Genomic DNA, 72,089 nt, shown 5'->3' on the forward strand with positions numbered 1-72,089 from the left:
CCTGTCAAAGACACAATCATCTACAGAAACATAGGAAATGCACACATGCTGTGTCTTTTTTTGAAAGAGACTCCCACAGTGCCTTAGGATACTGAAGAAATTGTCTCCTTCTTGGGAACCAGTCAGGTGCCTGCCATAGTAACAACTCTGTGGTAACAAAACCACAACAATTCTTCATGAACCAGATCTACTCACAGCATTTGTGGGTCTTGGTTACACACACACTGAAAAATATATTTAAGATGACCAGCTATCCATGTTGTTATGACAAGTCATTACTGTGAAATGGGAACAAAGATGTCGAACATGAAATCTGAATGGAAAAAATTACAAGACAAGGCATCATTTTCACCTAAATCATGGAGGATTGTTTCAATCTCTCACTTTATACCCTTAAATTACAGTATGACTGTAAATTTCTTTTCACTTCATACATTGTGTGTCTCTTCAAGAGAAAGATATACTTAACTCATTTTGCCTGCCACACAAAATTTTAATCAGGTGAGTGGGGTACACTTCTCTTTACTGGATTTTAGTTAGTAGAAAAATTTGTATATGATACTTTTGAAAGTTTATCAACAACTTGTACATGCAGGCCCACTGAATTTATTTCTTGCTATTTTTACTCTCATTTTCTCAATTTACATTCAAACCATTTCAAACGTTAAATTTGAGAAGACATTCAATTTTGTAACAGGCATGCAAAGATGTCCAAATTCTAGATACCATTCTGCAAATTTCGTAACTATTAAGTTCGTAGATAGAATACTCTTCATTTCTTTTTTTGCACTGAGTAATTATTTGGAAGTTATAAATAAACCAAACTGCAATTTTCATACTCGAATGTACAATAAATATGCAGTATGTGTCATCACTGTTAAACCTATTATCACTTATTTCCAAAACCCATTAGGTTTCCAAGACCTCCTGTTGCTCCTTGTTGCAACTGCCTCATCATATTCTGAAGTCCTGGCATTCCACCTAAAGCAGAAAGGAAAAAATTAATGTAAATTACTACAGGGAAATGCTAAAAATTTAAACACATGCAAAATAATATGCTCATAAGAATGAAAATACCTGTAACTTATCTGAACCAGTTACAGTCTCAAGCTTTACATTCTTTTTCTTGCTGATCTTAGCTACTGAACTACTTGCATGAATGCTTTAAATAAGCACACCCATTGTCACCCAATGCCCTGGAATGAGGAACATCCTAGCCAAGATACTTCCACCAAACCTACCCAAAGTGGTGTTCCACTGCCCACCCAACCACCACAACATCCTAGTCCATCCCTATGCCATCCCACCCCCGATCTTCTGCCACACGGATCATACCCTTGTGGAAGACCCAGATGCAAGACGTGCCCAATCCACCCACCCATCATAGGCTTATTCTACCCTATCAGGGGCAAGGCCACCTGTGAAAGTAGCCATGTTATGTACCAGCTCTGCTGCAACCACTGTACAGCAGTTTACATTGATATGACAAATCACCAGTTGTCAACTAGAATGAATGGCCACTGCCAAACTGTTGCCAAAAACAAGGCGGTAGCTGGCCCACAGATGGTTCCCCACTCTCTCACGAGGCGCTTCCCACAAACCCCACCCTGCCTCTCTCCATCCCTCACCCCAGTACACTCACCATGGGACGGGAAAGAGCTGGCAGTCAACTGAGCACAATTTAGGAAGAGACGTTTGTGCGTGTGAGTGTTTTCCCTACAAGCTTTGAAAAGGAAGTGCATTCCAAAAGCCAGCCAAGCTCTGTACCTTTTATTTGTGTACCTATCGATGATGCAGGGCTTCTGCCTTTCAGCAAGTTGTCTTCTTTATTCTTAAATAATTCATAGTTATCACACTTGGGTTTAAAATCATTGCATGTTCTATAAAGAATACACTCGTGACGATATTTGCCTGAAGAGAAAATATATAGTAATGAGCAGATTTTTAAAAGCTAACAGTACAATCAATCTCTTTGACACTTTCTGAAACATATTATAAATAAATTTTACTCTCAGTACAGCGAAGACTGTGGCCTCTATATTTGTTCTTTAATATCTCAGTGGCATAAATAAATTCAGCCATTACATCATTATGAAGTAAATTTTCATATAACATTTTACACTGTTGGTGTATCTACAGTTTTCATCCAGTTCTACAAATATTCACAAGCTCAATACAATAGTATGTAACTTTCTCAACTTCAAATTTTGTTCTTCTGTGTAAGAAACTAATATTATTACATGGTTGTACTCATCATATACAGCAAGCTCCTGATCTTCAAGGTGAGGATTATCCATGCATAGTTTGACAAATTTTGAAAAATAAAAAAATGAAGCCTGAAGTATTGTTATAATCAGAACCAATATTTTCATTTAGAACATAAATTTCTGGTGGTTCAGTAGATCAGGAATAAATGTGTGACTGGTTTAATAGCAATGTCTCTGAACCTGGATCTGAGCCGATATGTGACATGGATGTAGTGAACAAAGCGTGTTCGGTAACAGACGAGAGCAAACATGCGGCAATCTGGGAGCCAATCAGCACATATATAGGAGTACAAAAATGTGTTTATCTGTCACTACAGTATGCCAAACAAATTTTGATTGACTGCACTGATGTTTGAACTCTCCAAAATATGAGAAGCTACCTTCCTTCTTCCTTCCTTCCTGTCTGGTGCCCTTTATCTGGTCAGTGCCATGTTGGGACTGGTATGATGCTGCTTCTGTTGTGTGGAGAACCAATCGTATCTGCATATACAGGTAGAAGCTGACCTCGGGGAAGATCAATTTGGATTCCGTACAAATATTGGAACACGTGAGGCAATACTGACCCAACAAATTATCTTAGAGGATAAGTTAAGAAAAGTCAAACCTACATTTCTAGCATTTGTAGATTTAGAGAAAGCTTTTGACAATGTTGACTGGAATACTCTCTTTCAAATTTTGAAGGTGGCAGCGGTCAAATACAGGGAGTGAAAGGCTATTTACAATTTGTACAGAAACCAGATGGCAGTTATAAGAGTCAAGGAACATGAAAGGGAAGCAGTGGTAGGGAGGGGAGTGAGACAGGGTTGTAGCCTCTCCCCAATGTTATTCAATCTGTATATTGAGCAAGCAGTGAAGGAAACAAAAGAAAAATTCAGAGTAGGTATTAAAATCCATGGAGAAGAAGTAAAAACTTTGAGGTTCGCCGATGACATTGTAATTCTGTCAGAGACAGCAAAGGACTTGGAAGAGCAGTTGAACGGAATGGACAGTGTCTTGAAAGGAGGATATAAGATGAACATCAAAAAAAGGAAAATGAGGATACTGGAATGTAGTCAAATTAAGTTGGGTGATGCTGAGGGAATTAGATTACGAAATGAGACACTTAAAGTAGTAAAGGAGTTTTGCTATTTGGGGAGCAAAATAACTGATGATGGTCGAAGTAGAGAGGATATAAAATGTAGACTGGCAATGGCAACGAAAGCATTTCTGAAGAAGAGAAATTTGTTAACACCGAGTATAGATTTAAGTGTCAGGAAGTCGTTTCTGAAAGTATTTGTATGGAGTGTAGCCATGAATGGAAGTGAAACATGGACGATAAATATTTTGACAAGAAGGGAATAGAAGCTTTCAAAATGTGTTGCTACAGAAGAATGCTGAAGATTAGATGATTAGATCACATAACCAATGAGGAGGTATTGAACAGAATTGGGGAAAAGAGGAGTTTGTGACAACTTGACTAGAAGAAGGGATCAGTTGGTAGGACATGTTCTGAGGCATCAAGGGATCACCACTTTAGTATTGGAGGGCAGCGTGGAGGGTAAAAATCATAGAGGGAGACCAAGAGATGAATACACTAAGCAGATTCAGAAGGATGTAGGTTGCAGTGGGTACTGGGAGATGATGAAGCTTGCACAGTATAGAGTAGCATGGAGAGCTGCATCAAATCGTCTCAGGACTGAAGACCACAACAACAACAACAACAACACTCCCAAAGGCATTTTAAAGCTACTGTCAGCTACCTTTCTCCTCTTGGGGGTGGAATTTGTGTACTACTACTACTACTACTACTACTGTCTGTGTGTAGTGGAACCAACCCACTATTCACTGAAGAGAATGTGGAAAACCATCTAAACCAACATCCAGGCTGACCAGCACACCACCCCATATCATTAATCCGCGAGTATTCAATCTGGGGCTGGCATTCCTCCCTGTGTCCCAGAAGCAGGCAATTTAGGAAATGAGAACTATTGTCAGGAAAAATGTGAATTGAAATAGAAAATAACTGATGATTATTTTGCAAAATTGAATGGATGATACAAAGTACAGTGTGTTTTAAGGGTAACTTTATAAAATAGTTGTCAGCTTCTGGTGAGTAACCTGTAAGCAATGCAGTGGGCTTTCAAATGTGACATGTGGCTTATTTCTTAGATACAGAAAATTGCCATTCCCAGTAAAAAACATTTATTTTGGACTACCCATGTTTTGTAGCATGAGTTTTGTATTAATCGGGACAATCCGGAGCTTGCTGCACATTTCTTCAAGTACTTATAAAAAAGACTTGCACAAAGAGACAGGTAACATTAATTTTCATTTTGTGATTTCATTAATACAAAGTATATCAGATATAATACATGCTATCACATATTCTTTACTGAAGGTGTGTTATGTTTATGTTGTTACCAAGTCTTTAAATATAATATCCAATGACAGAATCCTATTATGTACACCTGACATACCACATTACAAGAAGTCTTATCGGAGTGCAAATCATTTCCTGTTTTGTGTTGACAAAAGTTTTAACCATGATCTCGGAGAATCTAGATTTTTTTTAATAACATTTCTTTAGTATGTCTGCTTATTGTCGATACAGAATTACAATGAAGTGTCTGGTATATGTTGCGAGTGGTTGCCAGGCTTACACAGTTTACTGTGTCCTGCGGGAGGTCTCTCAAAAAACTCATAGTCTGCCACTTATGTCCAAAACCAACTAACTGATCACTAAGAGTTAAGTTTGATCGTTGATTCAAATGTGCTATGGCTCATTTGTCATCTTGTTCATCTGAAAAGCTGATTGCAGCACAATGTTCCTTGGTTTACACAACAGCTCCGGGTCTGCAGAGAGATATTAGTTCATGTTTGCTTGGTTTGTAATCAGGTACACAAAAATCTGACTACATTATTGGAGCCAAAATTGGGCCTATACAAACCCTGCAAACCAAATTTTGAGAAGCTTGTAAAAAGTTAAACATGTGTTAAGAGATACTCCATTAAAATTATAGTAAACTCGCGGCAGTTCATTTATTTATTGTGATAGGAGACACACAGGATATGCTTGCTGATCATTTTCAATGGGGGAATTATAAAACTTTTTTGACAAAATTAACCACAATTTACATCCTGTAAGGTGAGAATTATTATGAAATGAATGATGGAAAATGTGTAAGTTCCCAGTTTTCACCAGCTATGAGAAATTTCATGCAGAACTCTCGACATGCTGCTTTGAACTTTGTTCCACTTCATTCTACTTTTGTTTACTATTCTGATGGTGAAAATGGGTTTCGTCTCACAATAAGGATGCACCAGAGCACATTTTGTTGACATAAACAACAAAAAACATAATGCAGTAGAGCCCAGCTTTTCAAGGAACTTTTTTTGTGTGATATACAGGGTCTTACAAAAAGGTACGGCCAAACTTTCAGAAAACATTCCTCGCACACAAATAAAGAAAAGATGTTATGTGGACATGTGTGCGGAAACGCTTAATTTCCATGTTAGAGCTCGTTTTAGTTTCGTCAGTATGTACTGTACTTCCTTGATTCACCGCCAGTTGGCCCAATTAAAGGAAGGGAATGTTGACTTCGGTGCTTGTGTTGACATGCGACTCATTGCTCTACAGTACTAGCTTCAAGCACATCAGCACGTAGCATCAACAGGTTAGTGTTCATCACGAATGTCGTTTTGCAGTCAGTGCAATGTTTACAAATGCGGAGTTGGCAGATGCCCATTTGATGTATGGATTAGCACGGGGCAATAGCCGTGGCGCGGTACGTTTGTATCGAGACAGATTTCCAGAACGAAGGTGTCCCGACAGGAAGACGTTCGAAGCAATTGATCAGCGTCTTAGGGAGCATGGAACATTCCAGCCTATGACTCGCGACTGGGGAAGACCTAGAACGACGAGGACACCTGCAATGGACGAGGCAATTCTTTGTGCAGTTGACGATAACCGTAATTTCAGCGTCAGAGAAGTTGCTGCTGTACAAGGTAATGTTGACCACGTCACTGTATGGAGAGAACCAGTTGTTTCCGTACCATGTACAGCGTGTGCAGGCACTATCAGCAGCTGATTGGCCTCCACGGGTACACTTCTGCGAATGGTTCATCCAACAATGTGTCAATCCTCATTTCAGTGCAAATGTTCTCTTTACAGATGAGGCTTCATTCCAATGTGATCAAATTGTAAATTTTCACAATCAACATGCGTGGGCTGACGAGAATCCGCACACAATTGTGCAATCACATCATCAACACAGATTTTCTGTGACGTTTGGGAAGGCATTGTTGGTGATGTCTTGATTGGGCCCCATGTTCTTCCACCTACGCTCAATGGAGCACGTTATCATGATTTCATACGGGATACTCGACCTGTGCTGCTAGAACATGTGCCTTTACAAGTACGACACAACATGTGGTTCATGCACCATGGAGCTCCTGCACATTTCAGTCGAAGTGTTCGTACGCTTCTCAACAACAGATTCGGTGACCGATGGATTGGTAGAGGCGGACCAATTCCATGTCCTCCACGCTCTCCTGACCTCAACCCTCTTGACTTTCATTTATGGTGGCATTTGAAAGCTCTTGTCTACGCAACCCCGATACCAAATGTAGAGACTCTTCGTGCTCGTATTGTGGACGGCTGTGATACAATACGCCATTCTCCAGGGCTACATCAGCGCATCAGGGATTCCATGCGACGGAGGGTGGATGCATGTATCCTCGCTAGCGGAGGACATTTTGAACATTTCCTGTAACAAAGTGTTTGAAGTCGCGCTGGTACGTTCTGTTGCTGTGTGTTTCCATTCCATGATTAATGTGATTTGAAGAGAAGTAATAAAATGAGCTCTAACATGGAAAGTAAGCGTTTCCGGACACATGTCCACATAACATCTTTTCTTTCTTCGTGTGTGAGGAATGTTTCCTGAAAGTTTGGCCATACCTTTTTGTAACACCCTGTATGTACATAATAGGCATCAAAGTCCTAGCCAGGGACTCATTTTCTATCTAATAAAGGTTATCTGAATTTTGTACTATGTTTAGCAGTTGACAGGGAAGTGGCAGTTGACAGGGAAGTGGCAACTGTCTGGGAAGCTGAAATGTTTGACTAAATTTCATTAAACATTATTGGTGTTTCTGGAAAGCCTGCAGCTGTGTCATTCATTCATTATTTATATGATGAAATACTACACCAGTTATGTACTTTTTCCTGCTCAACATGATGTGTCTACAACTTACTCTCATGGTTGAGTGCAAATATGTACTCAAGTATTTTGGTTGATTGTATGTGTGTTGTTCTGCCTCTCTTGCACTGTAATGATGTTTATGAGGTTACAAAGTATACTATGCCTCCTCCATTATGCAGAAAACTGCATGTACACACACACACACACACACACACACACACACACGCACACGCGCACACACACACGCACACACACACGCACACACACACACACACACACACACACACACTGTTTGTGAAAAATCCCAGAAAACACTTACATAAATATTTGCACTTGACAATGAGAATAACTTCTTGAAACATGCCATGCTAAGCATGAAAAAATATGTAACTGGTGCAGTGTTTCATTACTCAAGCCAGAAACATTTGAGCAACAGAAAGAGAGCAATGGTGTCAACTAGCACTACAAATTGCCAAACAACAAAACATATCCAATGAGTGTTCACACAAAGGTGTCATAATGATCATGAAGCTGTGCATGCACAGAAAAAACAATTTGAAAACAATTGTGATCAGTCATGATACCTTTATTTGAAAGAACTTTTACTCCCACAGTCATCATGCCGAAGTGTAGTGGGAGGAGACTAAGCATGGATTGTTCTGAATTTTACTGATTTACATCTGCTGAGCAGAGCACCCTGGTTTCAAGAAATTTAACTATGTAATGTTTGTAAATACTACTTGAAGGCCAACAACATTTCCACGGGATTATCTGCTTTCAGCAGCAGAAGCACTACCAGTGCATGTTGATACATTTTGCAACACAGAGATCATGCTGCTGGTTTAAAATATTTTATGACTGTGTTGTACCATTTGAATCAACTTAACGTCATATTCGTGCTATACTGCATCTATTTAGTCTTGATGAACATCTATTCTGATAGCATACAAGGGTCTCATAGCAAGCACTGACATGCATGCTCAGTTTGGAAGAAAGATTTTCTGACAACAAGCTTTTGGAAGCTCAAGCCTAAGGACTGCTGGTAGCAGATCACCACAGAACAATGCAATTAAAAATTTCCCACAGAGAAATGATTGGGAGAGCTGTATGATAAATCTGTGCAGAGGCTCATTGCCTGGAGTCTCATTAGGGGGCAGGTAAATGGAACATATTATCACTGTACTTGGTACATGTACACCTGCAGGAACTGCTCGTATGTTTCTACTTGAGTGAAATGTGAAGTTACATCATTTGTAAAGTCAGTCACACTGCATTCAGCTCTCCCTCCACTGAGATGGCCCTTTCACAAGAGGCTAAGAACTTTTGGCAAAGAGACATTAGTAGTTTAAGAATTAATCTTTTAGAGACAAGGCAATACAAGTCTCACTTGTGCCATGAGCCTCAATTCCTCCACATGAATTATTAATAGTATGGGAGCAACTTTATTGGTGAAGTATTTTTGTGCTCCTCTTTTCTCTCAACATATTTGGAGATATGTGTTACAGTTACAGGGAAATAAAATGACTCCCTGCGTCCCTCAGAAGGAACTCCATGTCTTCCAAAAATGGGTTCTTGTCACACAAAAATAGCATCTAACACTCTGATACTTTTGGAGATAGTCTTTAAGCATTTTAGCTTTTGACCTGAAGTTTAGTCTTTGTGACATTGGAATTTTTTGTGTACTATTTGCTACCTCATTTGGTGATTTGTTTACACCCTAAATATTCAATCAAGTGAAATGAAGCTGAGATGTGGGGAAACTATCCTATAGCTTGTCTGACTGAATTGCCTCAACAGCCATCCACCCCATAAACACAAAGTACACCTTGAGACTGACAGGGCTCTATAATGGTTTGCATTGTCCCCACAGTTCCACTTTTGTGCCCTGCAGTGGTCGGTGAAGCATGGCCACTTTCCTAGAAGCTCTGCGTTCACTGCCTTGGAAGAGTTTAAATCCTCTGTTGTCATAAAACTTACTTCCATCTTTCTCCAAGCACTATTAGATTTTTCTTGATGTTCAGCTATTTGACATCTTTGAACTCCTGTTCATGTTGAGCTTAGCAACAAAGAACCATATTTTCCTTCTGATTTTCACAGCAAGTGTATGAATAATACATCCATATAGGCAAGTGCATCATATGACCCTTACCAGGAGACCATGGAGCACATTGCCCCCATCAAATCTGCATAGCTGACTAATGAGGGGGGGGGGTTGGTGTTCCGGTTAGCCTGGATATGATTTTTAGGCAGTTTCCCACTTCTTTCAATATATACAACAGGCTGTTTCCCATGTCCCACCTCAGTTACACAATGCACAACCACTTCAAAAACTGTCACATGGCATATGCGCACACTTGAAGGGTACACAGATTCCTGTCCTGGAAGAGCAGGGTGGGGGTGGGGGTAGGAGGGGCTGGCAGTAAGTTTCAAAATGCCTTTGGGAGTGACAATCCCATGGTAATAATACAAATATGGCTGGTTCTCTGCAAAATTGGAGAGGCAACATATCATTCTTAACCATGCATCAGGTGGATACAGGGCAACAGAAAGAAGGTAAAGGATTAAGTGGACAAATAAACAGGACTGTTTGAGCTACACATGGTCAATGATTTACTCCCATGACCTGTGTATGCGGCAATGACTTGAGAAGCAATGACTTGAGAAACAGTTGCTATTGCCGCACGCATACAACTATGATCTTTACTATGAGTATAAACTGTCCATTTGTCTTTGTGTGTCTTATAAGCACTTTGCAGTGATTATTTACGAACTGTTTCAAAAAATACAGTAAGTATCATCATCACACAGAACACAAAATAATGAAATGTAACTGTTGTCAAAAGCAGAGCTTCAGATACACTACATCAATAAATGTTTTTTGTTGAAGATGAAGTGATGATATTATACTGAACAATTTCTGTTTGTGAATTAACTAATGTAGTGAAAGCCTAATTTTTCACAATATTCTACATGTGCACTTCACTACAACAACTCAACAACTGTTCAACATATACCACCAAGAAGAAAAGAGAAGATTCAGCTAAACATAAATATGTATGAATGAAAATAAATACCCATGTGTTGAAGAACCCTAGGATCCATCATCTTCGCCATCTGTTGATTAAGTTTCGTCATCTGGGCTTGATTTACATTCTTTGCCATATCACCACCTTTGAATAATCCTTTTATTCCACCCATCTTCTTTACAACTGCAGCAAATTTTGTGTACTGTGAGATAAGTTCTTTAACTTCCCTTTCAGTCACTCCTGAACCTTGTGCAACCCTCACTATTCTTGAGGATTGTTTTGTAAATAGTTTTGCACCATCGCGGCTGTCTAATTCTGAAATAAAATTAAACCACATGGAAAATGAGCAGACATAGAGAATTATTAATTAAGATGAAGGCAATTTTTATTTCAGATAAACGGTTTTTATAGAAATAAAATAAAATTATTTCATACCACCATCATTCATGCTGTCCATAATTGTCATGAGCCTCTTCAATCTGGCCATTGAATCCTGTTCACTACCTTTCGATAAGAAATCTGTACTAAACCCAGGTATCATACCCTAGAACAAGATGAAATGACAATCGATAAATACTGACTGTGGGAAACACAGGACTCACTGATTATCAGCTCTGTACTATTTGAAAATTTTATATACTATTAGAAAGCAACTCACCATTATTTGTGAAAAAGGACCCATTTTCATAATATTCTGAAACTGCTCATACATATCACGTAATGTGAACTGCCCATGTTTTATCTTTTCTATTAATTCCTCATTGTCATCTAGTTTCAGCTCATTTACTTTGTCAATTAAACCTTCTATATCGCCCATCCCTAAAAGCTTACTAATGAACGGTTTTGTTTTAAATGGTTCAAAGTCATCAATATGTTCTCCTGTTCCAATGAAAATAATAGGACTTTGTGTAGCTGCAACACTAAAACAGAAAAAGGAAAGCCTCTGAAAATTTATCACAATCTGAGACAGTAGTGACAACAAATCTACAAAATAAAAGTAACACTTACGCACTGAGAGCACCTCCACCTTTAGCATGTCCATCAAGCTTTGTTATTATAACTGAACCAACATCAACCTTCTCCTTGAATGCACGAGCCTGTGCTTCACAGGCCTGACCTATTGTTGCATCCATCACGAATATGATATTATCTGGTTTCTGAGGAGAATAAAAATGTTGAGTTTAGTTAAATAAAATAATTAACAAACAACAAGTTTCAGAATATTACTTACAATTGCATTTGAAACTTGCAACATTTCTTCAAAAAGTGATTCTTCTTGTTTATGTCGTCCACTTGTATCAACAATTATTATCTCAAACCCTTCTTTCTTGAACATTTCTACACCATCTTGTGCTATAACTACAGGATCTACTTCAGTGTAACTGCATCAAAGAAACAAAGATAAATGATTAAATTAATAGGAAATGTGAGATGATGACTCACTGAAACAGAAGTTCAACAAATTTTAGACACCTGCACGCATTGAAGAAAAGCAAACAAAGAATACCTGTGGAGTACTGCAAGCAAGTAAAAGAATGTCTATCATAAACATTACAGCAAAAAAGAAAAGTCCACAATACAGTATCTACACCAACCACTTACTCCTAATTGCTGTGACGGTAAAGTTAAGTAGGTGATACTGAAAAAATGTTGAAAAATCTGAACATCAGATTCCTACTCAAGCACATATTTATCAAAATTAAAATTATTTATTCAGTGGGATATCATAGGAAAGGGTACAACAATGCTAAGACATCAGAAGACATGAAATGACAGAAAAGAGCATGCTGCAAAATACACTTTTTGAACTTTGCAGGACTTACAATACACAAACAACAAGGCTGAGATAAAACTGGCCCAGAAAATATTTATAATCCTGCTGTGAAATAAGTTATACCAGTCAATCAACAGGAGAACTACTACTTATGGAAGCGAATGGAAATGACTACAATTGTTATGAAATGCAGAAAACGCTTTTTGGACCTTTTTAATTTTAGACACCTGTACAAATAGTGTAAGGCATGTACATGATGCTAAATGGCTTTAGAGAAATTCCAGTTACAAATCCCTTTGATATGGCACACTGTTCATTGTGTTAGTTAACCTTCTTCTAACCCAAATAGTTCCAAAATAGGTATGCTACATCTAGCTGATGTGACCCATTGATAATTAAATCCTGTGGAGGCACCAAATTGCAAATAATGTATTGGCTGTCTTATGCAATTAAGATCGGGTGATTTAGTATGGTATTCGATATTTGATAGGGTGACCGAGTGTTTGTCAAACATGGAATGTATGCACACACCCGTGTGAATAGGGCTGTTGTCATCCCTGAAGATGGGAGTGTTGTTAACATATTCACCATGAAAATACTACAGAAAGGCAACACCTGGTCACCAAGAATGTTGAAATAAATATCCTATGTTCCCGGTAACCTGAATGAGTGATCCAAGGTCACAGTGTGAAAAACACCCTCAAAATCTCACATAATCACTTTTGGCCTGAATTAGATGCTCCACACACTCACTGAGCTGTCAATGTACTCTATACCTTGAATCACTTGAAAGGACACAAAACTGTTACTCATCAGATCACACTACATGCTTCCAATCATGTACTGCCCAGTTTCTGTGTTGTTTGGTTCAATGAAGTTAACATGAGCAATGATCTTTTGCAAGGTACCCCGACTCCAAATGACCACTACATGTAGTTCACTCCTCATTGTTTGCTTGGAAACTGGTTGAGACTGACCTGCATGCATTAACAGCAGCAGTTCCTGTCAGGTTTGATACTGATTGTCACTGACATGCTGTGACGCTCACCTCTAGTTCCTGTCAATTACTATCTCTTTACAACCACTGCTCTTTCTTACACTATGTTAGATGGCTGCTAGTGGCACACCATTCTTATAGACAAAAAAAGTCATGTAGCTTCGTTCACGGTGTGATCATGGGTGCATCCCAACATGATAGTTCCCTCCTGACATTCTGTCATGTCTTCACATTACACATCATACTGAACTGCTTCCATACAACTAATTGTGAGGTACACATCACTTCACTGCTATGACATATGTCACCAGATGGCTTTATAGCAATGCAATGTTTTAAAATATTTATTGCTCTTCATTCTTTTGAGAGGTTTAGCCATTTCATTTGGTGTGTTTTGGTTGCTACTCTTTACGTATAATCTCACTCCTGTATCTTTATATCAGGGGCAATCAGGTCTTCAGAGTTCTAAAAATTGAACATAAAAAAATTATTTCTCCTGCCTGGATCCTTTGTTCTTGTTATACTGTTAAGAAGTAACACTCTGTTCTTTAAAGATTATAGGGACTGCCACAGTTTTATAAAATTTCATCACCAACTCAACACTGGCACTGTCATTTGAACTTGTTTTAGTTGTGCCACATAAGATATAGAATGCTTTTATTTTGAAGTTAATATCTCTGAAACTGTCTAAATGTTAATTATATACAAGGTTATCCCAGCAGATCAAATATTCCATCATCTTTTGGTCACACATCTGGGATATTATTAATTCTTTTTCTGATATTTCAACTGACAACCTTTCAGCTGTTCTGAGGGTGAGTCACTTGCAAGACTTTTAAATCACTTTACGCAATACTGTGCAGTAATCATGCATATGTCAGAGGTAACACTGTTGGTAACAAGAGCATCAGTCATAGCCAAAATTTTATGCATTTAAGGGTAATATAAAACAAGTGCAGACTCGGCAAATACACAGTTCTTACGAAGTATATGGTTGATTATTACACATGGCATGTGATGGCATGCTACACAATGAAGACTTACAGCAATATTTCTTTTGAAAGTGCAGATGTGAAATGACATGGAATGAGTTTCTGCAATTTGCTGAGCTGGAAATCCTCATCTCAGTTGAGTAGGTTGTCTGCTGATTGTATTTAAACAGCTTCCTTGACCACTTGATCTCAGCAGGACGAGGCTGTTGCCAGTATCTTGACTTTCTCATAATCCATGGAGTGAGCAGTGGAAATACAGTGTTAAGCCACTGCTGACTTACTGGTCTGTAGAAGGTGGGTGTATTTCAGGTGCTCACTGAAATTTCTTGTGAGTGAGGTAAAAGGTACATAGGACAAAATACATGCACTGTAAAAGTGTGTTACATTGAACACCAGTGACAGATCCGTCTTCTACAGCTAATAAATCTGCAGTGGCTGAACAATGTAATTTGACTGGCTATTCCATGGATTATGGGTAAGTAAAGAGACTGGCCCCAGTCACATCCTACTGGGATTCAGTGGTTAAGGAAGCTATGGAAATACAATTAACAGACAACCTGCTCAACTGAGGTGAAGGCTTCCAGCTAGACAATTTCATCTCTGTGCTTCAAAAGGAAATATTGTTCCAAGTCTTTACTGCCTGGCATACTAAAATACACCATTCACAATAATCAACCAAATACTTTGTAAGCACCATGGATTTGCTGGCTCTGCAGTTGCTTAGTTTTACTCTTCAGATGTGTAAAGTTTCATCTAGGACTTATGCTCCTGTTACTAACAGTGTTATCTCTGACACATGCGTGATTACTCCACAGTATTGTTAACTTAAAAACCTTGTAAAAGACTCACCTTGAAATTATAGCTGACAGTGTCAGCTGACGTATTGGAACAAGAATTTATAATATACTGGACACATGCCCGAAAGATAATGGAATATGCAGGATATTTCAGAAATACTTAAGCAAACTTTGGGGACAGGTTCCTTACAGCAAAACATGAAAAAAAAAACATAATATTCCAAATATTAAAACATCACTCATTTTTCAAGTTAATGAAATCTGACTTTCAACGGCTTTCTAGGAACAACCCAAAAATTGCACTTATCTCTGAACCCCTTTGATTCCTAGTATCCTAGATGGGGCTGTGTTGTTACTGTGCACATGTACTATAGGTAGTGAGTTAACTCTAAGTTCTCCATTCAAACAGGACAGAATGTTCATTTCATGGGCAGGTAGACATTATATTTATGTGCAGCCACACAAATGGTAATGGACATCAGGCTGCAAGGCTGTATTGTATGGCGTTTCCAGACCAAAGACAGCAGAGTCATCCAACCTTTGATGCTGCGTATCATCGTGTTGCTGAGACAGAAACAGTGGCACCATCTTCAAGTTGAGCATGGAGGATATTTCATGAGCAACTTATGTATCCATATCATCAACACAGTGTGCAGGGCCTTCCACCTGCCAATCACCCACCATGGAGACCTTTTGCTGATGGTTTGTTGCATGAACTGCCAGCCCGTTGCTTATCTCTTCAGTTTTGTTTACAAACAAGGCAACATTTGGAAAAGATGGAAAAACATTTTCCATACCCAACACATATGGTCCAACACCAATCCTCATGCTACAGTACAGGCTAGACATCAGCATCAGTTTACGATTAATATGTGGGCTGGAATTACAGGTGACTGGGAGGATCATACGTTCTCCCATCATGTCCTGTAAGTGCTGCCTGGAACTTTGCTCAGAACATCCTCCAAGACTTACTAGAAGATGTTCCCCTGCACACAAGAACAAACATGTGATTTATGCATGATGGAGTTCCAGCACGTTTCAGTCTCACTGTTTGAGATGCACTGGCTAGTATCTACCATGACATATGGATACGTAGAGGATGACCAGTACCAGGGCCCACATGTTCTGTCTATGCAATAGATCACCGGGATGCAGAAACTCCTCACTGATGCATCAAGGAAGCCTGCAATACCATTCAAAACCATCAGAGAATATTTGAAATGGTGCAACAGTCCATGATTTGATGAGTGCATGCATGTTTACAAGCAAGAGGAGGACGTTTTGAGCATTTATTATGAGTTTATATGCTTATGCGCTCCTACCACCTATAATTTTAACTTTCTTTAATAACTTGAAAACAGAGTATTTTCAGACATATGTTTATAGCTTTTTTCCTTGTTTTGGTGTAAGCAACCTCTCCCCAGAGATTGTAAAAGTATTTTTGAAACACTCTGTACACAATGTATTTAAAAACCTTGCCTTTTCAACATATTGGACTCATATCAAGAGCTTTTCTTTTGCAAACATTTCCTTGTAGATGCTTGTATATAAGTTTTTTTAAAGATAATTCAAAGTTATATAATTTTTTGATTAAATACAGTTTGTGGACTGTCTTTTGTAAATCATTTTCTGAATCTTTTACGATACCTACATCATCTGCAAACAGTTTGTCTTTGGTAGCTCTTTATCATATTTCAGAGCAAAACTTTTTTCCAGTTGTGAATGATGATGTCCATACAAAAGTTAAATAATACAGACTCCTTTACTCACAGTTATGTGCTTGTCCCCCCCCCCCCCAATTTACCCTAAACAGCAGTTTTAAAAAACAGTTAGTAGATGGGCTGAAGCTCCTTCCTCTTCCACAATTTGTGTCTGACCACTTTGTCAAAAGCTTTAACATAATCTACAAAGCCTACAAATGTGTAAGATTATGGATATATCTGTGTCTTTCAAATAATTGTGTCATACTAAATACACAGCCCGTACAGGACCTTCCAGTTAAAAAGCCGTGTTGGTAATTAAATATCATGGTATATGTCCTTGTTACTATTTTACCATAAATTTTGTATCCCAAGTTTAGGCCCAAACCCAGCAATTCCCACAATTATTTCTATTTGGCACAACAAGGGCTTCAGTATAGTCATCTGACAGATAGCATGTCAAACAAAAATCATCACTGATATCTACAGCCTTTTAAGGAAGAGAATAAATGAATATTTTATGAGTTCCATGTTAAGAGCAGCTATAGTCAGCAACTTTATGGTGGCTCTTATTTAGCACTCTTTTGGGCTACACCCCTAGTTTGTTCCTACCTTATGTAAAAATGAGCAGTGTGAAATTTTGGCATTCAAAATTAGTAAACACAAAAAAACCAACCTCTGCAAAATATTGCTTCTGATTATTACCTAATATAGACATATTGTTTACTTAATTTTCTTAGTTGATTGCATTCTCATTGGTAAGTGTGCTGAGCTGCCCCTTTTGATGGTCGAGCCTAGACCAATCCAGCAGTCTTTCACCTCCGAGGAGAATGTACAATGTATTCGTCTATAGTTCATTTATAGTACATAATTTATTTGCTAGGATATTACTCTGATGAAATAAACTGCCAATATCAAATAAATGTGAATGGTTTTCATTTATAATTTGTCATGTACAAATTAACTGAGCATCAAAGTGCTGTCACAGCTATACGAGATGTTATGATTAATTGGGAAAAAGCATTAATTTCAACAATGACACTATGAAACTAAATACCAAAATTAGAAGCTCTGTATTATCAATGGAGACAAGCAGAAAAAAAATCATAGTCGGAGGTTCACAAGTGAAAAGAAACAGGGTTTTTCAAAAAACTTGAGGAAATAGCAAATGTTAATAGTTTGTACATCATCAATAATGAAAAGGATACTCCATTTTTGATAACTCAATGGCCGAAGGATGGGCCAAGGTTAATGTATGGGACTGATTACCAATCATTTGAGAAAAAGCGTTTCTGAATAAGCAGCAACAGCTTTAAAAGACAAGAGCAAGAGTGAAACAAATTGGAACCTCTACAATTCAGCATATATGTACTTATATTATAACTTATAGAACACTTATAAACCACTTCTCTTTCAATGTTGGTACTTTCATGCATATATTGCTTGCTTAACTTACTATGGAAAGGAGCAGACAAAAGTTGCCTACAAAACATGTTGAATCAGGTTTTTAGTCCTATGTTAAAGAATTAGTTTCTGATAAAACTACCAAATACAAGCACTTTTAGTGGTGCAAGTGCTTTGACTGAATTTTTTTAAAGACCTTTTGTATCTACCTTGCAGGCATAAATATATTAAATCATTCTTAGGAGAGTTTTTGTGGAAATGATGAGGTGTGGAAACACAGGTCCGACTAGATCAGTTTTGAAAACAATTCAAAACATTAGGTCAGCAAATAACGTTAACAAATTCCAAACCGCAATTCAGTCCTGACAGTCACAGAACACTGGGATCAAGTTGATATGTCTTGAATCCTCATTTTACTTTGAGATACAATGTGAGAACAGAGTATTATTTGGAAGGTTTAGAGTTCGATGGTATGTGTCTTAACAAATCAGAATCTTGTGGAGTATTTACCTATGCTCTGATGCCATCCATCATGCAGGGTGGATGGCAAAATGCATTTATAATTAGAATATATGTATGTTCTGTCATAAATATTAATTATGGCCACAAGAAGAGAATGCAATTTGCATATTTTCACAACTGTGTACATTGAAGTATGATTCTCATCTCTTCAAAAGTTAAAGCAATTTATGTGTATTTGGATTTCAGTACCTTTTCCAAAACCAAATAACAATCACATTTGTTGATCCACTATATTCCACACATGGTATTATTAAAACTGAAAAATCTTTTGTGGTACCTCCCGCCTGTTCTGTCATTTTGGCCACTTTTAATCCTCATTAATCTTCTGCGTTAAAAATGGAAATGGTATATGCACTGCTTTAGAGGCAAATATTAGAAGAATTGAAGTAGACATCAATCAGCTCTCAGAAAATTTTAATAATGGTATTTAACAGTTTGCTTCAAATAAAACAGTAGTATTTATTACCAAATTTGATTTGGGTGACAATTATGTAAGACAGGTCCTTCACAGTGGCAGGAAAATAAAGATTTTCAGTCATTAAACTGAAAGTTGTAAATGATCCAGATAAGAGAGGCATTTAGCTCATGGGGGACTACAGTAAATAATTTAAAAAAAAATGAACAGAAGCAGTATGTGTCACAGGTTTTATCTGAGAATCGCAGTAAGTTTCCATGGCATAAAAAGCAACTATCAAAGAACAAGGGTTTTTACAAGGAAATGCGGTTTTATGATCATATTTATGTCACAAATGTAGTGCACAGCAGCTTGATAGATGGTAGTAATCAAAGTTAATACAGTGCTTTTTCACATTTAGTTAGAAAGTTTTTTAACCACCTACATGAGAAAAAAATAAATATGACTTTTATGTATATTGAAACAAAGCACCTGGAGCAGATGATATACCCTTAAAATTATTAATATCCTTGAGAGAACCAACCATGACACAATAGCTCCACCAGGCAGGCAGGTTATACAAGACACAGGGAATATCATCAGACTTCAAGAAGGATGTAGTAATACCCGTACCACAGACAATAGCTCCACCAGGCAGGCAGGTTATACAAGACACAGGGAATATCATCAGACTTCAAGAAGGATGTAGTAATACCCGTACCACAGAAGCCAGGTGCTTCCATATGTGAACATTACAGAACAATCAGTTAATAAGTCATGGCTGCAAAATAATGGCATGTATTACCAACAGATGAATGGAATGATTTACAGACACTGCCCTTGGGGAGGAGAAACTTGGGTGAAGGGGAATATGGGAACACATGAGGCAATATTGATCCTACAGCTTTTCTTTAAATGTAGAATGAAGAAAGGCAGATCCACATGTATTGCACTTGTATATTTAGAGAAAGCTTTTCATGATGTTGATTGAAGTACATTCTTTCAAATTTTGAAGGTAGTGGGGGTAAAATACAAGGGGTGAAAGATTAGCTACAATTTATGTGGAAATCAAACTGTTGTTAAGAGTTGAAAGACATGAAAGGGAAGTAGTAATTGAGAAGAGAGTAAGGCAGGGTAGTAGCCTACCCCTGATATCACTGTATCTGTACACTGAGCAAGCAGTAAGGAAACCAAGGCGAAATTTTAAAAAGGAGAAGAAATAAAAATTTTGGGGTTTGTCAACAACACTGTAATCCCGCCATAAATGGCAAAGGATTTGAAGGACCAGTTGAACAGAATAGAATGTTTTTTGAAAAGAACTTATGAGATGAACATCAACTAAAGTAAAAGAGGGATGAGGAAATGTAGTAAATTAAAATACTAGGTTAGGAAATGAGAAACTAAAGGCAATAGATGAGTTTTTCTTTTTAGGCAGCAAAGTAAATGACAATGGCAGAAGTAAAGCAGGTACAAAATGTAGACTGGTAATAGCAAGAAACTTTCAGAAAGTATTTGCCTGGAGTTGGGTCATGTGGAAGTGACACATAGATGATAAAAAATGCTGACACAAAGAGTATAGAAGCTTTTGAAATGTGATGATGCAGAAAAATGCTGAAGATAAGATGAGTCATTAGGATAAACAATGAAGAGGTACTGAAACAAAATGAGGAGAAAAGAGATGTATGGGACTACTTGACAAAGAAAAGCTGATATGATGCATCTTGAGACATGAAAGAATAGTTAATTTGGTAATGGAAGAAAGTGTGGAAGGTAAAAAGTATAGAGGGAGGTCGAGGCCTGATTATAAAGCAGGTTTAGATGGACATTGGCTGGAGTAGCTATGAAGAGAGGAAGAGACTTTTGCAGGACAAGCAGCTGCTATCTGAAGGAAGATGGAATACTGTAGGGTGGTAAGGTGGACTACTATGTTCTTGACCTAGTTTGTGTGCCTCCCTATTGCTGAAGACCTCCACTATACAGTGGCCATCTTTACTCATTCTGTTGTAAACAAATATATGGGATTGATTAAGTCCCACTACCATTTCAAAAAAATCATAACTTGGAAACTATCAGAGATAGAGAACAAATGTTTGTTGTAAAATGTTTAGGAGCTTTCAAACTTTTTCCTGTTTGCCCTTTGTTGCAGATCTGACTTATGAGTGTGCATGAAAACGGTGACAAACCACGAGAAGGTGCACTGTGTCATCTGGCACGCAGAATCCATGTATGTGACAACGGTACTGCAGAATTATCAATGCCAGTACCAGAGGGCAAGGCAAGCAAAAGCAAAAATTTGAAAGAGATGAGCAGTGTCAAAGACATTCCTCGAAGTGGAAACAGCCCTTTGTCTCAAGCACATATTGACAGAGTACAATTTGTATTTCAATGCAGCCACCACAAGTCACTTCATTGTGCAACACACAAATTTCAGCAAAGAAGGTCAACTGCTCATTACGTGTTACGTAACCAATTACACCATTTTACATACAAAGTGCAAATGGTCCATGCATTGTTGCCAAATGATCTCCATCTGCAGTAGGCATTTGTGTTTTCCATGGTGGCCTCTATAGATGCTCACAAAAATTACCTGACAAAGTGCCTGTTTTCAGATGAAGCAATGTTCCACATTTCTGGACATGTGAGTCACCACAACATTGGGATTTTGGACTCCAACAACCCACACAACATCCATGAACACATCTGTGACAGCACAAAGCTTAATATTTGGCATGGCCTAATGCGCAATAGGGTGGTAGGCCCATTTTTCTTCATAGAGATATCCTTAAATCGCATTTCAACAACATGGGGTACCACAACATCGGAATTTGAATGAGTGGGATGCCCCACATAACATATTTCCTAGGAGAGGGATGGGTCATTATGATCTCATTGTATGGCCCCTATGCCCCTACATTCTCCAGATGGCACACCATTAGACTTGGTTTGGTGGGGTTACATCAAGGATCACATGTGCCAACACCAGTCCTTCGTGGGGGAGTCGCTACGTACGTAATAAACAGTATTCCATTTGAGTCCATAGATGTATCACAGCACTGCACTGAATAGATATTTGAATGTTGTGCAGCGGCAGTTGAATTTAGTGAAACTAAACTTCTAATTGATGCTGTTTATAGATCCCCTAACACTTACTTCAGAGCATTTCTGATCAAGGTAGAGAGCGTTCTTCATTCACGTTGTAGGAAGTACCAGAAATTAGTTATATGTGGTGACTTAAATATAAATTTTGTATATGATGGAGCAAGAAAAAGGATGTTGGTAGAGCTCCTAAATTCATACGATCTGATGCAGACTGTGTTTTTTCCAACTAGGGTGCAGGGAAACAGTAGCACAACCATAGACAATATGTTAATTCATTCCTCGTCACTAGATGGGCATTCTGTTAGTAAAAGAGTGCATGGCCTTTCAGACCACGATGAACAAATTTTACCGCTGAAACACTATTGTACTCAAACAAATGTAACATATAATTACAAACTGTGTAGGAAAGTTAATCCAACAGCAATAGAGAGTTTTTTAAACCTTGTCAAGGAACAAGAGTGGCAGGATGTTTATAGTGCCGATAACATAGATGATAAATGTAATGCTTTCCTTAATACATTTCTCATGCTCTTTCAGAGTTGCTTTCCATTATAACATTCTAAACGGGGTACTAGCAGTAATATGCAGCCCAGGTGGCTGAGCAGTGGGGTAAGGATATCATGTAGAACAAAGAGGGAATTATATTAAAATGTTAGAAGTAGTCACAATCGAGCTACAGTAGTCCTTTACAAACAGTATTCTAAGGTGCTTAAAAATGTTATTAGGAAGGCAAAGAGTATGTGGTATGCAAATAGAATAGCTAATTAGCAGGATTAAATTAAAACCATATCGTCAGTTGTGAAGGAAGTGTCTGGTCAGCAGCACAAGGTTGATGATACAGTCAGTTCATAGTAAAAATATTTCTGTTACTGATAAATCAGATACATCAATCGTTTTCTGAGCATTGCTGATGACTTAAATAAAACTTCAGTTTCTACAGGGAATCATATAATTCTCTTGGCAAATTTCTTTCCAAGACTGATGTCTCAAATATTCCTCTGTGGTACAGACAAGGGGGAAATTGGGTCAATAATTAAATCACTGAAGACTAAGGACTCTCATGGTTATGATGACATGCCTAGCAGAACATTATAGTACTGTGCTGCACATGTTAGCCCTGTATTTAGCCATATTTGTAATTTTTCCTTTAAGAATGGTCAGTTTCCTGAGCGATTAAAGTATTCAGTAGTAAAGCTGCTTTATAAAAAGGGACAAAGAGATAAAGTAGACAATTTTAGACCTATTTCTATGCCATCGGTGTTTGCTAAAGTTATTGAAAAGGCTGTGTATGTAAGGATAATGGATCATTTTATATCACACAATTTGCTGTCACATGTACAGTTCACCTTTAGAATTCGTTTAACAACTGAAAATGCTATATTCTCTTTTCTCTGTGAGGTTCTGGATGGGTTAAACAAAAGGTTTTGAATGCTAGGCATATTTTTTGATTTAACTAAGGCATTTGTTGTGTTGATCACAAAATATTGCTCTAGAAATTGGACCATTACGGAACATGGAGAGTAGCTCGCAATTGATTCACCTCTTACTTTAGCAACAGACAGCAAAATGTCATTATTCACAGTGTTGAGAATGGCTTTGATGTGGGGTCCGAGTGGGGTATGTTTAAGTGGAGGTGCCTCAGGGATCAGTGTTGGGGCCACTCCTGTTCCTTATTTATATAAATGATATGCCCTCTAGTATTATGGGTAACTCTAAAATATTTCTGTTTGCTGATGACACTAGCTTGGTAGTAAAGGATGTTGTGTGCAACATTGGCTCTGTTTCAAATAGACCAGTTCATGACATAAGTTCATGGCTTGTAGAAAATAAGTTAATGCTAAATCACAGTAAGGCTCAGTTTTTACAGTTTATGACACACAATTCAACAAAACCTGACATTTTAATTTCACAGAATGGGCATATGATTAGGCCTAGTGAAACTGAACAGTTCAAATTTCTAGGTGTTCAGATAGATAGTAAACTGTCATGGAAAGCCCACATTCAGGATCTTGTTCAAAGGCTTAATGCTGCCATTTTTACTATTCGAACAGTATCTGAAGTGAGTGACCATGCAACAAAAAAATTAGTCTACTTTGCTTATTTTCATTCGCTTATGTCGTATGGTATTATGCTTTGGGGTAACTCTTCCCATTCTAAAAGGATATTTTTGGCTCAGAAACGGGTCGTTCGACCCCTGTTCACAAGCATGGGTATTTTGACATTGGCTTCTCAATATATACATTCTTTACTGTCATTTCTTGCTAACAGTATTACCTTATTCCCAAGAATAAGCAGCTTTCACTCAGTTAATACTCAGCAGAAATCAAACCTGCATTTGGATCAGACTTCTGTAATTCTTGTGCAGAAAGGCGTGCAGTATAGTGCTGCATCCATTTTCAATAAGCTACCACTCAAATTCAAAAATCTTAGCAGTAATCCACGCGCTTTCAAATGGAAACTGCAGTGTTTCCTCACAGGTCACTCCTCCTATTCTGTCAAGGAGTTCCTTGAAAATTAAGCTGATTCTTGTTGTATTGTTGACTGCGTTGACTTGAACTTACGGACTAACTTTTTTTGGGTTCACAAACATTTTATTTTTATCTGTTATTACTTTTATGTTGTAATTTCATATACTGACACATTCTATTACCTTGGAGATTTGCTCCTCAATTCAGTCCTATGGAACTTGACATCTAAATAAAATAAATAAAATGTTGCAATCAGAACTATTGATGATGCAATGTTGACTTGCTGACTCGTACTAGTGCAAACCTCTAATATCATCTTGAGAGAGTGGGGGCACACACTGATATTCTGGCACAGCAGTACAAAACTATGAGAGCTGCTAATTTTTTTTACAATAAACCCTGATTTTCTATCTTAAATAGTTTCCAAGTTATGATTTGTTTAAATGACAGCAGTACTTTATGGATACCTTGTATTAATAAGTGGAAGCTCCAGTGTCTTTCTGTTCTGAGATTTGGAAACCATGTGTTTAAGACTTTTTGTACGTGTGTGTGTGGAAGGGGGGGGGGGGAGGAGTTGTAAATGACAGTTTTTTTTCTTTTCACTTTAAGGCATTTCTTTAAAATGTGACAGTTTCACTAATGAAATAATGTTTGGTCGGCAGTTCCTCAATCGTAAAAACACCCATTTTGAGAAGTTAAAAACAAAAAATAATCTATCCAGTTGGAAAACCCATCACTGATGTTATGAATGTTACTAGTTCAGTGACACTGATATAAAAGCTTATGAGAACAATCTATTTTCACAAATACCACCTTCTGACAAAGCAGAGCCATTTAAAACAAGAGGTGATGTTTTTTTGGTTCATCATGGTTCTCATACATCCACCCAATACTTCTTTATTTGTTGGTTCTCAATGAAAGCAACGAAATTTGATTAAACAGAAGAAAATATTAATAAAGATAATTACATGCAGATCAAATTTTTAGACCTGTTTTACATATTACCTCCCGTAAAATGGAATTCTTGCTTTTGTAGCATTCTGCTTGAGTTGGTCATAAGCACCTGCACGGAATGTGTCTGCGCAAACCAAGCATGCTTTCCAATTCTTCTTCAAATAGTGGTAAGCAAGTTTTGTACAAGTTGTTGTCTTTCCAGAACCTTGAAGCCCAACGAACATTATAATATTCGGTTTTCCTTTCACAGGCTGGTGTGCTTTCACACCTGGATCGACTAACTGAAAACAGCAAATAGCATGACAGTAATATAATCCAATAGGTAATTACAATGAATACAAACTTCAAGAAAATTACACAAAATTTGTGAATCATTTTCAATAGAAGAATGTAAACCAACATACGGTTGGACCTGAGGATTCACTGACAGTTATACTGCTTCAGTCAAATTACAATGAAAAACTGAACTTAGATTTAAAAAGTGCTGTTGAATATGGAAACAGAGAACAAGATTTTGCATGTGATTTATTCTAAAAATGAACACTACTAAAAATTTTGACATATGGCAATGGTGGCTAACTCAACAAATTTCAGTGATGAAATCTCTTCTGGTATCAGCTGACTAACAGATTTTTAAAATACTGGGTATTTCAATGCAAATTCATCTGCATAAGTCACCACACAGAAAGAGTACTTTGATTTTACAATCCACTTTTTTCTGCAAGGAAACTAAATAATATTGAACATAATTACTATAAATAAATAAAATATAATGTTCTGTCACAAAATGATAATAGTTTACTTCTATAACTTGACTGGGACTCTTAAGTTAATGAAACATTTAATTTTATGTCATTCACCATGTGAACATTATGAAAGATTTCTTACATAACAATAGCCTGCATGGTAAATTATGTGATTATCCTTGTTAAGTACCATTCTCACTCTCTGTGTGAGGCAGTAATGCACTGGGATTTAAAACCAACCTTAACGAGCTCCTTGAAGACAGCACTCTGTATCATTCTCCTCTTATTTAAACCACCTGCCATTTCATCAAAATCTATAACCGAGCGTACATTCTCACGAAGCTTCTTTACCAATCTTATATTCACATCAGCTTCTAGGAGAGCAGCACATATCTCTTTTAGCATAGCATTGAGGACCTGAAACAATAAGCAATGAAAGCACATCATTTCTGCACAATCTTGGTAATATTAACAACTTACTAAGCTATTCTGCTGACTGACATTCCATGAGTAGTTACTGTTTTTTTCCTTTTCATACTTGGTACCTGTCCAAAGTACTTTTGGTACTGAACACTTGCCAATTACAAAAAAATGGTTCAAATGGCTCTAAGAACTATGTGACTTAACATCTGAGGTCATCAGTCCCCTAGACTTAGAACTACTTAAACCTAACTAACTTAAGGATGTCACAAACATCTATGCCCGAGGCAGAATTGAAACCTGCGACCATAGCAGCAGCGCAGTTCCAGACTGAAGCACTTAGAACTGCTTGGCCACAGCTGCCGGCACATGCCAATTACATACAATATTTTATCCTGGTGGTAACTGACAGAGCTTTAAACTTGAAGTATTAAAAGTGAAAAAGCATCTTGATCTTGCAACAACATTTCCATTTAAATCCATTCTTTCACTTGAGTTACTAATCCAGTTGCCAAGATATTACAACTGTTCACCATTATTGGCACTTGTGCAGTTATCCATTTCTAAGGCTTTAACTGAGTTTATTTTTATGAAAAGTGTTAGGTATTTGATTTTATCTTGGTTAGTCACTAACTCAATCTTTCATGCATGTTTGAACTGTGAATTACATTATTTTACAAAATATATACCCTTCTTTCTTAGCGGTACTATGTTACCTGCATATATGAGACATTTATATGCCATGCAATCCAGTTGGAGAACCACAACCAACCACTGTCTCCACATCTCATAACCCTACTTCATTACAGAATTTACAGTGTTGATCCTCAAAATTTGATTACAACTCGTAAGCTCTTTGCGTCCAACTGAGTCGTCTTAGCAAACTTTATTGGCCAGTTAAAGACATTCGTGTCTCTATACAAACAACAACCATATGTTGCCATGCCCAACCCTCCCCCCCCCCCCCCCCCCCCCCCCCAATAAAAAATCATTGAAAAAGAAATGCACAGTTTTGTTATACACCCAATGTTGCCGAAGGTACAATTTTGTTGTCAGCAGTGGAATGTATGGTTTCAAGAAGATAAAGCAGAGATTGAGGGGCAAATTGGGAAGGAGGTTTGTAAGTTATGCTAAGAAATTGGTCCTTCTAGTTTTTGCTGTCAACCCTTTACTTTTCTAAATAGGTTTCATTTCCACAAGCCAACTCCAAATTTCACATATCATACTTGTGAAGCCTATGGATTAAAGAGTGCATGTATATTCCAACTTCCTTCTAATAACTGCTGGTGTCTGATCATTATCAGGCAGCTAAATTTAAAAAAAAATTCATGTTGCCATTCACCATACATTTGGTGATGTTCCTGCCTCAAATATCAGTTTTGGCCATTGTCGTACTGAAAGTATCTTGTGGATTTAAACAGTTAATTAGTTCGTAAAAATATTCTCTCCAGTTGGCTGTTGTTCAGCATTTACTAATTTGTTTTTCCCCTCTCAAGAGCACTTTCTCACACATTTAAGATTTTGGACAGCTACTCCCTTGTCTCCATTCTTCGAATTAAATGTTTTTATGTTCTCACACAGTAATACATTGGTTGGTTTATTGTGTCTCTTTATTTTAGACACTACACTGTACATCACAGTACTTGAACTTTTAATACTTACTTGGCAGATGTAATTCTCATTATCCGCCTTAACTCAACAGCATCCAAGTGGTAAGAATTCTAAATATGCTGAAAGTCATCCATGCTAACCTCACTGGCAAAGCTCCCACTAACTGTTAAATGTTCATGTTGTATCGTAAGTTCTTCACTGTTGCAGAAGATGGCTACAGGATGCAACCTCTGTGGGAAAAATTCCTGTATCACACAGCCTCTGTTCAGCACTGAATAGTACTCACTGAAACCAGTCTGGAAGTGGCTGATGAGTTACACAGGTTCAAGAATACAACTTAGGTGACAGTTCATCACATGCTCCAAAATCTTTCATATGTAGCAGGTAACAACAGAATCATTACAATACTAGAGGATATAGAAACCTTTTCCCGCTTTAGTAGAGATATTTTACTGGCTTCCTGTCACAAGCTGAAGTAATTTCTTTCAGGCCAAATAAAATTAAAAAGTCCAAGACGGATACCTGCAGATTTTATAGGTTGATTTTGCAATACATCATTCTAGTTTCTAGGCCTGGCACTGTAACATTAGCCAATGTTAGAAGGCATTTCACATTCCTTATAGATAAGTGACAGCTGTACTATTTCTGGTTGGTTTTCCTCATTTCGCCACAGCAACAACCAATGTTTATTTACCTTTACCAGAGATCCCACAGACTACAATACAGTGGTAGCTGGTGTGGAACAAATGATTGATGTTATTAACTTCTATCATGATCTCCAGCTTTCTATAGTTGCTGTACTTGATTTTGCTCTTGTTATTTGAAATACTGCAATGTCTTCTGTTGCCAGTTTGCATCTGGACCTCTGCAGAGCAATCTGCTTGCCCCTAACGTCAGAAGGTAGTCTATCTTCAAATCTGATTCAATGATTTTTTGATGAATGGTTTAGTGACTTAGAGGATCACTCTGATACAGACAGCTGGACGAACAGCATCCATTTCACACTGAAATGTGTGTATCTTCATGACCTCCTTTGAAGCAGGCAAGTAAACGTAAGGAAGTAGTCACTTGAATGCAAATGGTTACAACAACCTAAGAACAGTATCCACAAGAGCAAGTAAGAAAAAGGAAGAGGAGAGGCCCATGGCTGAGATCAACTCAGTTGCAATGCTGAGGTGTGTCCCTTGCCCACTGTACAAAAGACGCATTTCCTTATGGAAGAAAGGAACAAGTTTTAACATACTGTTGACAATAGGCATAAGAGACAACAGCACAAGTTGGAAAGGATAAGGATGGGAAAGGAAATTCACCTTGGCCTTTTCAAAGGAACCATCCTAGCATATATACACAATATGATCAAAAGTATCCGACACTCCCCAAAACATATGTTTTTCATATTAGGTGCACTGTGCTGCCACCTACTGCCAGATACTCCATATCAGTGACCTCAGTAGTCATTAGACATCATGAGAGAGCAGAATGGGGCACTCCGCGGAACTCATGGACTTCGAAGGTGGTCAGATGATTGGGTGTCACTTGTGTCATATGTCTGTACACGAGATTTCCACACTCCTAAACATCCCTAGGTCCACTGTTTCCAAAGCGATAGTCAAGCAGAAACATGAAGGGATATGTGAAGCACAAAAGCATACAGGTCGACCTCGTCTGTTGACTGACAGAGACCACCAACAGTTGAAGAGGATCGTAATGTGTAATAGGCAGACATCTATTCAGACCATCACACTGGAATTCCGAACTGCATCAGGATACACTGCAAATACTATTATATTTAGGCGGCAGGTGAGAAAACTTGGTTTTCATGATCGAGCAGCTGCTCGTAAGCCACACATCGTGCTGGTAAATGCCAAACGTCGCCTTGCTTGGTGTAAGGAGCATAAACTTTGGATGATTGAACAGTGAAAAAACATTGTGCGGATTGACGAATCACGGTACACAATGTGGCAACTCAATGGCATGATGTGAGTATGGCAAATGCCCGGTGAATGTCATCTGTCAGCATGTGTAGTGCCAACAGTAAAATTCGGAGGTAGTGGTGTTACGGTATGGTCATGTTTTTCATGGAGGGGGTTTGCACCCCTTGTTGTTTTGCACGGCAAGAGCACAGCACATGCCTACATTGATGTTTTAAGCACCTTCTTGCTTCCCACTGTTGAAGAGCAATTCGGGGATGGCGACTGCACCTTTCAACATGATCGAGCACCTGTTCATAATGCACGGCCTGTGGCAGAGTGGTACACAATAGTAACATCCCTGTTCTGGTACCGCGCGCTGCGGAATTTGGATCCGCGCCAGACGTCATGGACGTCGAAGACCCATAGAGGTCGCTGCACCATAAGCTGTGGCGGCGCGCACCTCCTGGCCTGCTTTTAGTGTGGGGGTGCCACCAGTGGAACACGTGGTCCCAGCGGCCAATAGCGGCGCCCCCGAGAGCGTACTTAATCACCAGCCACTCGCACATCAAGTCAGTCTTATCTCGCTTACGTCGGTTTGCACCTCGCTTGCGCTAGACTGCTTTCTTCCTGGTTCGTGTACGAGTTTGTTTCCTTGTGACTCTGTTGTTTGGTCTTGTCATATTCGTTCTCTCCTACATTGGTTGTGTCCATTCTTTTCCGTTGTGTTGTTGTTCGCGGGCCTCTCCACGCTTTTCGCGTGCTACCCCGCGACCGTCCTGGTCGCAATTACAACACCTATAATGGACTAGCCTGCACAGAGTCCTGACCTGAATCCTATAGAACATATTTGGGATGTTTTGGAACACTGACTTTGTGCCATGCCTCACTGACCGACATTGGTAACTCTCCTCAGTGCACCACTCCCTGAAGAATAGGCTGCCATTCCCCAAGAAACCTTCCAGCGCCTGATTCAATATATGCCTGCAAGAATGGAAGCTGTCATCAAGGCTAAGTGTGGGTCAACACCATACTGAATTCCAGCATTACCGATGGAGGGCGCCACGAACTTTTAAGTTATTTTCAGCCAGGTGTCTGGATACTTTTGATCACATAGTATACATCTACAGGGATTCTCTGTGAATCATACTTAAGTGCCTGGAAGAGCATTCATCGAACCATCTTCAAAATAATTCTAATTATTCCACTCTCAAACAGTGCACAGAAAAAATAAACACCTATATCTTTCTGCCTGATTGTTGATTTCCCTTATTTTATTATTATGATCATTTCTCCCTATGTATGTCAGCACCAACAAAATATTTTCACATTCAGAGGAGAAAGTTGGTGATTGAAATTTTGTGAGAAGATTCCTCTGCAAAGAGAAAAACTTTTGTTTTAATGATGTCCACCCCAAATCCTGTACCATGTCCATGACACTCTCTCCCCTATTTCTCGATAACACAAAATATGCTGTCCGCCTTTGAACTTTCCCAATGTACTTGGTCAACTGAAGGCTGAAAAAATGGTTTTTTTCTGTACATTTCACAGTTGCTGACGGGCTGCAATATGTTAAAGATTCGTACTCGGTCAACCCTATCTGGCGAAGATCCCACACCATGAAGCAGTACTCCAAAAGATGACGGGCAAGTGTAGGGTAGGCAGTCTCTTTAGTAGATCTGTTGATCTTCTAGATGTTCTGCCAGTAAAACCCAGTCTTTGGTTCACCTTCCCTCACAACAATTTCTATGTGTACTTTCCAATTTAAGTAGTTCATAATTGCAATTCCGAGTTATTTACTTGAATTTACAGCCTTCATATATGATTGATTTATCATGTAACCGAAGTTTAACAGCTTCCTTTCAAGCACTCTTGTGGATCACATCACACTTATTATGTAGTGTCAATTGCCAATTTTTGCATCATACAGATATGTTTTCTAAATAATTTTGCAATTTGTTTTGATCCTCTGATAACTTTACTAGATGGTAAATGACAGTCCATCTGCAAACAACCTAAGACTGCTGCTCAGATTGTCTCCTAAGTCATTTATATAAGTAAGGAACAGCAGAGGATCTACAACACTATGCTGGGGAACACCAGAAATCACTTCTGTTTTATTTGATGACTTTCTGTCAATTACTATGAACTGTGACCTCTCTGACAGGAAATCATGAATCCAGTCACGTAACTGAGACAATATTCCATAAGCATGCAATCTGATTACAAGCTGCATGTGAGGGATGGTGTCAAAAGCCTTCCGGAAATCTAGAAATACAGAATCAATTTGATATCCCTTGTCGATAGCACTCAACACTTCGCGTGAGTAAAGAGCTAGTTGTGTTTCACAAGAACAATGTTTTCTAAATCTGTGTTGACTGTGTGTCAACATACCATTCTCTTTGAGGTAATACATAATATCTGAATGCAATATATGTTCCAAAATCCTGCTGCATATCGACATTAATGATATGGGCCTGTATGTTAGTGGATTAACCATTGACTTTCTTGAATACTGGTGTGACCTGCGCAACTTTCATGTTTTTGGGTACGGATCTTTCGTTGAGCGAGCGGCTGTATCTGATTCTCAGAAGTATGGAACTGTTGTATCAGCATACTCTGAGAGGAACCTTATTGCTATACTGTCTGGACCATTTACGTTGCTTCACTACTCCAAGGACATCTACTTCTAAGTTATTCATGTTGGAAGCTGTTCTTGATTTGAATTCCAGAATAGTTACTTCATCTTTGATGAAGGAATTTCAGAAAGCTGTGTTTAGTACCTCTTGTTTAGGAGCACTGTCATCGATAGCATTTCCATTGCTGTCATGCAGAGAAGGCATCGACTGTCTCTTGGCACTAGCATACTTTACATGCGAGCAGAATTTGTCCGACTTTTCTGCCACGTTTTGAGACAAGGTTTCATTGTAGAAACTACTATAAGCACCTCACAATGAAGTCCATGCTACATTTCGAGATTATATAAAAGATGGCCAATCTTGGTTGTTTAAATTTGGCATGCTTTTTTGGTTGTTTTTTCAACTGTGTTCTGACCTGTTTTGTGTACCATGGGGATCAGCTCTGTCATTTGTTAATATATTTGGTATAAATTTCTCAATTGTTGTCAATACCGTTTCTTTGAACTCAAGCCAATTTGGTCCACATTTACATGGTTAATATGGAAGGAGTGGAGATTGTCTCTCAGGAAGTTGTCAAGTGGATTTTTACCTCCTTTTTTGAATAGATATATTTTTTGTTTATTTTTGGAGGATTTGGGTGTTATGGTATTCAGTATCACTACAACAACCCTGTGTTCACTAATCCCTGAATACATTTTGATGCTCATTATTAGCTCAGGATTATTTGTTGCTACGAGGTAAAGTGTGTTTTATCACCTGAGTTGGGAGCTCGGTAAAAGGATCCAATTATCATTTTATTCCAGTTACCAAGAATGACCTCTCACCCAACTAAATCACAGGAGTCAAGTGTGTTTAGCCTACTGTTTTTTATCATCATTAGGTCCTTTGCAAAAATTTTGGCTGAACTTATCTCCAGCTTTAGCCAACTGTCAGTGCCTATAACGGTGCTTTCCATTAGTGCTTGGAGCTCTGGTGCTCTCCCAACACAGCTACGACAATTTACTGCTGTTATACCAACTGATCCTAGATAAATGTTATTCCTGGGTTCAAACTGCACCCTTTGAGACTGAAGCCTTTTTTTTGTTTCCCCAAGACCCTCTAACCTAAAACACTGCCGAGTCCATGCCACACAGTCCCCGCTACACATGTAGTTGCCTCCTGCATGTAATGGACTCCTGCCCTATTTAGTGGAACCCAAAACCCCACCACCCTATAGTGCAAGTTGAGGAATCTGCAACCTACATGGTCGCAGAGTTGCCAGAGCCTCTGATTCAGATCTTACATTCTGTTCTGTACCAGAGGTCCGCAATCGGCCCTGTTGACTACACTGCAAATGGGGAGCTCTACTTTCATCTCGCAAACAAGACTGGCAACCCTTACCACTTCTGATAGCTGCTCAAAAAGCAGGGAGAATCTCTTGCAATCCAAAGTGACACACATCATTGGTACCAAAGTGAGCCACCATCTGCAGTTGGCTGCACCCCGTGTTCTTCATCCGGAACACTCTTTCCATATCTGGAATGACTCCACGGGTGGTGTATGCACATGGAGTGCACACTGGCTTTCTACCCCTCCTTAGCAGCCATATCCCTAAGGGGCTCCATAACATATCTAACACTGGAGCTCACAGCTACCAATAATCCCACCGTCTGTGACTGCCCGGGTCTTGCAGGCTGAGAAGTTTCCTCTGAAACAGGAGAAGTGACTGCATCTAGCCACAGATAGCATCTGGAGCCTGTTGGTCAGACTGACTGGGGAGGCCTTAGGTTCGACCCCCTGGGAAGTCTTTCGCTGCTTGCCACGCCTCTAGGCAACCTACCACTCAACCACGGGCGAGGAGTCAACCTCAATGCAAGCAGTAACTGGGTTGGCCACTGGTGCAGACCAATCGTTGGACTCGTGGGTCATGCTGGATGTCTGTTGGATCCCCACTGCCATCCCACAACAGCAATGCCCATCTACTGCAGCCTCAAGCTGTGTAACCAAAGGCAACACACAGCCTGGAGCTAAGAGCAAAGTGTTACTGACGGGGCTCACATCTGCACACAGCAATCACAGTCCCTATCCATACTAAAGACCATGGAAAACTACACTACACGGACAAACAAAGAACTACCAACATGCAGTGTGGAACTCTACTGTACATACTGCCAAAAACGAAAGGACTGTGTCTAATAAATTAGATTAACATGTAGAGATTAAAAAACCAAATTACCAAAGTACACAGGTGAGACTAAATAATTTGCTCCTGGTTAGGAACTTACAAAATGTCACAAAATCGATTTACTTTCTGATACAAACAAAAATATGAGAATTGTGTCTAGTAAACATTACCTACCTACCTACACGAACTCAGTTTGCTAACTACTTTGCAACCTTCACCCATAACAAATTTCTTTAGTTTGGATGAGGTCCTCTATAATTTGACCACTTGAGATGTTCATAGAGCCCCATATCAAATTATGTACATTGAATTCTTTGAGGATGTTGATTGGGTTAGGGAATTGTCTACAACAGTCTCTACGAGCCTCTAGGTCTACAGTGGCATGTACAAAGAACAAACCATTTTTTCAGCAGAAAATGTTTTAAACCTAACGTTTAAGAAATAATTAACACAGGTGAATCGTACAAATATACTATCATTTGACAACTGCACAGACTCCCGTGTGGATGACATAGTAATAGAGCATCCATGTCATAGAGAAACAACTGAAAGAGTTGGATACTTAAGTCTCCAGGTCTGGACAGAATCCCAATTCAGTTTTACAAAGAGTACTCTATGGCATTGGCTCCGTACTTATCTTGCACTTATCATGAATCTTTCGTCCAGTGCAAAGTCCCACGTAACTGGAAAAAAACATTGGTGACTCCTGTATATAAGAAGGATAAAAGAACGGATCCGCAAGATTACAAACTAATATCCTTAACATTGGTTTGTTGCAGAATTTTTGAACATATTCCAAATTCGAAGAAAATAGATTTCCTGGAGACCAAAGAGATTCTGTCCATGAATCAGTACCATTTTAGAAAGCATTTCTTGTACGAAACTCAGCTTGCCCTTCTCTCACATGATGTAGAGTGAACTATGGATGAAGGACAACAGGCAGATTCCATATTTCTAGATTTCTAAAAAGCATCTGACATGGTGCCCCACTGTAGACTGTTAACGAAGGTACGAGCATATGGAATAGGTTCCCACCTATGTGAGTGGCTCAGAGACTTCTTAAGTAATGGATTGATCTTGATGGTGAGTGTTCATCAGTGACATGGGTATCGTCAGGAAAGTCCCAGGGAAGTGTGATAGCACCACTGTTATTTTCTATTTATATAAATTATCTGGTGGACAGTGTGAGCAGCAATCTGAAGTTGTTTGTTGATGATGCTGTGATGTAAGGGAAGGTACTGTCATTGAGTGGCTTTAGGAGGAGACAAGATGACTTAGACAAAATTTCTAATTGCTGTGATGAATGGCAGTTAACTCTAAATGTAGAAAAATGTATGTTAATGCAGATGAGTGGGAAGAACAAATCCATAAACTGTTCGAATACAGCATTAGTAGTGTCGTGCTTCACACATGTCACATCATTTAAATATCTGAGTGTAACAATGCAAAGGGATATAAAATGAAACGAGCATGTGAGGATTGTGGCAGAGAAGGCGGATGGTCGACTTCGGTTTATTTGGAGAATTTTGGGAAAGTGTAGTTTATCTGTAAAGGAGAAGGTTCAAACAACACCCAAGCATTACGGAGATATTTTGGGAACTCAAAAGGAACCCCTGAGGAAAGGCATGATCTATTCAAGGAACACTATTGAGAAAATTTAAAGACATGGAATTTGAAGCTGACTGCAGACTGATTCTACTGCCGCCAACAAACATTTAGCGTATGGACCATGAAGATACGATATGAGAAATTAGGGCTCATATGCAGGCATACAGACAGTTGTTTTTCCCTCACCCTATTTGCGAGAGGTGTAGGAAAGGAAATGACTAGTAGTGGTACAGGGTACACTCCGCCATGCACCAGACTGTGGCTTCCAGAGTATGTGTGTAGGTGCAGATTCTGTTGAAAACAGTAAGAAACAAGTAAGCTGGATCAGTAAGGAGTAGTAAACATTTGAAAACACAGCCAACTGTAGACAGACATTTGGCTCTGTCTTCAACAAGTTCGTGCCTTTTATGTAGATTGTAGTTCTTCAGCACAGGTATGTCAATGTCTTTAAAATGTATCTCCTGTAGGACACAAGCATGTACAAGAAGCTTCAATTCTTCCACGAGAAGCTTGGATACCTTCATATTCCACTGAATTAGAGAGGTATTTCAGTGGCTAGTTTGATCTTATCTTTCTACCCAAGTGATGATGAAGACGAAAGGAGATGCCATAGGACATTATTATTCTTGATCTGTGTGTCGAGCGCTATTTCACAGCCATCTCCACCTGGTGTATGAGATTTAACTTTTGACATTTTAAGTATTTGTCTTCTTAATGCAAGTTTTGCATTCCCTGCTCTCTTTTCTTTTCTTGGAGAATGTGGTGTAGTTAACAATGGATATTCATTATTTGCATTTTATAAAGGCTCTTCGCGAAACTGTATATTTTTATACTTGGAACTGCCTTTTCATTCACTGGTGGCATCTGCTTTAATCATGTTGGAAGTGGATATTACTTTGGAAGTGCACAGGGTACATAATGCAGTACCATCATGTGTCCTTGTGACTCCATGCAACTTTATATATTTCTTGGAGGCTCAGGCAAATGACATACAAAAGACTAGGGTGGTATTCACTTTCTTGGTTCACAATAAAATATATGATTTCTTCAGCAATCATAATACAGCTTCACGTCAAATGCTTACCAGATCTGGTACACATTTTTTGCATCTTGCTTTGTCTCGACATGTAACAATATTATCTCCAAACTCTTGAGAATTATAGTTACGCATGGGAATTGGAATACAGGACCTTACCTTTAAATACCAATTTAAAATAATGTCTGCGTGTAAAAGAAAAGAAGAAAACCAACTTCTTTGTGACACTCCATTTTCTCTCTTCCTGACATTGAGTATATTTGAAACACTTTCTGCTAGGCACTACTCCTTCATGTCTGATACTGGGATGTGCATCAGATGTTTGCATGTTACAATACCCTAGTACAAACTAAGAATGTTGAATACTTATTCTACATTTTTCTTTTTGGCGAAGCCAATGGCCCTTTCAGACATTACTGTTTCAAAAAATATAGTCTGAGACATTGCCATATCTTGCTACAATTAATAATAACTGCTTTGTAGAATAGTTTTTACTTGTTATCATAATTGGTTGTGTATTAGCACTAACCAATGTTCCTCATTCTCTGCTGAGGGTTTTTTTTACCCCCCCACCCCCTCCCCCGCCCCGCCCCCTACTTTACAGAGCCCTGTAGACTGAGTAAGCCTGATACAGCTGTGATGCAACAAATGACCTAGAGTTTGTCTGCTAACAACTGTTCTGACTTAAGAAATATCCATCTCATGGCACACAACTCACCTTGAGGTTGAAGTGATTCACGCCCCCCTCCCCCAACCCCCATTCCCCTCATTAGTTGTACTTTCTTCATGATATAGGCAGTTAAGCCAATACCCCTGCTCCCATAATGTTCAACATTCCTCTGCAGCACTTCTCACAACAACCATGCATGAGATCCCAAAGACCTCCTCATGGTACCTGACAGCAGTTAAATCTTGCTGATTCACCCATACAATTCCATGAAGAGGTGTTTGAGTGGTCAACCCTGCCCACACAATTCCGCCAAGAATCGCTCTCCAGACCACATCAGGACTCATCTGTCTAAACAACATCGACCCACCATTCGACCATCCAGGTGGCATGTTGACGTCTTCAATTTAGATGTTCCCTTCAGTGAACAGACACCAGATGTAAACAGACAGCAGGTCTCCAACAATAAAGGCCACTCTGCTGAAGCCTTCTGTAGACCATTTGCTCCAATACAATATGTCCACGGGATGCTGCAAGGTCAGATGCCAGTTGCAGTGCAGTATTAAGGTGGTACTGTCGTGCCCCTACAGACCAATAATGGTCCGCTCTTTCTGATGTCACATGATGTTGGCCCTGTCCTGGTCTCTGGGATACAGTTTTGGTCTCTATAAACTGTTGCTTCATCCGAGAAACAACAGAATGACTCACATTAAGTTTGCGACTCTCCTGCTTCCACTCTTCGGATGGCCCTCCACAGCAGAGGGACTATAGGAGTATTCTCTGTGCCATACTGCACCGTCTGTGACTTTGCACAGCAACTGTGGGTGGGACTACTCTGCAAACACTACCCCGCTTGATACGCGCCCTGACTGTCATTGCTGTCATGGTTCTCTGTTGATTGGAATGCCATCTTCCATGCAGAACACGGTTGTAATGACACCTGTTGACAATTTATATGATTATATTGAGAATTAGACGCAGGATGGGGAAATAGCAGTTTGTTGCTTTAATTCTGAACACCCGCCTAATATCAAAAACCACACACACTTCCATGGTCTCTTCTGTTTACACAGGCACTATGAGTTGCATAAACTCTAACAAAGTATATGTTTTAAAATGCGAATAGCCATCTGAATAAGGGTTAAAACATTTTATGGAATGTGGCTAGATGATAAATTACAAAATAAATGGACAAGCTTATTACCTTGAGAACACGCTAAAATTTCCTACCCACCAAACTAGGAAGGAAGATATCTGACAAAACACAAAATATTAAAATGCATACATTTCTTTCATTTCTGCTAAAATAAAGAGTTCAAATTGTATGCTTGCATCCTACTGAGATGTGCATTTAGAAGCAGCATCTCAGTTAAGCAGCAGGATGGAGAAATTTCATAGAAGTTGGCTTCAATGGACTGTTAACATCAGCCAATTTTCTTCACACTCACACATGGTTCTGTGTTTTAACAATAAATGTGAGAGCATCTAAGGGGATGACACATTCTGACATTGTTTTATTAATGTAGACACTCTTAATGGTTCCATTTATTGCTTGATTTCCCAGAATTCCTGCATACTATAGTACCCAGCAGAATGAGATCTCCCAGCTCCAAAGGCAGACATGGGAGACAAGCTCAATTTTTTTTAGAATAGAGGCAGGTAGGGGGTATCCATGATTGATAATGGCTACTTTAATGCTGGAAGTTGGTGCAATCAATGAGGAATGCAGATCAGAAAGTGCAGTATGCTTGTTTCCTCAAAATATCAGGGAAATTAAAGTTGCAATAGATGAACTGCTATCAGATCTTGACACTGACATTATCAGTACCTCACATCACTATCCACACAGCGAAAAAATTATTAAGGCTTCCTTTGCTGACATGTCGAAATATTTTAAATACCAAATTTTTGAAGGTTGTGCAGAGGAGTCTGAATTTTCAAGAGGGGGGGGGGGGGGGGGGGCGAAAAAAATTTTCATTGTAGGCCTCTACAGAGCCCCCAGTTCACACTACATGGTTTTCCTCATCAGACTAGATGCTATGCTAAGCTTGCTTCTTAAGAGAGACACTAGCTTGATTTTGGATCAGGATTTCAAAATAAACTTTCTGACTGATTCCCCAGAGAAGAGAATGTTGATGGATTTACTTGAATCTTACAAACTGGTACATATTTTCCAACAAATGTTCAGGGAAACAGCAGTACTGTAGAGCATAAATTTTTATTAACACATACACATAGGTGTGCCCCAAGCCCTCAATTCTTAGCCATGGGATTCTTTTCTGGGGGTCAAAGGTGCAAAACATGGACGAAGTTCTCTAACTTCAGATAAGGGCCACAAGATTAGTAACCAAAAGTAGGAGTCAGGCTTACTGTAAAGAACGGTTTAAAAAACTGGGTATTCTTAATGCATCAAGTGAGTGCATTTATCAATATGTTGTGTGTGAGAGGGAAAACATTGTAAGTACTTCAGCAATAGTTCTATAAACAAACATTTAACAAAAGCTAGTTTGAACTAGCATTTACCAAGGGGGGAAAATTCAAAATTGCATTTTCTAACAGGGAACAAAATTATATAACAATCTGCTCAATGAGATGAAAAAAATTACTAAAATACAAGGGGCAGTGAAATGAAAATGAGACAGATGGAAAAAAGTAAGTAAACTGTTTATTGTTTCAAAAGCAGCTGCTGTAAATGTCATACATTTATCCCAATGTGAGGTAAGATTGTCAATGCCTTCATGGAAAGAAGTTTTGGTTGCCTACAGAACTATGATTCCACCTAGGCGTTCACCTATTCGTCCTACATAAACATTTTTCTTCAGGGCCCTAAAAATATGTAAATTGCATAAGAAGAGATCAGGACTGTATGGAGAATTTGTAAGGGCTTCCCAGCAAAACTTCTACAACTTACTCGAAGCAACCTTAGCAACATGTGGGTGGCCCAGGAAGCAGCCAAATAAGGCAGTGCATTTGATTGGTTGGTTGGTTGGTTTACAAGAGTGGGGAAGGGACCAAACTACGAGGTCACCAGTCCCTTGTCCCGAAGAAAACAATGCCACAAGTGTGAGAATAAAACAAATGAGACTGAACACACAAAATGGAATGAAAGGAAAAATTACAAGAACGATGAAGGGCAACAAATGTGGAAATGGACAAAGGGGGACAAGAAAATCACAGAAATGCAAGAAATGGGATGAAAAGAGTAAAACAACAAAGCAGATGACTATGGCTGGCAGACCACGAGAATAAAAAGGAGAAGCCAGCCACTCTGCAACACATGAAAGCCTCCATCCTAAAAGCAGTAGGGTGGAGGGAACAGAGGGACAAAGGGCACACGCAAAAACTAAGATCAAATGATGAAACCCACTCTTAACGACTAAAACATAAAACTAAATCAGCCAATGAGGCGTTGTCAGATAAAATTAGTGGCAACGAGTCCGGAAACCAAAGATTCCGTCACTGGGCAGCCAAAGTGGGACAGTGCACCAGAAGATGGGTCACTGTCAAGCACATGCCACATCAACACTGAGGCGGGTCTTCATGGCACAGGAGGTAACCTTGGGTCGCCCAAGCGTGGCCAATGTGGAGCTGGCAGAGGCCCACATGGAAGACTACCACACATTCGTAGTCTCCTTAATGACACACAGTTTGTTGTGTGTACTGTTATGCCGTTCCGTCTCCCAAAGCCGAAAAACCCAGCGGCGTAAGTCAGAATGCAGGTCAGGTTCCAAGATGCCCATCTCCAGAAGCAGCTTCCACATAGCCTGTTTGGCCAGCCTGTCGGAAAGTTTGTTGCCTGGGATTCCGATGTGACCTGTGGTCCAGACGAACACCACTGAACAACTGGACCGTTCCAGGGCATAGATGGACTCCTGTATGGTCGCTACCAAAGGATGACAAGGGTAGCACTGGTCGATCGCTTGTAGGCTGCTCAAGGAGTCAGTACACAGGAGAAATGACTTGCCTGAGCATGAGCGGATGTGCTCAAGAGCACAAAATGGCTGCCAGCTCTGCAGCGAAAACACTGCAGCCATTGGGCAAGGAATACTGTTCTATATGTCCTCCATGAACATAGGCAAAGCCAATGTGACCACCGGCCATTGAACCACTGGGTCGCATAAACGCAACGCTGAGAGCACTGCCAAGCTGTAAACCACACTCCCATAGTCAAGGCAGGATTGAACAAGGGCTCTGTAGAGCTGCAGCAGCATAGAGCGAAATATACCCCAGTTGGTGTTGCTGAGGCAGCGGAGGGCATTGAGGTGCTGCCAGCATTTCCACTTAAGCTGACAAAGGTGAGGTAGCCAAGTCAATCAGGCATCGAAAACCAGTCCTAAGAATCGATATGCCTCCACCACAGTGAGTGGATCATCAGTAAGATAAAGTTCTGGTTCCGGATGAACGGTACGACACCGACAGAAGTGAATGACACATAACTTAGTGGCTCAAAACTGGAAGCAGTGGGCTACAGCTTATGACTGCACCTTATGAACGGCTCCCTGTAGGCGGTGCTCAGCAACACCAGTACTGGAGGAGCAGTAAGAAATGCAGAAGTCACCCGCAAACAGAGAAGGTGAGACGGATGGCCCTACAGCTGCTGCTAGGCCGTTAATGGCCACTAAAAATAGAGATACATTCAATACGGAGACCTGCGGGACTACATTCTCCTAGGTATGGATGGAACTATGGGAGGCACCAACTTGGACACGGGAAGTATGAAGCGACAGGAAATTCTGGATAAAAATCAGAAACGGGCCTCGGAGACCCCACTCATATAATGTGGCAAGGATATCACAATGAGATTTTCACTCTGCAGTGGAGTGTGTGCTGGTATGAAACAAGGATATGATGTCACCAGGTCATGTCATATGCTTTTCGTAAATCAAAAAAGATGGCAACCAGGTGTTGGCATCTGGAAAAGGCTGTGCGGATGGCAGACTCAAGGGACACAAGATTATCAGTGGTAGAGCGACCATGGTGGAAGCTGCCCTAACACGGAGCGAGTAGGCCACATGACTCCAGGACCCAACCCAATCACAAACACACCGTACGTTCCAGCAGCTTACAAAGAATGTTGGCGAAGCTGATAGTCCGATAGCTATCCACATCAAGCAGGTTTTTACCGGGTTTGGGCACCAGAATGATGGTGCTCTCCTGCCAATGCGATGGAAAGATGCCATCATACCAGATCCAGTTGAAGATGACAAGGAGATGTTTAATCATCTGACTGTGGATCCGATCTGGACCAGGAGCTGTGTCGGGGCAAAGTGCCAGGGTACAGAGGAGCTCCCACTCTGTAAATGAGGCATTATAGGATTTACCATGGCATGTAGTGAACAAAATCACTATCCATTCCAGCCGCTGTTTTGAGAGTGCGAAAGGCTGGGGGGTAATTCTCCGACGCAGAGGCTCGAGCATAGTGCTCAGCAATTGTGTTTTATCGGTAGATAACACGCCATTTATGTTAACACCGGGAACACTTGTTGGGGTCTGCTACCTAAAAAAACGTTTGATCTTTGCCCCGACTTTGGAAGGTGACATACGGCACCCAATGGTTGAGACGTATCTCTCCCAACACTCCTGCTTCCGTCGTTTGATAAAATGGCGAATGTAGGCACAGAGCTGTTTAAAGGCTATGAGGTGCTCCAGGGAATGGTGCTTCTTATGCTGCTGTAGAGCTCGCCCGCGCTCCTTAATTGCTTCAGTGACTTCCGGCGACCACCAAGGGACTGCCTTTTGCCAGGGGGAACCCTAAAGAGCGAGGGATCGCATTTTCTGCTGCAGAAACGATAGCTGTAGTCACCTGCTCAACCATCACATCAATGTTACCATTGGAGAAGATTCAACGGTGACAGCAGAGGTGAAAGTTTCCCACTACGCCCTGTTTAAAGCCCATCTGGGCAGGCGTCTGTGGGCCTGATGCCAGGGCAGTGAGAGGAAGATGGGGAAGTGGTCACTACCACACAGGTCGTCATGTGCTCTCCAGTGGATAGATGGGAGAAGGCCAGGACTGCAAACCGAGAGATCAATGGCTGAATATGTGCCATGTGCCACACTGAAATGTTTGGGGGCACCTGTATTTAGCACACAGAGGTTGAGGTTGAGCTGTGACAGTAAATTTTCGAAATCTCTGCCTCGCCCAGTAAGCACGGTACCACCCCACAAGGGGTTATGTGCATTAAAATCTCCCAAAAGTAGGAAAGGTTTAGGGAGTTGATCAATCAGTGCAGCCAATGTGTTCAGGGGTACTGCACCATCTGGAGGAAGATATATGTTGCAGACAGTTATTTCCTATGTTGTCCTTATCCTGGCAGCCACAGCTTCAAGAGGGGTTTGAAGAGGCACAGGTTCATTGCATACAGAGTTCAGGACACAGATGCTAATGACACCTGACACTCGATTATTGTAACTACAGTTCCTGTGATATCCTTTATAGCCACAGAGGGCAGGGTTCTGCACAGCTGGGAACTAGGTTTCCAGGTGGGTAATGCAGAAAGGAGGTGTAAAGCTTAACAGTTGCCATAGTTCAGCCAGGCGTTGGAAAAAACAGCTATAATTCCACTGGAGGATGACGTAATCGTGAGGTTGGGAAGGCATGGAACATTCAATGAGGCAGTTTACGCCCCAGGGTCACCTGCTGCCACCAATTTATTTCCTGAGCAGTCTGTAGCCAGGGTGTCTGAGGGTCTGGCGAGATCTAGGTCCTCAGCGGATGCCAGAATCTCTACCTCATCCTCAGCATCAAAGCTTCTACGTAGTGATGGTGTGGGTGCCATCGCAAGTCCCTTGGTCTTGGAGGTTTTGGATTTCTCTCACTGCTCTTTGGGTTTCTCTGTCTGGGAGGGCTTGACTGATTCAGTCTGAGGATGATCATGAAGCCCTACGACCAGCTACTTTTGGGCACTTCAGCCACTGGCAGGAGTCATCTTTCCCACTAGCAGAAACCTGGGAAGGGAGTGACCCCTTCCTAGCGTAAGGTGCCGAAGAAGACTTCTCCAGCTGAGAAGTGGGGACTGACGTCCCCAATGGTTGGGGGGGGGGGGGGGGGGGGGGGGAGCAGTGCTACCGAGGTAGGTGGTATGGGAGCAACAGGGAGGGAAGTGCCCCCAACCATCAAGATCAAGGGAGCAGGTGTAATCTTCTGGCTTAGAGAGCTGACCGGAATTTGTGGAATGGATGGGGCTACAACTGTTCTCATAGCGGCGGCGTAAGAGGAGGTCATAGCCACAGGATGTAGATGATCAAATTTTCTCTTAGCCTCAGTGTAGGTCAGTCTGTTCAGGGTCTTGTATTCCATGATTTTCGTTTCACACTGTAAAATCCTGCAGTCTGGCGAGCAAGGAGAATAATGCTCTCCGCAGTTGACACAGATGAGAGATAGGGCACATGGAGTATTGGCATGTGATGGACGTCCACAATCTCAACATGTGACACTGGAAGTACAGCGGGAAGACATATAGCCGAACTTCCAGCACTTAAAAGCACTGCATAGGGGGGAGGGGTATATGGCTTTAAATCAGAGCGGTAGACCATCACCTTGGCCTTCTCGGGCAATGTGTCAGCCTCGAAGGCCAAGATGAACGCATAACTTGGTTATCCCTCGGACGCTGATGGATGCGCTGGACAAAATGAACACCTTGCTGCTCTAAATTGACGCGCAGTTCGTCATCAGACTGCGAAAGAAGGTCCCTGTGGAATATAATACCCTGGACCATATTTAGGCTCTTATGGGGTGTGATGGTAACGGAAACATCCCCCAGCTTGTGACAAGTGAGTGATGCCCGTGGCTGGGCACAGGATGCTGTTTTTATCAAGACTGACACTGACCACATTTTGGACAGGCCCTCCACCTCCCCCAAACTTGTCCTCTAAATGGTCTAAAAAAATGTGGCTTCATCGAAACAAAGGAGTCCCCATCAGTTTTCGTACATACGAGGTACCTGGGTGAATAAGGTTTGCTGCCATCCTCAGCCTGGCATTCCTCCCAGGGTGTGGCCAGGAGGGGAATGATTTAGAGTCGTATTTCCTTGCATTGTACTGAAACTTAGAATGCTTAGAGACTGCTGGTGTTTGATCACCAGCAAGTGATGACGTGCCACCCACTCCGACCAGGGGCCCTCCCCACGGGTGCCACCCAGCTGCAGCAAAGGCCACCTGGCAGGATGGTCATTGCTGGGAGTCCCGATGCCCCACGATGACAGGCATCTACTCCTTGGCATACGTGGGGAGTTAATGGTGCAGGCTCAGCAGAGCGATCCCTGTGTTGTCAGGGGGCTACAACCAATAGGATACATGACGGACCCACCACAATAGACTGACTACGATGCTGGATATCAGGTGCAACCAAGTCCATGGTCATCGTCGGCACAGAAAGTGACACTGCAAAGTGTGTGGTGGAAAACGCACCCAGTAAGGTTTCCTCACCCAAGAGATGGAGAATGGGCGGGACTGCAATGCAACGACGAGAAAGTGGGCAACAGATCTCAAGGCATGATGGACACTATGCACCATGTAAGGTGCCCTTCCCCAATTGAACTGCTCTTTGGAAAAAATTTGAAGAATGGAGGCCAAACCCTACAGGTGACCATCACATAAAGGCTGAAATGTGAGAGACTCCTTTTAGTCACCTCTTATGACAGACAGGAATACCTCAGGCCTATTGTTACCCCCAGTCCTGCTGGGGGGAAGTGCAGTTGTTAAGACACTGATTTCATATTTGAGAGGATTAAGTTTGCTCTGCCTGGCCATTTTGATTTCATTTTTCCTAAATCATTTCAGGCAAATGCCGGAAAGGTTCCTTCAGCAAGACCATGGCTTACCACTTCTCGTATCCTCATAAACATACTAAAATATTCTGTGTGTATGTGTACTGGAGATCATTATTTTTGTTGTCTTGTGATTGCAAATTTTATATTAATGGGTAATGATCCCTGGATGGATGGATAGATGGATGAATAGGTAAATAAAATAAATGGTCATAGATTACTTGAAGGGGTCAGTGAGAGAAAAACAAGCACTGGCCTATCAGATCATGATGCACGTGTTGTAATACAGAAAGGATTCAAGGCAGAATCATATCCTAAAGTAGTGAACAAAAGGTTTAGAGATACGAGTCAATTTACGATGCACACATTTAAAGTCAATATCGAAGGGCCAACTCGGAAAGAATTCTACAGTTTGAAGAACAAATATATTACATTTCTTAAAACCTTTATCACATTCTTTTTTAGCTCTTTCCATATAAAAAGAACTGCAGGTAGATATGCAGTACTGATTTTGTTGTGATATTCAGACCGAAAACTTGGTTGGTGTACCTACTCTTTTCTGTGCAAGCATTTTCATCTCACAATAACTACTGCAACCTACACCCTTTACACACACACACACACACACACACACACACACACACACACACACACACACACACACACACACACACAGAAAGTCTCTTCGGGTTTGCTGCTTGATTTTAGGATCCGGCAGCACACCTGAAGAGACTTTCAAACTTATTACACTGGGAAAGCCTATGTAGTCAAACACACACATTTCCCTCCAATACTAAATTGGTGATTCCTTGATGGCTCAGAATGTGTCCTATCAACTAATCCCTTCTTCCAGTCACGTTGTGCCCCAAATTTCTTTTCTCCCCAATTCTATTCAGTGCCTCCTCATTATTTATGCTATCTATCCATATAATTTTCAACATTATCCTTTAGTACCACATTTCAAAAGCTTCTATTTTATTCTTGTCAAAACTGGCAATGATCAATGTTTCACTTCCATACATGGCAATGCTCCAGACAAAACCCATCAGAAAATACTTCTTAACACTTAAATCAATATTCAATGTTAACAAATTTTTCTTCTTCAGAAAAGATTTTCTTGCGATTGCCAGGCCACCTTTTATTCCCTCTCTACTTCGACCATCATCACTTATTTTACTGTCCAAATACCAAAACACACCGAGCGAGGTGGCACAGTGGCTAACACACTGGACTCGCATTCAGGAGGACGATGGTTCAATCCCACGTCCAGCCATCCTGATTTAGGTTTTCCATGATTTCCCTAAATCGCTCCAGACAAATGTCGAGATGGTTCCTTTGAAAGGGCACGGCCAACTTCCTTCCCCGTCCTTCCCTAATCTGATGAGACCGATGACATTGCTGTCTGGTCTCTTCCCCCAAACAACCCAACCAATCAAAACACATCTACTACTCCAACCGTCTCATTTCCTAATCTCATTCTCCAGCATCGCCTGATTTAATAAAACTGCATTCGGTTATCCTTGTTTTACATTTGTTATTGTTCATCTTATATCCTCCTCTCAAGATGCTGTCCATTCTGTTAAACTGCTCTTTCAAGTCCTTTGCCTTCTCTGATAGAATTATGTTGTCATCGGCAAACCTCTAAGCTTTTATTTCTTCTCCCAGAACTTTAATTCCTTCTCCAAATTTCCTTTATTGCTTGCTCAGTGTACGGATTGAACAACATCAGGGATAGGTTAAAACCTTGTCTCACCATCTTATCAACCACTGTTTCCCTTTCAGGTGCCTCAACAACTTTTACAGAAACCAAAAGGAACACTAATATAAAACTGGTCTGGATTACTAATGGCATTAAAATTTCATGTAGGAGGAAATAGGGACTGAATTATAATATGAAGGGCAGTCACCACAGCCCAGCAATAGAATCTCACTAGAGAAAATACTAACACATGCTGAGGAATGTCATCAAATGGGCTAAAACAATGCATTATACAAAGAGAATAAAAAGCTCTCGGAACAAAATTGAAGCTATATGGTCAAATGTGAATGAGGTATCACGGCATAATGTGGGTACTCGGCATTTTATACCCATCTTGTGTGAGAATGGAACTACTGATGATCCGTCAACAATGTGAAAAATATTTAATAATCAATCTTGTCCAACGTGTTAAATCAAAAATTTATTGGTACAGGTAAATATGCCAAACTCTTAGAAGCTCGTGCTCTGACAGAACTACATCACATGCAGCTACAGGAAACAAGCAAAGAAGTAATTGAATCCATTATTATTATGGGAAACAATAAAAGATGTAATTGAATCCATTATTACATCATTAAAGAGTGGCCCCCCATGGGTACGATGAAGATCCACTCACCACACATTACTTCTGTATTCATTCACCTGTGCAATGTGTCTTTCAGGCACAGTCAATTTTACGACAAGACTGAAATATTCTTCAGTGAAACCACTTTATAAACAGAATGAAAAAGGGAATGTGGACCACTGCCAGACAATTTTTTTGCTTCCTCTGCTTTGAAAAGTTTTCTGAAAGCAATGAATGAGAGAGTAATGTCATACCTCAGTGCACACAGTTTGCTGTCAGACTTGCAATTTGGCTTCAGGAAAAGGTATGTACAGAAAACAGTTTATTCTTTTGCACAAGACACACTATCAGGCCTCAATGATAGGTCGAGAACAGTATTTTCTTTAACTAAAGCATTTCGTTGGTGAAGCATGCAATACTTCTGCATAAATTGGAACATTATAGGATTAGGGGAAAGGCTCAACAATGGTTTACTTCATATCCAGAAAGTAGGAAGCAGAAAATTGTACACTAATATAACTGGGAAGAGGTTTGAATGTGACAGGATGGCATGAAGTGGGGATACCACAGAGTTTTGATGTGTGTCAATTGCTTTTCTTGATATATATCAATTACCTGCTATTAAATGTGACAGATGACAAAAAATTCTTCTTTGTCAATGACACCATTGTTTTTGTGAAATATATGTAATATAAATGATGCAGCTAACATGGTAGTCAATAACATCTGCAATGGCTTTCAGAGAACAGAACGCATACAGTTCCCAATACAGAACTACATCAAAAGTTAAATTTTATTGTCGCCAAGCTAGTCTGAGTGTCAGTCAAATTGATCATTTTGATGTGGAGGTCATCTGTCCCATCAGATTAGGGAAGGATGGAGAAGGAAGTCAGCCATGCCCTTTCAAAGGAACCATCCAGGCATTTGCTGGAAGCATCAAGGGAAATCACAGAAAACCTAAACCAGGGTGGCTGGGTGCAAATTTGAGCCGTCATCCTCCTAAATGTGAGTCCAGTGTTCTAACCACTGTGCCACCTTGCTCTGTTATAAATTTTTTAATCAGCATTCTGTAAACTCTGTACTGATTGGTTCAATGATCAATGGTCTCTTGCATGATCCCAAAGAATGTGATACATAAATAAATGTCCTGTAGTTATTCATCTGCTGAGAATAAGCAGCAGATACCTTGAAGGGCAGCTAAGAAGGAACTTTGGTGGTATGATTACATTTCATCTATTCCTTTGCCTTCAGAACCATGGAGCTTTGCATCAAAAACTGTAAATTAGTTCACTGTGCTAATCTCTGTAACACTTACAGGGAATAATACAACCCTGCTTGAAGAAGAAAACGAAGCACCCAGAATGGGAGGAGAAAACAAAAGGAAACTCCAGGGGTGGAGAATATATGTGACACTACTTCAGTAATTACAAAATCCAGATAAATTTCAAAGAACTTGGCAGTATACTAGGATGATGTATGCCCTCCGACCTGTATGCACACACTGACTACTTTGGAAAGCGTATCATAAAGCCGTTGCATCTTCTCCTGAGGTAAACTGGGCTACAACTGTTTTAACTGGTCCTTAATATCCTGGATACTCGCACAGGGACATAGCTGATGTCCAGAGCATTATGGCGGTAGTGCACAATCAACTGTTAGAAAATATAGCCTCAAGCACATTTCTTTCAGTATCCCAGGAGGATGGCACTAAGTAACTCTTACCAAATGAAAGGAGCTGTTGTTTAACAACTTCACTTATGCAAAAACCAAAAGAAGTTGCAGGTACCAAGAGAGCAGATGGAAATTATCACAAATTCAAAGAGGCACCCAACACCAAAGTTTGATGGAAATGACAATGGGAACATGATAGAATACAGTGAAACAAATGAAACTATTCTGAAATGCTTCTGACAAAAACACTTGTACGGCTAGACACCACATTTCAACATCCGAGATACCCACACACGGAAAGAGAAAAGTATGTCGTTGACCAACACTTGTCATCTATCTACTCTACAAGCTGAAGAGCACTGTCAATAAAGAACTATCATTATATCCATATTTTGCACTCTCCCACTCCAACGTGTTATGGAATGCTACTAAGGAGTAAATCTGTGCCTCAAAATTAGTGTTTACATGGTAAAAGAAAGACCATATGAATTATGTACAGACTCCAGAATGACATTTTCACTCTGCAGTGGAGTGTGTGCTGACATGAAGCTTCCTGACAGACCAACTATGTGCCGGACCAAGACTCAAACTCGGGACCTTTCTTCCAGGAATGCTACTTCTGCAAGATTCGCAGGAGAGCTTCCGCGAAGTTTGGAAGATAGGAGATGAGGTACTGCCATGTAAAGACTATTTCAAACAACTAAATAGAATGACAGTAGCTAGCATTTATGTCGACAACTGCCTTGTCTTTTTGTTAGAAAACCTAAGTATGAATGACCTAAGGTCAAACCCATGACTATAACACAAAAAGTGGGCATACAATTAAGATGGAATATTTTAGGTTGCCAATGACTTAACAGCTATATTACCTTGGCACTGTCCACTTCAAAAAATTACCCAAGTGTCTACAGAGTGCCAATAAATATATTTCAATCTAGAATAGAAAAATGGAAAAAACGTAAAGGATTTTACTCTGCTCAAGAGCATGTAACAAATTACCTACATTTCTGATGTGAATGAAATACAAATAAACAACCGATTTCATTATGTAATCACATATGCCATTTTGTGTAACTACTTTACTATCATCTTGCACTTATCATGTCATCATGCTCTATAGAGCATTTATCTTGTAGTTGATCTGTTATGTAATTATTTTTTGTTGGAGTCATTTACTTAATTATGCAGTGCATCTACCTTGTATTATCTTCTTGAACTTAGTGACAATTTTGAGAGTATTTGTTTTATAAATTATATATATTTTCACAGATAATAATTATCTTTGAAGAGATCAACTGCACGTAAAGACATTCAAAGGTGAATGAAGTATCTATATTTATAAGATAACAGGTGACAAAGTAACTAACAATTCTCATAAAATTCTAGCCTACAAACATTTTAAAATTTATTTATGTCTTTGTGTGGTTCAAGATATGAATCATACATACAGTTAGTAGATAAACAAATAAAATGAAATTCCAGAAGTAATGCCAGGTAAAGCATGGGACATGAGCTAAGGGGCAAAGAAATAAAGGCATTTCAAAAGAAAATGTTAAAGCTGGAAGGAAAATATTAAAAAAAAGGAACTTCCAAATTCGTTTAAGGAATTTCTCCAGAAGACCATTCTCAAAACCTGGTACAAGCACAATGAAGTAACCATTCAACTTCTATAGCTCTGTTAACACCCTGTCAATAAACTATGATCATCTGCAGCAAAAAAACTATCAGATTTTAATGAGGAAATGAATATGCTGGCTTCAGAAATGGATATAGCTCAGAAGACTATCTGGAGATTGCGAAGAAAATTACAGAATAGAGCAACAAGCATGAATTATTACCTTTTATGAGAGGCATATAGTTTAAGAAAGCTTCCATTTAGCTTAAAAAAATAAACTGTACTAACACTGATTTGACATATGTTGGTATGCATACGAAATACCCGCCAATGCTCCATTAAACTTAATCACACGAGTGAAAACTTAAAAGTGGAGTCAAGCAATGAGATTTCATGTCATGACAACTAATCTCAGTAGTCTAAGAGGAAGATTACAGGTCTTTAAACTCTGAAAACAAAGAGAGCATATGTATTTATCGATTAGATCTGGGCAATCTCCGTTTTAAAAATGACACTGTACTATTTGCTACTTCAATAGGATGTCATATGACTGATGTGATTTAAGGAAATAAACTGTACTTCAGTGTTTTATTTTCAGATTATGACTGTTGGCAAGTTTCGAAAGGAAATAACAAGAGTGGAAAAAGTTGTATCCAGAACTAAATGTGATAAAAATCTACAAAATATAACATTTTTCTATCATAATCCTGTGTTAGGTAATTCTGACAACACAGATTATGATTATTATGTGATACGCTCAAGTCATTAGCAGCAGTGGGTATACACACAGAAAATTTCAATACAGGTTCCTCAACAATTAATTCGAGATGAACACCTCTCCAGTAACAACTAGAATTTGTTGCGCTGTTTGATAGATTCTAAAACGACAGCATTTCTAGCAACTAAAAGTAAGAGACTGAGGAACATAAAGATGGTATAGTACTTCTATGACTGAGTCTGCCCAAGCAATTGGAAAAAATTATGTATATTCAGAAAATCTTTCCCCCACAAAGTGAATACAAAAATATTTGAATCACTCGTATAGGTGACGTAACCCTTGTTTTAATTAATATTTTCTTACATAATGTTATTAGCGCAGAAAACTAAGTCATTTCAAACAACAGTAAATCACAAATAAAGTGCCAGCTGTTAATCAACAATGAATGTTTTTATAGTAAAGAGTGTTACCTCTTCATTAATGACCGTGGCATTGCTTAGAGACCTCAATGCCGAGGTGATTTTTCGTCCTAGATCTGCTAAAACCATTTTGTCTTTCTTGTTAAGTCAACACAAACAGAAATTTACACTATTACTCTACAACTACAAAACGACACACTCGTGCGACAGCAGATGATGCTGGCCGTGTTTTCCAAAGATGTAACATAACAGCAAAACAATCAGCGGGAAGATATCGTGAAATGCACTTCGACATCCTGACGTTTAAAAACGACAGAGATGACATACAAGTAATACATCGAATCTCCTGCGAGATATCGCCCCACTAGTTGATAACACAAAAAACCCTGGATTGAGACAAATAGAGGTGCTGCGAGTACGAGGCATGGCTGCACTGACGCTTTTGGCTGGAAATAGACGTCAAATGATCATATTTCAGAGACTGACTTCAGAGAACACCTGTCTGCAAGTGTTCCACCAATCTACCGTTCTAAAATGGCTCTGAGCGCTATGGGACTTAACATCTATGGTCATCAGTCTACCGTTCTAAAACTTGCTGCTAAGACGTGTGCTACACTTTCCTATTCCCATGTAGCTTACTTGTTCCCATTTCGCTTGTTTTCTGTGTTATATTCCCTGCTGGAATTTACTTTTATAAATACTGTGTATACTATTAAGAACAGACAACAGGTTCCCATGCCTAAATAGTATCTCCAGCAGTTTAAAAAATACTGAAACAATCGTCCACAAAACAGATTTCAACACTTCAAATATCACATACACCAGATGACACAAAGAAAAACAAACCATTGGAAAGAGTAACATGGGGCATATCACAGACTTAAAAGTCCTCCATAAAAACACGCAATCAATAAAAAATAAAATACAACTATTAGAAGTTGAGCTCCAATCTTTGAACTGCACAGTAGTTTGTATTACTGAACACTGGTGTAGAGACACAGAAATCCAACATGTAGTATTATCACCGTATGAAAAGGCAAACTCAACTACAGAACTACTTCAAGGGGTGGAGGATCATGCATTTATGTCAGAAAAGGAACACAGTTCAAATCAAGACATGACTTCAGTACAGTGAGTGAAGATAAACACTTTTAAATATCACCTATTGAATTAACAGGGCTTGATATCGCCAAGAAATTAATCATTTTGTGTGTGTATAGATCTCCCACTAGTAGTGTGGACACTTTTTTCAATAAATCAACAGAAATTCTAGATAAAGTCTCAGGTACAAAAGTCAACATAATTCTGTGTGGGGACATTAACACCAACACTAATATCATAAATGAATCCAGCAGCACCTTCATAAACATCCTTTACAGTTTTGGCATATCTCTATTGGTCAATAGTGCAACAAGGATTACTACAACGACTGCATCAGTAATTGACCATGTGGCCACAAATATGGACAGTGAAAAATGTGATGTAGCTGTAAAAGGTCTCGGACTATCAGACCATCTCTGTAAATAACAACAGTAAAATCAGGCATTGAATCATTCCCTAAACTACAAGCCTACAAACGATATCTATCAGAAATCGAAATAAAAGATTTTTCAAAAGAACTAGAAAAACAAAGCTGGTATGAAGTGTATGAGGAAACCATTGTGAATATGAAATTCTCTGAATTCTCCACATTGTTTAAACTGAACTTTGAATAGGCATTTCCAAAAGTATGCATGTCTGTATCAACAGCTCACAAAACAGATTTATAACAGCAGGCATTAAGAAGTCCTCCCAAACACTTAAACACCTCAGTACCATGAAAAAGATTTGCAATGATACAGAATTATTAAATTCCTATCATAGATACAAAAAGATCTATAGGAAGGTGCTGATTGCTGCAAAAAAGTAATTTAATGACAAAATAATATATAATGCAGAGAATAAAAGCAAAGCAGTTTGGGAGTTATATAAAAGGAAACGGGGAGAGGCAAGCAAATGCAGAATAACATACTGCTAAGGGAGGGGGATAAAAAAAAGCACTCCGTCTTCAGGATACGAGTGGCCTACCGGGACCATCCGACCGCCGTGTCATCCTCAGTGGAGGATGCGGAGAGGAGGGGCATGGGGTCAGCACACCGCTCTCCCAGTCGTTATGATGGTATTCTTGACTGAAGCCGCTACTATTCGGTCGAGTAGCTCCTCAATTGGCATCACGAGGCTGAGTGCACCCCAAAAAATGGCAACAGTGCATGGTGGCCTGGATGGTCACCCATCCAAGTGCCGACGACGCCCGACAGCGCTTAACTTCAGTGATCTCGCAGGAACTGGTATATCCAATGCGACAAGGCCATTGCCAAAGGAGGGGGATAAAGTAATAAATGACCCACAACACTTACCAAACTATTTATACGAGCGTTTTTCAAGTATAGCAGAGAAGTTACAGCAAAAATTCCCCAAAATAAACACAACAACCGTAAATAATGTTGCACCTAAATACAATGACGTTACTTCCAACCACAGACAATGAAGTCAATAAAACTGTTCAAAAACCAAAAAGTAAAAAGTCAGTAGGCTTAGATGAAGTACCAATGTGTGTACTGAAACAATGCATAGGGATTATACAAGGCACCTTGACAAATATAATAAATGAATCCTTCTCATCAGGGACATTTCCAGAGCAGTTGAAACAGGCAAGAGTTGTACCTTTGCTTAAGAAAGGTAATACAGAAGACACAGAAAACAACCAGCCCATTTCCCTGCTGTCAGTATTCTCAAAAATAATAGAAGCAATTATGAAAGACAGATTAATGAATTATTTGAGGAAATACAATCTTTTAAGCGAATCAAAATTTGGTTTCTGAAGTGGCAACAACCCGGAGTCAGCCATAGTAGAATTCACAAAAGTTGTACTTGATGATCTTGATAAAGATGAGTGTGTCACAGGCATATTTTTGGATCTTTCTAAGGCATTTGATTCAGACGACCACAAGATTCTATTAAATAAATTAGAAGCATTATAAATAAGAGGGGTAGTTAATGACTGATTTCAGTCATACCTAACATATAGGGCACAAAGAGTAGAGATAACACATACTTAAAATAGATCTCAACCTTTAGTAAAACACTTATCAGAACCAAAATACATTAATATAGGGGTTCCGCAGGGTAGCATATTAGAACCAATACTGTTCCTGATATACATCAATGACTTTCCCAGTAGTGTTACTCCTGGTGAAAAAATTCGCTTTACTGATGGCAGCATTATTATAGTCACTGCGAAAACAAGAGAATTCCTTGCCAAGAAAGCAAATGAAACTCTCAAGCAAGCTTATGATTGGTCAATAAGCATTAAAGTGACATTGAACATAAAGAAAACTAATGCCATGAATTTCAGTTTGAAGAGGAAAAATGACAGTGTTAAATTACATGTAGATGGCACCTCTATAGACTGTATAACAAATGCAAAATTTCTAGGAATGAATATTGATTCTCAGTTGAAGTAGTGTCAATACACAAAGGTACTTGCAAACAGAATGTCATCAGCATGTCATGCCCTTAGAATCCTATCATCCATGTGTAACATGCAGTGTATTTTAATTATATATTATTCATATGTACACTCAATTCATAGCTATGGGATTCTTTTTTGGGAAGCAAATACGCAAAATATGAACACAATTTTCAAACTCCAGAAAAGAGCCATAAGAAAAATAACCAAAAATGCTAGTCGAGCTCATTGTAAAGATCTGCTCAAAACACTGGGGATTTTAACTGCTCCATGTGAATACATTTATCAGTCAGTTGTACACATCAAAAATAACATAGGTAATTACTGCACAAATAGCCCTGTCCATGACCATGCAACAAGAAACAGAGTCAACTTACATTTACCAAGAAAAAAATAAACCTAAAACTCTAAACAGCATTTTCTACCAGGGAATAAAATGGTACACCGAGCGAGGTGGCGCAGTGGTTAGACACTGGACTCACATTCGGGAGGACGACGGTTCAATCCCGCGTCCGGCCATCTTGATTTAGGTTTTCCGTGATTTCCCTAAATCGCTCCAGGCAAATGCCGGGATGGTTCCTTTCAAAGGGCACGGCCGACTTCCTTCCCCATCCTTCCCTAATCCGATGAGACCGATGACCTCGCTGTCTGGTCTCCTTCCCCAAAAACAACCAACCAACCTAAAATGGTACAATAAATTACCAAAAGAGATTAAAGAAATTGCAAAAATACACTTATTTAAAAAGGGAGTTAATAAGTACCTGTTATGCAATACATTTTGAACATTGAAAGACTACTTAGATAAAACAGAGGAGGGTTTTGATAAAAAAATGTAATACGGATAAATAATAATAATAGTGATTATAAAACATCCATCATTCCACATAACACCTTCACTTTACGTTTTTTTCCTTCTGTTTTCCTTTCCAGAAATACTTACCCCCGAGCTATGTATAGCACAATACTAATACCTCTTCCTCTTTCTGAGCTTAACATCTCACTCATTATGGAGGGATGCTGACTCAGTGTTTTAGGAAAGCAAATGGGAAGTTACGGTACAGAAAATGTCCCAGAGATCACCAGTGTGTGTGTGTGTGTGTGTGTGTGTGTGTGTGTGTGTGTGTGTGTGTGTGTAGTGAATGAAGTGTTATGAAACAATGAGTGTATAGTGTGTGCAGTGACTGATAGTGATATATGAGTGAACAGTGTGGCATCAAATTATTTAGTAAGCTATTTATAAAAAAAATATTGTATACCAGGAGTAAATCTAATGATTGTCTCTAACAAGAAGTCTGTAAATACATGTGTATACGAAATAGCTTACTTTAATTTGATGTAAACTTGTAAATACTTTGTCCTATAGTCTTGTAAAAAGAGATCTATGAATGAATAAAGCTACTACTACTATAATTTAAATACAGTAAATAGATAAAAAGATGTAGGCTGCAGCAGGTTTTTGAATATGAAGAAGCTTACTCAGAATAGTGTGGAGAGCTGCATCAAACGAGACATTGGTTGTTATGGTGATGATTGGCACTGTTTAAAGAGTCTGCTGTTCCTTGCCCATAACATTAGTTTTTTTTAGAAATGAGAGTCTCCAAAGTGTACATTCATGATAAAGGTAGAATACCTAAACTTTTAAACAGGGGATTACAGGAGTTTCTAGGTTTACTCCCTTTATGGTTCTAATGGTCTTTTTTGCTGTTCTGAAAACTTGCTTAACTGCTGTCAAGTTACCCTAGAATATGAATCTGTATTTAAGGTGAAAATGAAAATAGGCATTATGGGTACTCTTAACTGTTTTTTCACATGACATCCACATTTTAAATAACACTGAAACTAATGCTCTTTACTATTTCCATCACAAACTCAGTGATGGAATTAATAAGTATGCTCAGTCAGATGGCTAGTCCTATGTCTAAATCTCAAACTGACGTGGTAGGCCAGGATAAAGGGTGGAATGTGGAGCTCCAGTCTTCCACCCCCCCCCCCCCCCCCCTCTGAGCTAAGGGCTGTTTTCTTTAAGTTGCCACATTGAAATATTGCAATTATTAGTTGTAATAAATATGAGATTAAATTTTTACTGTTGAACACTTACAATAACTGTTAGACTGCATAGTTTGGCAGCAGCAAGAACTGGCACAATGTCTGTAATTTGTCGATGCTAAGCTGAGCTTTGGCTCCCTAATTGTTACCAGTGCATGTCAGTACCATTTGTGTAGACTCTCTTATACTTACGACTGTTGACAATTTCAGTGCTCTAACAGCTATACCACCATAGAGGCAAGGTGGAGTCATGTTGTGTCTGTCAACTGAAAAATAAATACCTTAAAAAGTGTGTGTGAACATGAAAAACTCTATGATATTCTTTCATATAGCCTCGTAATTTACACCACAGTTGCTGATTATCAGTGCACATGCATGCCTAAAGATGTATGATTGTGTAGCAGATGGATAGCATTCCCCTTCTTCATCCCTTCTCAATGTGGTAATGGAGTTCTCCTTCCTGCTACCTCTGCACCTCACACTCTGCAGAGGTCGAGGCGTAACTCAGGTTCGACAACTTATATAGACTTCTATCGACATCTACAAAGTGGAATTATGGCGTCTGAGATTATTAAAACTTGAAGCAAAAGAAATATGGGTTAAGCAATATAGTGATTACCAAAATCACGAACGTATTTAAAACTTTAGACTTTAGAGCGTCTCACAGGTTCAATCATAGTAATGTAATGACAATGTACCTAATGCTAGGTTGGCCTAATTGCCAATAATGTAAGACCACTCAGGGTTGTGTCCTAGGGTCACTGAACAATCACTGAGCTTGTGTTTGTTTACATGAGGGTTAAAAGATGAATGGAGTGTGTGAAAGTTTTAAAACGTTTCGTCAAACTGATAACAAAAAGGTAGTGGCAGTACTTAGTGTGACTGAGACTCTGTTGATTGTCCAGTTCGACTGAAGTGATATATCATGGTAAGTTTCTTTATTATTATTTCGTATGAATGAAGTGTTAAACCAGCAGAAAAATGCTCCTGTCAAAGCACAAAAAAGGCGGAAATGTTCCTCTTTAAAAGGACTAGGGCAGAAAGGTGAGGAACCAGTTGCCTCAATCCTCATTCCACTTTCCTCACCAAAAATTTTAGCATGGGAACATGTCCACACTCTTGTATCACAGAACATTCTAAATCCTTTTACCCAGTCTCTCTTTGTAGTGAAGCTGTCATACTCAGCATCTCCCTCTTAGTGACACTGTCTATATGTTTCTCTCTCCCTCTGCTTCCTTTGCAACATTGATTTACAGTATATTCAACTGACACAGTCTCCTTTCTAACTTATACTCTCTTCTTTTGTCTTTCTCTCCTACTGCCACTGTCTCCACCATACCTTGACAGCTCAATTATTGTGGTGGGTCCTACTGATTTTTCCCCAGTAACCATGTGTTTAAAATTTCAGTCTAATATGTGCCCTCGTCCGTACTAACATGCTAAAGTTCACCATTCTGGGAGGGTCCAGATCCACACTCATCTGTATTTTTTCATTTCGACTGTCTTATCTCTCTCTGCCTCCTACTGCTGTTGTCTTCATCCATCTCTCTTTCTCTTCCACTGCCATTTTCGCTCTCCAACCATCATTGTCTCTTCTCTCTTTCTTTCCCACGGTTCTGTCTCCCCTTTCTTCCATCATCATTGTCTCTCTGCTACTCTCTTTTAGCACAAAGAAGTATGAATACGTCCACATGTCAAAATTTTTGATGAGGAAGGCAGACTGAAGACTGAGGCAGCATGTTAACCATTCTTCTGGCAGAGTCTTTTAAAGAGGAACATATTCGCCATTTTTGAGTTCCGATCGAAGATTTCCCTCTTTTCCCTGCTACAGCAGGATGTGCTCCTTATGCACGGTCCAGTCACATTACTGTGACCACCTCCTATGTTCCACGTCAATGTACAATAAACTCTCATAGATGGCAAGTGAAAGCACTAGCAGTGAAGGGTACGTAAAGTGCATTGGGGGCACGTGGAACACAATGCAGTCGTTGTTTTAATGTGGAAATGGAGCAATTTATCGTTTCCCAAAGGGCATGACTATGGGCTTTCAGGCCAAGGGTGAAAGCATTCCAAAATTGCAAAGTTTGTAAACTATTCACATGCCACCACAATTAAAGTATACTGTGCATGGCAAAATGGCGCCATCCAAAACCATTGGCGAAGCAACTGTGGTGCACTACGGGCCATAGATGACAGGGGTGAATGACAGTTGCAGAGATGTGTACCGGCAAATAAAAATCCAACTGTTGAGCAACTGTCCACCTAGATGAACCCATGGGACTACCAAGAGAGTCTCCTCAATGACCATTCAGTGAACGTTATTTTGTGTGGGCCTGGTTCATGCACCCATGCTGACTGTTGTTCATTGATGACAAAGAATGGAATTTACATGCCAATACCGCAATTGAGTGTCCGCTGAGTGGCGACAGATGGCTTTTGCAGACGAATCACGTTTTGTTCTCCATCAGACAGATGGCTGTTGAAGTGTACAGCGTGAAGTGTCTGAAAGCAAACACGCTGCAACAGCTAAATAAATGTAAATGTCGTGTGACTAGGGCCTCCCGTCAGGTAGACCGTTCGCCGGGTGCAAGTCTTTCGATTTGACGCCACTTCGGCAACTTGCGCATCGATGGGGATGAAATGATGATGATTAGAACAACACAACAGCCAGTTCCTGAGCGTAGAAAATCGATCACCGGGCCCTTAGGATTGACATTCTGTTGCGCTGACCACTCAGCTACCGGGGGCGGATGCTGGAACAGCTATGGCCTGGGGAATGTGTTCGTGGCTTTCCCCGGCTTATCTCGTCATTCTAGAAGTCACAATGGATCAACACAAGTATGTATCCATCTTTGGTTTTGTAAACCATAGTCGCCAGTTTTGCAAAGGCCTTGTCGCTACTGCTGTGGAGGCCATTTGCAATGGCTGTTATGGTCAGACGAGTTTGTGAGTTTATGAAACAGCTTCTTTTGCTGTACACCACTAAGACAATTTCTCCCTGCTTTAGGTTTTCCGTGATTTCCCTAAATCGCTCCAGGCAAATGCCGGAATGGTTCCTTTCAAAGGGCATGGCTGACTTCCTTCCCTGTCCTTCCCTAATCCGATGAGACCGATGACCTCCCTGTCTGGTCTCCTCTCCCAAACAATCCAACCCAACCCACTCCCTGCCACTATTACACAGCAATGCCCCAGTGTCAGGTAAATGGATAGGAGAACAAAGGTTCTACAACACTTCAACAAAGTAGTAACAATGTCACACAAATGAGTTAAAAAGGTTTACTTATCTTTGTTACTAGTTGGAATATGAAGTCTGCAACACTGCGCACCTCTGGCACTGGCACCAACTCGCATCTTTACGCCTGTGGTGCTTTTGCCCTGGCTGTGTCTTGTTCAGACGACACAGCATTTGGGGACCCTGACTATCCCAACATGCAGTTTGTTTTTCCTCAACACAACGGCATCTACCAGCAGGACAACGCTACTTGTCACACAGCACACAGTGTGCATGTTTTGAAGAGCAACAGAATGAGTTTACCATACTCTCCTGGCCACCAAACTTCCTGGATTTAAAACCAACCGAGAATCTGTTGGGCCACCTCATACAGGATGTTCCCACCATGGACCCTCAACTGAGAAACCCATCCACAGCACTTTAATCTGCATAGCTCCACATTCCTGTAGGTACCTTCCTGAACCTTCCTGACTCTTTTCCAGCATGTCTCGCTGCTGTCTGCACTGCAAAGGGGGTTATTCAGGGTTTTGATAGGTGGTCACATAATGTGACTAGACAGTGTATAAACTGAATTCTATAGGTCAGTAAAGTTTTGACAGTTTAGTTATATACTTGGACAAATTTATATACTTTTACACATATAAACAACAAATAAGTATGTGCAACATAAGGTCAACACAAAATCCTTTGCTTTAAATTTTTCTGTCTACTTTGCTCATCAGTCCCAGTTTACCATAATCGCCAGACTTGTGATTCATATCTTAAAAAAGTAAACATGTTATAGGGGAACGTTTTACTGAATTTCCAGTTTTACATAATTTTTGGTAGTCATTTTAAATTCTTTTCAGGCATGTTAAAACTCTTTTCAGACCATTTTTTGTCACTGAAATACCACTTTTGCATATTTGTATTGGCATGAAGTGTCCAGTGCACAGAGACGGTGTGTCATAAAGTTTTACTAGCGAAAAAATGCTGAATAAAAACTTAGTTTGGTGACCTCATGCCCGTTACAATGGCTTTAGAACCATTTCCAAATGTTCACCATGTCAGTTAAAACTACTTTTATGCCCCAGACCAGGTATTGTAATCATGTTTTAAGTGTATAAGTGCAGTATCTCTGAACCTCTGGATCTCACCAACGGATAATGATATCGAAAAAAATTTCTAAGTTCCCCACAAACATCACCTTAAGACCATATGGTAAAAAATTCGACGATCTTTCTTGATGTAATATCACAGAAACGACCATCACCACAACTGGTACTTTTTGTACTAAAAATCATGGTTTTTCAGGGTTTTCTCACGAACCACCCACAAACAACTGATTTTTTTGTAAGCTGCCTGAGGGTCACACTAGACCAGACCTAACACAAAACAACCAACTGATTTGCTCAATGTGCATGGGCTGGAGGAAGTGTGTAATGTTGAAATTATGAGTCTGCCCATCCTTCTGATACGTATACAAATAGTCGCTAGGCCAAACGCTATCCAAGACATTTCATCGCTCATCTACATGATCAATGGGACATAAGATATGACCACATGAAAAATCGCATTTTTGCACGTGTCTTTGGGGAACATATTGGTACAGTGCACTATCGTGCAGGGACCAATAACAGTATAAATTTGATCATGCTGACATTACATTGCAGTAATTTTAACGTCTCTATCATCCATGGGGTTGTGAATTATTGCGGCCGGAACGGATCCTCTCCGTCGTTTCTAGGTCCCCAGTAAACATACAATACAATACAATTCCCTCCTTCCGCTCCCTCTGTCCATCACTTTTGCCCCCTCTTCTGTTGAACTCATCCTCCTCCACACTCTCTCTGCCCATCTCCTCCTGACATCTCTGGCCATCCACTCCTCCATCCTCTCTGTTCATCACATCCTTCCCCTGTCCCCTTCTCTGACCACCTCATCCTACTCCTCTTTAAAAATCAATCTCCTCCAACCCCTCTCAAACACTGCTTCCCTTTCATGCTCCTCGACTCTTATAACTGCCATCTGGTTTCTGTAAAAGTTATAAATAGACTTTCGCTTTCTGTATTTCACACCTGCTACCCCATAATTTCAGTGAAATTATTCCAGTGAACACTGTCAAAAGTTTTCTCTAAGTCTATAAATGCTATAAAAGTAGGTTTGCCTTTCCTTAACCTGACTTCTAAGATAAGTTGCAGGGTCAGATAACATTAAGATATCTGACAACTGGAGACACTCTTGTTATCACTGTATTATGCTTACTCTATCCCTAAAATTTATGTTTTCAAGTACATCTAAGACAGAAAAGTTGTGTAGCAAATACTGTAGTGAATGGGAACAGTATGTGTTGAATCTTTTTGTAGAGATGGCTGTAGGCTGCCCCTGGTGGAAAGCCTGAGATAAACGTATGTGGCCATAAAGTTAGGTAATATAATAGCTGCAAGGGAAGCTGTGTGGATTAGAAGCTTTGTGGAGTAGGTAGACCTTCAATAGTGTAAGAGGTGCTTGGGCTGGAGTAGTATTATGAAAGTCTCCTTTTGGAAATCAGTAATTTCAGATGTCAAAACATGAATTGACATTACAAAGTTAATTAACTCCTCAAGTTCATTAACATTTCTGTAATCACATAGTAAGTGAAGAAGGGCCTTAATAGATCGCTTGCACTTAATCATTTAATGTTATATTATCAGTTTGTAGTTTAGGTACTGGTGAAGATACTGGCGTAGTGAAAGAGTAGATAGACATGATGGTAAAGATGGTACTTATTTCCAATGCCGGCTGTGGTAAGTCGGTGGCTAACTACCACAATGAACAGTAGTATTGAGCAAAGTCCCTTATGGTACTTCTCTCAGCACCAGTAAAACACATTTCTGGAGGGAGTAGTAATTACTGGGAACCTCTGAGGAATTCAGACCGAGTTTTAACAGTATGATGAGTGTTCTGAGCTTATTCAAAACAGTGACAGAAATAAGATCAAAAAAATATGTACATCAATAATGAGTCGAAGAGGTAGTGAACTTTTGTTTGGTGAAACATCATAATTTCCAATATAAATATCCAGAATGATCAGTAGTTCACATTTTTAACTCATGATTCTACAGTGTAGGTAAGTTATTTATATGCTTTGCATTTGTGTGTTTCTGACGATGTTTAAGTTTCTCACATACTTGTAGCCTATTGGCTGTTTGATTAGGTTACATTTCTCATTCGTACAGTGCTTTCAGAACATGTAGGTGAGCCAAAGATTGGTGTAGAATGCTTAACAACATTGAAATGGGTCAGTCAGAGCCGCTTCATAAAACTCCGATTTCTAACTAATCTTGCATAGTAGTTGTGCCGCATTAATGCCAGAAACTACTCTGTCAAGTTAACACCAATTTATTTATTTATTTTGCTTATATAAGTTCTCTTCGTTATGCATATTTCCTATAACCATGAATGAATAAGAGGATGTGTCCAAGCAGATTTCAAATGTTTCCACAGGTGGTCAGTTAGCAAACATAGCGGTTAACCCTTTCCAACTTCACCTTGTGGGGAGATAATAGCAGAGAGCAAAAGCAGTGGACATGTCAAAAGACAAATGCTAAGTCTGGATGCTGTTCAGGTTTATTTGGTCAGATGTATCAGGATCTCTTTCCTCTACCTGTTCAAAAGAGAAACTGTTTCAGCCAAGCGCCATGTTTATTACTCTTGCAGCGAATTGGTGAGTTAACAGATATGATCCCTTGAGATGTCTTGTTTGATTGTGAATCATGATAAGTGAATGTGATATTGTAGTTTGCAGTGTTAATTAATACATTCTGTAGCAGCTTTGTTATGTTAGATATGCGTTTCATGATCCCTTTTCCGATGTTGATTATTTAATTTCGTGAGCTGAGAGTACGCAGATGGAAGTGTGCTTTGTTTGGCTCTGAGTTACCACCATGTGTGTCCTGAGTCTGATGCACCATGTACTATGAGCTCCCCCTTTGCTAATTTGATCACTTATTCACTCATGCATAGTGTGAGGAACAATAGGTTAAATTATGTACTATTTTGATTGGAATACTTTTGTGTTTCATGTGATCACCCTCGTCTGTTAGGGCGCCACGTGTTTGTGATTGGATAATTTTCAGTTGACACGACCATGCATCTTGTAGATCATGAAATTCTGCCTCTAATGAATAGCTTCATAGACAAAGAATTATTATTCATTGACTATTTCTTGATTAATAAAAAATGTTTATGGCCATTCATCTTTGAGACAATACCACTCACTGCCCTTTCTGTTCATTCCTCGCTTGCATCAGTGGGAGTAGACTATAGCATGGACCATTGCTCGCTCTTGCACAGTTAAAAATTCATGTGAATTTAAATGAGTCTTGTCACATGTTCTGCAACTTAGATGTCTTGAACACAACGCTGATGCCACTCACAACGATCAAGAGACCCCCTAATTAATAAAGAATTACGAATTGGAGTCATGAGTTAGATTGTACACCTCTGTTTGCACCTTCAAAACATTTTATAAATATGTTTTAAAGTGATATCAGTGGAAGTTCTATGTCTGACATGAATAAATCATCAGCATTCATGAAAAAAATAATCTTACATCTCTGTAATGATTTTGTACTCTGCATTCCATTTCCTATCCATCCACATACACGTATCCCCAAAAGAATAATGCTAATGGAATATTAGCATACCTTTTAGAGGAAGTAATAAACCAATTAAAAAATATATAATGAGCTAAAGCCTAGTGTAGTTGTTCTGTAGTCACCTACCACTATATGCTTGTACAGATTCCCATTATCTGCTGTGTGAAATCAAAATTTATTTGTTTAATGGCCCACATTCACGTACATTAATCATTATGAAAGACAGGCATTATAGGCAGTGAATGTGACATAGATGCAAGTGCATGTTATTTAGCAGTGCGTGTCCAGATTTAAATTTTACACCCATTTTTTCAGCCATTCCTACTCAGAATCTCCTTTTTAGTATCTACTGAAAGATCAGTATTAATTGTAAAATGTATGATCCTGGAACGGCCACAATCTGAAAGATTATTACTACTGACCCGTTTCTATTCTAAGCATGGCCACCATTTTAAAGGTTCCTATTAACTAGTAATTTAGGAAATTACAGGCTTGGTAGCGCTGAACAAGGCCGCACGTACAGAGACAGAGCTCTCGTGAAAGTTAAGTAATTTAAGTTGTAATTAATTGTAGTTGAACACTTTTAACTGATTAAATACGTTCTTTAGTGTACTCTTCAAGCTCACCATTAAAGGTTTTTCTTTTATGTGCGTAGTGTTCTAGTAATCGCGAAAAGTTCGTTTGTTTACTAACTGCTGCTTAGGCCTAATTTTTCGAGTGTGCATATTTAGCGTTATACCGCAATTGGAATTGTATTTGCTGTAGTTTAACTGATTAAATACGTTCATTATGGTGCCTTTCAAGGTCACCATTAAAGGTTTTTCTTTTATTTGCGTATTGTTCCAGTAATCGCGAAAAGTTCGTTTTGTTTACAATTCGCGGCTTTGCCTTACTTTCCGAGTGTGCATACTTTGCGTTATACCGCAATCTTAAGTACATTTGGTATAGATTAACTAATTAAATACGTTCATTAGTGTGCTCATCAAGCCTGCCATTAAAGGTTTTTCTTTTATTTACGTATTCTTCCACTTATCGCAGAAAGTTCGCTTTCGTTTCATTCGGCTGTTTAGTTTAATTTTTGATCGTGCGTATTTAGCGTTGTACCACAAATTTAAGTGCATTTGGTAATAGGGAGGAGGAGGAGATTAGTGTTTAACGTCCCATCGACAACGAGGTCATTAGAGACGGAGCACAAGCTCGAGTTAGGGAAGGATGGGGAAGGAAATCGGCCGTGCCCTTTCAAAGGAACCATCCCGGCATTTGCCTGAAGTGATATAGGGAAATCACGGAAAACTTAAATCAAGATGGCCGGACGCGGGATTGAACCGTCGTCCTTCCGAATGCGAGTCCAGTGTGCTAACCACTGCGCCACCTCGCTCGATTTGGTAATAGTTTACTCACATATTAGTTTCCAAAACATATTTAGTATCCTTTTGCATCTGTATTTAATATATTATCGTTATCACTTAGTAAATCTATAAACTAATTTCCAAACTACCATCGATACTTAGTGTGTGAGCTGCAGTAGGAAAGTTAGTTCAGGGGTTTTGTGCAGCTGTTGAGACAGCTGTGGGGAAATTGTAGCGGCGTGGGATTTGGGGAAGCAAACGAGACTCTTCCATTCTTTTGCAGGGTTTGCTCAAGAGATATGATTATAGCTGAACAGGAGGAGAAAATTAGAGCCCTTCAGGCTGATATGGACAGAGCGAGGAAGGAACTGAAGAGGTTAAGGGAGGAGGAGGGTAATCAGCGGTGGGAAGTGGTAGCTGGGAACAGGGACCACAGAAAGAGGACAGTGTCTGACAATTTCCCAATTGGCACAACCAATAGATTTGCCTTGCTACCACAGTTAAGTAAGGAAGAGGCTAAAGTAGAAGTAGATGTAGTTAAGATGCAACAGAATCTCACTAGGAAACCAACTGTATCAAAAAAAGGAGGAAGTAAGAGGAAAGTTCCGTGTCTAGGTAGCAGCCATGGAAGAGGTGTGGGCCAGAATTTGCAGGAAAAATTAGGTGACAGGTACCATGTCACAAACTTTTTCAAGCCAAGCGCAAGTCTTAGCCAGGTGGTAGAGGATATAGGTTCCTTGTGCAAGGATTTCACAAAGCAGGCTCATGTGATGATAGTGGGTGGAGTCGGAAACAGTATTGATAGGGATCAGGGCCAGAGTATTGAGTGTGACCTGGTGAAAATAGCCTCAGCAACGACCCATACCAATGCTGGGCTGGTGCCTGCTTTCGTGCGGCATGATCAGCCCCAGTTGAACCGCTCTGTCAGGAGGGTAAATATGTAGTTGCATCAGTTGCGTAGGATAGCCACTCTGTCAGACATTGGATTGGTTCCTGTCGAGGCTATTGATAGGGGGGATTTCACAAGGCACGGCCTACACCTCAATAGGAAAGGGAAGGGTAAAGTGGCAGGGTTGTTAGCGAAATCCATAAGGGGGGACTCATGGATGTACCTCTTTTTAGACTAATGTCAGAGTCCAATGAGAAGTTCAGGCAGGCAGGTGCTAAAGGGGTCCAAAACTCACAAAATTCTCATAACAGGAAAGTAAATAATGATGTTACCATATTTAACCAAAATATTGATGGATTAAAGAAAAAAGTAGATTCTCACAAAAGTAAAGTAAAAAATAATTTTACCATTTCTCACCAAAATATTCCGGGATTGAAGAATAAAGTAGATGTGCTCCTGGTTTGTTTAGATGACATTGAATCTAATAATGTAATAGATATACTATGCCTGTCTGAACATAACATTGTGTCAAATATGGAAAAGGTAAATATCAGTGATTATAAACTAGCTGCACATATGAGTAGAGAGAATAAGGTGAGAGGAGGAGTTGCCATATATGTCAAAAGTTATCACTGTGTAGAAAGCTTAGATACAAAAACGTTTCGTCTAAAGCAACATATGGAAGCATGTGCCTGTCAACTTAAACTGAAGGAGTGTTCTTTTATAATTGTAACAGTATATAGGTCCCCTTCAGGGAACTTTCATTTATTCCTGGAAAACTTGGATGCCTTGTTGTGCTATCTGTCAGATAGGGGAAAACAAATTATTATTTATGGGGACTTCAATGTTGATTCACTGAAAGAGTTTAATAGGAAGAATGACCTGGAAGTCTTGCACGGTTCTTTCAATTTGACATCTGTCATTAATTTTCCTATTCAGGTAGTAAAGGATAGCAGCAAATTGATAGCTAACACTTTTATAGACCAAGACAGGTTTAAAAACAGAAATTCTTGTCCTGTTGAGAATGGGCTTTCTGATTATGATGCTCAGCTAGTTACAGTATATGACATAGCTCCATTCAGTAATTCAAAACTACCCTCCAAAGTTGTGCGTTCAATTAATGACTCAACAATTAGAAATTTTAGAGAAAATCTTCAGCAGTTAGACTGGGATGAGGTGTACAAGGAACCCGATGCTAATTTTAAATATAACTTATTTCATTATACACTTATAAGAGAATTTGAAAACTATTTCCCCACGAAAGTAGTTAAATCAAATTATAAGAAACCATGCAAAAAACCTTGGCTTACTAAAGGAATAAAAATATCTTGTAACCTCAAAAGGGAACTGTATTTAACAACAAGAAAGAGTAATGACCCAGAAACAGCCAAATATTATAAAAACTACTGTGCTACATTAAGAAAGGTTATTAAAAAGTCCAGAAACATGTGCATCATGTCTGAGATTAATACCTCTGATAACAAAATCAAAACAATTTGGAATATTATTACAAGGGAGACAGGGCAACCAAGAGTACAGGATGATGGCATCACCATCAAAGCAAATGGAAACTTGGTAAACAAGCCAGAAGTCAAAAACATTTTGAAAAATTATTTTTTAAATGTTGTAGAGAAAATAGGATCTAAATATTCATTAGAAGAAGCAAGGCAGTTAATGAAAGAGGCCTTACCCACACAATTTGATACAATTGAAATTCCACCCACCTCTCCTGCTGAAATTAGGAAGATCATAAACTCTCTCAAGAATAAAAGGTCACATGGAATTGATGGCATTTCCAGCAGGATAATAAAAGCTTGTACCCAAGAAATAAGTGGGATTCTTAGCCACATATGTAATAGCTCTCTGAAGCAGGGTATGTTCCCAGATAGATTGAAGTATGCCATTGTTAAACCACTGCATAAAGAAGGGGATATGTCTGATGTAAACAACTACCACCCAATCTCTCTTCTGACTGCCTTTTCGAAAATTTTTGAAAAAGTAATGTATTGTAGAGCAGCTTCACACCTTTGTCAAAATAAAGTTTTAACAAAATGTCAGTTTGGTTTCCAAAAGGGTTCTTCAATGGGAAATGCTACATATACTTTCACTAATGAAATATTAAATGCTCTGAGTAACCAGAAGTCACCCGTTGGGATTTTTTGTGGTCTATCAAAGGCTTTTGATTGTGTAAATCATGGCATACTTCTAGATAAGCTCAAGTACAGAGGTATGAATGGGACATTGCTCCAATGGTTTAAATCATACCTAACTAGAAGAGTGCAGAAAGTTGAAATAAGCAGTTCACATAATATGCAAAAAACTGGTGACTTCTCAAACTAGGGAACAATCAAGAATGGGGTGCCGCAAGGTTCGGTCTTAGGTCCTCTGTTGTTCTTAATGTATATTAATGACTTGCCATTCTATATTCACGAAGATACAAAGCAAGTACTTTTTGCCGATGATACAAGTACAGGGCTATTAAAAATGATTGAAGCGATTTCATAAATTCACTGTAGCTCCATTCATTGACATATGGTCACGACACACTACAGATACGTA

The 72,089-nt window shown here is 39.5% G+C and overlaps 1 protein-coding gene across 1 annotated transcript; it reads right to left on the reverse strand.

Moving 5' to 3' along the window:
- Window positions 1-469: 469 nt before the first annotated feature.
- On the reverse strand, window positions 470-54,141 carry LOC124555189 (signal recognition particle 54 kDa protein). Its single transcript, XM_047129031.1, has 9 exons — window positions 53,939-54,141; window positions 26,561-26,737; window positions 25,626-25,855; window positions 11,705-11,855; window positions 11,482-11,630; window positions 11,132-11,393; window positions 10,909-11,017; window positions 10,522-10,788; window positions 470-981 (listed from the first exon to the last, which is right to left on the reverse strand). Exons 1-9 carry the CDS (start codon window positions 54,014-54,016, stop codon window positions 890-892), a joined length of 1,515 nt encoding a protein of 504 aa, XP_046984987.1. The 5' UTR covers window positions 54,017-54,141; the 3' UTR covers window positions 470-889.
- Window positions 54,142-72,089: the final 17,948 nt, after the last annotated feature.

The sequence above is a fragment of the Schistocerca americana genome, chromosome X (assembly GCF_021461395.2).
Source record: "Schistocerca americana isolate TAMUIC-IGC-003095 chromosome X, iqSchAmer2.1, whole genome shotgun sequence".
Classification (NCBI taxonomy): domain Eukaryota; kingdom Metazoa; phylum Arthropoda; class Insecta; order Orthoptera; family Acrididae; genus Schistocerca; species Schistocerca americana.

What these genes read in the sequence shown, in the direction of transcription:
- LOC124555189 (XM_047129031.1), bottom strand. Translation starts at nt 54,016, where the DNA reads ATGGTTTTAGCAGATCTAGGACGAAAAATCACCTCGGCATTGAGGTCT. An exon ending in TGCAAGTTTCAAATGCAATT is followed by an intron (nt 11,631 to 11,704) that starts GTAAGTAATATT and finishes TATTCTCCTCAG; the next exon opens with AAACCAGATAATATCATATT. An exon ending in GGACAGCATGAATGATGGTG is followed by an intron (nt 10,789 to 10,908) that starts GTATGAAATAAT and finishes ATTTTATTTCAG; the next exon opens with AATTAGACAGCCGCGATGGT.